Source organism: Quercus suber, unplaced genomic scaffold (genome assembly GCF_002906115.3).
Source record: "Quercus suber isolate HL8 unplaced genomic scaffold, Cork oak 2.0 scaffold_79, whole genome shotgun sequence".
NCBI lineage: Eukaryota > Viridiplantae > Streptophyta > Magnoliopsida > Fagales > Fagaceae > Quercus > Quercus suber.
This window is the reverse complement of record NW_027069544.1, coordinates 1,365,713-1,437,801: the sequence shown is the minus strand read 5'-3', so window position 1 is coordinate 1,437,801 and position 72,089 is coordinate 1,365,713. Positions and strand designations below refer to the sequence as shown.

At 35.4% G+C, this 72,089-nt stretch overlaps 5 protein-coding genes and 2 pseudogenes across 8 annotated transcripts; 5 read left to right on the top strand and 2 right to left on the bottom strand.

The window, feature by feature from the left end:
• Window positions 1-3,012: 3,012 nt before the first annotated feature.
• Window positions 3,013-3,663, top strand: LOC112031264 (vacuolar iron transporter homolog 1). The gene has a single exon (XM_024063952.1). It carries the CDS (start codon window positions 3,013-3,015, stop codon window positions 3,661-3,663), a length of 651 nt encoding a protein of 216 aa, XP_023919720.1.
• Window positions 3,664-15,329: 11,666 nt separating this feature from the next.
• LOC112020078 (disease resistance protein RPV1-like) lies at window positions 15,330-21,159 on the top strand (annotated as a pseudogene).
• A 9,205-nt stretch (window positions 21,160-30,364) lies between these two features.
• On the top strand, window positions 30,365-31,516 carry LOC112031253 (vacuolar iron transporter homolog 1-like; annotated as a pseudogene).
• An 11,417-nt stretch (window positions 31,517-42,933) lies between these two features.
• On the top strand, window positions 42,934-43,461 carry LOC136067617 (TMV resistance protein N-like). Its single transcript, XM_065773753.1, has one exon. The coding sequence runs from the start codon at window positions 42,934-42,936 to the stop codon at window positions 43,459-43,461; it is 528 nt and encodes a 175-aa protein (XP_065629825.1).
• A 5,127-nt stretch (window positions 43,462-48,588) lies between these two features.
• LOC112006732 (uncharacterized) lies at window positions 48,589-53,998 on the top strand. Its single transcript, XM_065773752.1, has 11 exons — window positions 48,589-48,592; window positions 48,678-48,811; window positions 49,886-49,944; window positions 50,028-50,082; window positions 50,173-50,223; window positions 50,900-50,939; window positions 51,625-51,664; window positions 51,739-51,838; window positions 52,868-52,915; window positions 53,076-53,195; window positions 53,650-53,998. The coding sequence occupies exons 1-11, from the start codon at window positions 48,589-48,591 to the stop codon at window positions 53,740-53,742; spliced, it is 744 nt and encodes a 247-aa protein (XP_065629824.1). The 3' UTR covers window positions 53,743-53,998.
• Window positions 53,999-54,346: 348 nt separating this feature from the next.
• Window positions 54,347-57,212, bottom strand: LOC112006733 (sucrose-phosphate synthase 4-like). 4 transcript variants are annotated; one of them, XM_065773723.1, is made up of 3 exons: window positions 56,580-57,212; window positions 54,993-55,120; window positions 54,347-54,819 (listed from the first exon to the last, which is right to left on the bottom strand). In XM_065773723.1, exons 1-3 carry the CDS (start codon window positions 57,207-57,209, stop codon window positions 54,543-54,545), a joined length of 1,035 nt encoding a protein of 344 aa, XP_065629795.1. In that variant the 5' UTR covers window positions 57,210-57,212; the 3' UTR covers window positions 54,347-54,542. The 4 variants fall into 4 exon arrangements, 2 of the variants coding, with proteins under 2 accessions (XP_065629795.1, XP_065629796.1); XM_065773724.1 differs by having other exon boundaries at window positions 55,038-55,120; XR_010629044.1 differs by lacking the exon at window positions 56,580-57,212 and adding an exon at window positions 55,237-56,077 and having other exon boundaries at window positions 54,799-54,819; window positions 55,038-55,120.
• A 98-nt stretch (window positions 57,213-57,310) lies between these two features.
• LOC111994267 (SUN domain-containing protein 4-like) lies at window positions 57,311-58,448 on the bottom strand (the record flags this gene model as incomplete). The annotated part of the gene is made up of 3 exons (XM_065773751.1): window positions 57,311-57,422; window positions 57,572-57,755; window positions 57,799-58,448. Coding segments are annotated over 2 exons (780 nt in total), but the record flags the coding sequence as incomplete, so codon positions are not given.
• Between the last annotated feature and the right edge of the window lie 13,641 nt (window positions 58,449-72,089).

Below are 72,089 nucleotides of genomic sequence, written 5' to 3'. Positions count from 1 at the left end.
AATAATTAAATAAGAAAGTTAATAAAATAAAATAATAACCATGAAAACATTAAAATTTATGATTAATTTTTGAAGTAAAGTTGAATATCTTTGAAGGATTTTAATTATAATTTTTTTTTATTCCTTATAAGAGATGGATAGTTTAATTAAGTAGAATAAAATTGTGTTAAGTTGTTTTTATAATAAAAAAAAAAAAAATTTTGCTAAGGGGTTGGACCGCACGGTTCTCACCGATTCGTGCGGTTCAACCCCGGTTTTAGGAGTTCATGGAATTAACAAAAAATTGGGTTCTTTAGGCTTAAAAAACCAATTTTTATTCCGGTTCTCAGTTTTCACGGTCTGACCTCTCAGTCCGGTCCGGTTCTGAGAACCATGGTAATATGTAAGATGAAAACAAGAACAACTTCATATCCAACATGTAGATCAAATATCTCATTGGAAACCTTTGATCTTTATTATTTTTTTAAAAAAACTCTTTTAATCCTATAGTTATACAGATTTATCGTTGTGAGCTTTGACCATTCTTTTTAATTAGAAGCTTCCCAAGAAAATAAGTTGCTCAATATGTGAATTTTAATATTGCATTGAGCAGATCAATAATGTTAGGTTCTAAAGATTTAGGATTTTATGTATTTAGAACTCTAATTTGTATTGTTGGCAAATCATGATCAAAACAGGTTGTTTAGTCTTGTTTAGGCTGGCTCAAAGTTGGGTCTTTCATGTAAAGTTGGAATCGAGAGGCTGCAGATGCATTGGTGCATTTCGGCCTGGCTCGATCGATCGAAAGAAAGACTCGATTGATCGAATCTCGGGCAGAATGTTTTTCTGCAGAATTTTCCAGCTCAGCCTTAACTCATTAAACGTTTTGGGTTTTTTGTTTTTACCTTAGGTATATAAAGAAAAACCCTAGCCACGTTTTTAGAGTTACTCCAGATGAGTTGTTGCTCATACTTTGCTGTTTTGTGTAAATCTCTTGTAAGATCTAGAGGAGCTTTCCTTTACACAAAACTTAGGGTTTTCAAGGTAGAGATTACTTCAACATTTTGATGATCAACTCGATTGCTACCATTGAAACTTAATGAATATTGACAGGAATTTAGACCCCTTAAACAACCAGATTGCGTAGCCTAGATTAATTAGCCAAGTTGTTACTTAGTCAAATTAAGCAATTCTAGGTTAAAACAATCCAAACAATCATATCAAGAATATAAAGCAGCGGAAAATAAATAACACAAGATATGATCACCCAGGAAACCACACGGTAAAAACCTGGGGAGGATTTGACCCACCGATCCTCAAGGCTAACCTGAATTCACTATGAAAGAATTGAAGTTCATACAAAAGGACTACAAGCTCCCCGCTCGACTTCCTAATGCTACCCACCAGTAGAACTTCCTGACACGACCACGCGTAGGCTCTGAATCCACGGACTACTTCTTTCTTGAATTCCTCAATCAGCTACAAGCTCCCCGCTTGCTTTTCTTTTAAGTTCCAATGGTTGCAACGGTAATGATCTTCAAGATGTTGAAATCATCTCTACCATGAAAACCCTAAGTTTTGTGTAAAGGAAAGCTCCTCAAAGATCTCACAAGAGATTCACACAAAACAGCAATGTATGAGCAACAATACAATATGGACGACCTCCAAAAACGTGGCTAGGGTTTAGTTTATACACCTAGGGTAAAAACATAAAACCCTAAACGTTTAATGAAGTAGGGCTGAGTTGGAAATTCTGCAGAAAATTCAACCTGTGCGATTTTCGATTGATCGAGTCTATTCTTCGATCGATCGAGCCAGGCCGAAAGTCCCAAGTACTTCTGCAGCCACTCGATTCCAACTTTACAATATTAAACCAACTTTGAGCAAGACTAAATAAGACTAAATACAATGTTTTGATCATGGTTTGCCAACATTACAAATTAGAGTTCTAAATACATAAAATCCTAAGACCTTAGAACCTAACAGAATATCAAACGTGGGTGCTTGTAACTGATTGGAGAATCCAAGAAAGAAGGAGTCCGTGGATTTGGAGTTTGCACGTGGTCGTGTCAGTAAGTTCTACTGATGGGTAGCATTAGGAAGTCAAGCGGGGAGCTTGTAAGTCCTTTTGTATGAACTTCGATTCTTTCGCATAGTGGATTCAGGTTTACCTTGAGGATAGCTAGGTCAAATCCTTCCCAGATTTTTACCATGTGGTTTTCTAGGTGATCATATTATTGTGTCTTTTATATTTCCCTGTTTTATACTTTTGATATGATTGTATGTTTGTAATAACCTAGAATTGCTTAAATTGACTAAGTTAATCACTTGGCTAATTAACTAGGTTAATTTGGTTGTTTTAAGGGGTCTAAACCGTTCAAATAAATATATTTTAAGAGAAAAAAAGAACAAGAATAAAACTAGTTATCCCTACCTCGCAATCCAAAGCAAAAACAACAACGCCATATACCTACTCTACATGTGGAGAAATTATACCGTCCTTTGATGGACCACATCACTTGTCCATCATTCCACTAAAAGACTCATATTTATTTAAAATTGTTGAGTCAGTAATTAGTTTCAGTTTAAAAAAAAATTTTAATTCAGCAATTTTAAATAAGTGGAAGTCTTTTAGTAAAATAGTTGACCACATCACTTATTCACCATGAGGACTTTATAATTTCTCCTACGTGTGGATCGAATATCTCATTTTGATCTCTTGTATTTTCTTTTCATAAGTCAACAACAAAGCAAAGTAACGTCAAGCCTTATTTAAGGAAAAAAAGAAAAAGCTTCCGAATTATAAATATGAATATATATATATATATATATAATCTCGAGTGTGAACACACATTGGATTCCGTTAAGACCACCATTTTCCACACCTCCGTTAATAAAATCTCTAATCTTGATTTTCCCTTATAAATAACCTCCTGATAGTGTGTCCTCCACACTCCTCTCCATATACTCATTATCATAATCTTCCTCATTATAGTAGCTTTACTTGCCTGTTTTTTTTACTACCTTTCTTCCATGGCAGCCAACCAAGTTCACGACCAACCATCACCCTTAAATGAAGTCAAATCATTCGATGTTGAGCAACAAACTAAAAACGATGAATTAGACTACACCAAAAGGGGACAATGGCTTAGAGCTGCCATCTTGGGTGCAAATGATGGGTTGCTTTCCACTGCATCCCTTATGATTGGAGTTGGAGCTGTCCGAACAGATATTAAAACCATGATCCTTTCTGGGGTTGCTGGGTTGGTTGCCGGAGCATGTAGTATGGCCATCGGAGAGCTCGTCTCTGTTTACTCACAATATGACATTGAAATGGCACAAATGAAGAGAGATGGTAGCACTGATAACATGGGAGTGGAGGAACTAAATGCTGAGAGAGAGAAATTGCCAAACCCTTGGCATGCAGCTGGAGCATCAGCACTTTCATTTGCCGTGGGAGCATTAGTACCGCTATTGGGGGCAGCGTTTATAAAGGACTATGCAGTGAGGGTGGGAGTGGTAATTGGGGTTGTGAGTTTTGCCTTGTTAGGGTTTGGAGGGCTAGGTGCTTTTCTAGGGAAGGCACCTATTGTGAAGTCCTCCTTAAGGGTTTTGATCGGAGGTTGGTTTGCTATGGGAGTTACTTATGGCTTAACCAAACTTGTTGGTAAGTCTGGACTGTAATCATATGCTAGTTTTTGAAGCCTTTTTCTTTTCAAGATCTCTTGGATCTTGTAGTACTTATCTTGTGGTGTTACAAGCACAAATAAACTTGCCTTTTTCTTTTCATTGTAGTACCTATCTTGTAGTGTTACAAGCACAAATAAACTGATAAGTCTCATATTTCTATTTGTCTGTCTATTTCTACAATATTTGTATGTTTGGCAAAGGAATTTAGATGAAAATATTGGTTGAAACAAACTGTACATGTTACTTTCTTTTCTTGATATTTTGTACATTTCATTTTTTTTTTCCTAGTACCTTACATAATTTTTGGGTAACAAGCTAATTATATAATAAACAAAAAATGATCAAACACTGTCAAAGTGTATTATGTTGCTCACTCCCCTTAGTAAGATTATCTCATCATCATTACTATTAAATATTTGGCGAAACTACAATATTGGTTTCTTAAGTTTATTCTCTGTGCGTAATTGGTTCTTCAAATTTGAAGCGAATACAATTGGTCTCTCAAGTTTTAAAACTGAGTTGTATTAGTATTTTTACTAACTGTTATTAGTAGTATTACTTATGTTGCTAACGGAACAATGACTTAACATTTTTTTAATGACGTGACATGTTTTTCATTAAAAAATTACAAAATCAATTTACACAAACAATATTTATAACCCAGTATCAAATTTAAAAAAGCATTTTCTACCGATTGTACAAAGCCCTAGTCGCCACTGTCGGTGGAGACCCAAACCCTAGTTGCCGCCGACGATAGCGCAAGCCCTAGCCACCGCCGGTTCCTTATTTCTTCAAGTTTGATATGCTTGGTGTTTGTGTGCCAACAATTATCATCTCCCCTTTCGGGATCAAGAAAGTGACTAGTAAGTTTTAGCATTAGTCTGTGAATTAGTATGGTTTTTCTATATAGATTTGTTGTTCTTCGTGCTGCATGATCTTTGTTTAAAAAAGAAAAAATCCTTTTTATTAGTATATTTGTGATTAAAATATAACTTAAGAGGTGGTGGAGTCCTCCTTTCTCATTAGTCCCAATTCGGTTACAAAAAGTTAACCTTTTCTTTGCTGGTGGGCGGTGTAGATTGACAGCTTTGAGAATTGAATTTTGGTTTTGCTTCTTGCTTAATTCTGTTTTTTCAAGATTTGGAGCTGGCGGCAACTAGGGCTTGGAATTTTGTTTTTCAAAAGCTTTGAGAATTGAATTTTGTTTTTTTATTTTGTAATTTTTTAATAAAAAAATGCCACGTCATTAAAAAAAAAAAAAACAAGTCATTGTTCCGTTAGTCACGTAAGTATACCATTAACGGCAGTTAATAAAAGAACTAATATAACTTAGTTTTAAAACTTGAGGGACCAATTGTGTTAGCTTCAAATTTGAGGGATCAATTGCGCACACATGGTAAATTTGAGGAACCAACATTGTAGTTTCACCTAAATATTTTCATGCAAAAATATGGGTTATAACCTAGTATATTATATTAAAATTGAAGAATAATCATAATCTAAATTAGTTTATGATTATTATCTAATTTTGCATCATATCTAAATTAGTTTAACCTGGCATTCTGTAAAGGTCAAAATCAGCTTGACAATCTATCAAAAAAAAAAAAAAAAGAGTTTACTTGTTCAAAATATAAATAAATAAATAATTAATATTAATGGTGGTTCCAATAAAAACTAATAAAAAATTGTCAGCTCAACTATTGTAAAAAATATATATTGTGAAAATATTGTGTCTCTAGCATTATTCATTCTTTTACAACGTGAAGATGAATTAAGAAATAAGAGACAAAATTATTGAATTGGAATTTAAAGTTTAAGCATAAGATTGATTATACATATGTCAAAAATGTTAAGTTATGCCTAATGTGGGGGTCAAAAACACAAAGCACGCCAAACTTGCTATGAATTTCAGATCAACACAACTAACTTTTTAAGAAAAAATGGCAAAATCCCACAATGGGAAGATCGGATAGGTGATTGGAGATGAAAATGACTAAATTAGACTCTTATATTGATGAAAATTTGTTTCCCAAGGTATACATTGAATTTCTAGGGAAAAAGACAAGCTCAGACTCTTCTCTCTTTCTCTCTCTTGTTCTTCCTTAGATTTTTCCAGATCCCCTTACTGGTCTACCTCCTCCCCTTTTTATATTCACTCTTTCTCCTCCTCCAACTGAATCCTTTTTAGCTAGATTTAGGGGAAACTTGTCCCATCAACCCCTCTGCCTGCCATTTCTTAATCATGAAGATTGACTTTAGGGGTGTTGTTACTGTTCAGGCTAGTCATTCAACATTTAATGTGGCTGACATTAGATAGAGAGAGAGAGAGCTTATTAATGTGGAAGTGACTATTACATTGGGTTTTGCATCTTCTTCTACGTGTTCCTTAGAGAAGATAAGCGAAAAGGTGTCCTCAGTAAAGCATATGATTGCTTCTAGGTCGAGATATGTTTCTTCGGGAAGGTTGATTCCTCGGAGTACCTTGATAATGGTTCCAGATGGTCTCTTTTTTACATGGCTCTAGTTATCCTATATTTACATATGGGTTGGGTCCATTTCGTGAATGAGATTTTTAGGATTTTTCTCTTTGGATTGGGAACTTCGGGGTAGACACAGCCCAATCCCCCACACCTAATATAACTTATTTTTAATGTTGTAACCGTTAATAAAATTTTACTTGATTAATATTTTAAAATTTATATTGTTGGGTTACACATTCTTTTTATTTTGAACCCTCACAACAAATAAATATCAATTAACAAATGGATTTGATAAATCAAAACCAAATCCAACTCGATATAGTTTGAGGACTATGTCAATAACTTTAAGTGGAGTTTTTTTTTTTTTTTTTTTTTTTATATTTAAATATTAATTAAATAATATTTACTTAACTTTCTATATGTCTAATTTTTTATTTGAAAACCATTCTTATTTTTTGAGTTGCAAAATTACTAACTAAGTTTTTGTAAGTAAGTTTCTTATACGTATTTCAATTGATAATAGCTAGTTTGCTTAATCTTTTTGTAACATAATTGAACTTAAGTATAATTTTATTTTTATTTTGAAATTTATTTCAAAAAAGATAAATATAACAATGTGCGTTCCCAAAATATGGTTATTAGGCTCGACCTCTACTTGGGCTAATAATCTATTTGTATTGTGGGTTTTGGATTTCCTACTATGGGTGGCTCTGTTCTCGACAACTCAAATACACCTCTATTTCCTCAAGTCTTTCCCTCTTCCTCACAGAATTGTTCCTTTTCTCTCTGAGTATTTCCTCTCTTTTCTTAGTATTCTTCCCAGAATTGCCAACCTCCTTTCCTTATTCTCATTTCTTATTTATAGCTCAAGATTAGAGGAAGAGTTATGATTACTTTTGTGGTCAATGGAAAGGAGGTCCAATGTGTTAGGACATATGTGATTCACTTGTTAGGAACATATGTCACTATTTTATGTAATTAGCTAATCTTTTGACAAAACGCACTTTACTTGTATTTGGGTAGATCTAGGATGTGTTTGATACTTCAAGAACTTTGTTTCAAGATCAAGTGTTGAAACCATGCAAGTCTGTCCAAGTATCAAGGTCATTAAAGCTCGACAGCTAGCATCTATTGAGCTTGAAGAGCTGTTCCAGCCCCGTGGCTTGACAACTGCTCGACAGTTGCTTGACAGATGGCTATCTGTCGAGGTTTATGAAAAACATATTTTCAGTTCTGCTTTGACTCTAATCCGTGATTAAGTGTTTGGGCTTTCTTTTCTCACAAACCTAGACATATAAAAATATTATTTTAAGGGCCGTCAAAGTGGACACAAGTTGCATAAGTGTTGAGCAAAGTTTGTTCAAGCAAATTGTGATTGGAGACAGAGTTTTGCCCTAGTTCATCGTTCTTGTGTAGAAGTTGCTGTGTTTGTACACCATAGGGTTTTGTGACTAAGCATTTTTTGGATCTTCATCATGCGATGAACTGAAGAACTTTGCAGCCAACAACCTTCTCTAGTTGGTGATTGAAGTCACGTACTGAGATCCGCGCATTTGGTTAATCACATACTGGGAGTCGTGCATTACAAGGAGAGATTGTCATTACAGAACAAGTCTAATTGGGTATTGAGGTAAGTCTTCAACTGTAAGTTGGTATAAGGTACTGAGATTCTTTTACTTGTAACCGCTTGTTATGATAGTAATGGATTCTCAGGAGCGGTGACCTTAAAATCATCCAGTGAGGTTTTTACTGTGTAAGTTTCCCCATTCGTAAACAAATCACCGTGTCAATTTATTTTCTGCTGCATACATAGTTTAATTGGTGATTTGTTTGTGCTACCACGCGTTTGCATGTTAATTTGATTAATTAATTAAACTTGACTAATTAATCAATTAATTCATCACAAGAGGTCAATACATTTTGACCTATCACAATGTTATTATCCTTAAGTGGGTGTTTAGTTGGGAGTGGGAGGTGGTAAAAGTGGCATTAGAACTGATTCCAACATTAGAAGATCTGTCCAGCAGTGATACTCCCAAAGGCAATCCTGAGCATCTAGGGACTCACCTTTCAGGGAAATTGCATTCCCCGACCAGGCAAGGTCTCATCTTCGCTATTTATGTCATAATGGCTTCATTATGATTTTTGGGCTTTGGATGGGCGTTAAGGCTTGCCTGGGCCAAGTTCGTAGGCCCAATAGTACATACAACCACGCACGATGCCCTAAGGCTCGAGGCTCAATAAGTCCAAGGTCTTGTACACATGGCATCATTGTGATGGGTTTTATGAACAATGGGCTTGAAGGGAAGTAGCACCTCGTACAATAGCCCCCCCTTGATTCGTGCTTGGCTCCCGGGGATAAATCAAGGACTCTAAGAGCCAAACGCTATCCAAGAAGTCTAACGGGCAGATACTAGATGGTTTAAAAGACTCATTAATGCGCCCTTAAAAGGCACATTGCATCTGACTATTGGCTCAGCCGCTATCATTGTCTAACAGTTCGTGAACCGAGGTAGCACGTGTGTGGCAGTTGAGATGGGGATTTGTAGGGTTTCCCGCTTCCCATTTACTAAATGTCATTTATTCCTTTATTTGGCTCTTATAAATAGTTATTTCTGAATCCCTACTTCACTTTTACATTCTTCATTCTCCAAACTACCTCTTTGCCAAGCATACTGTTTTCATTCGCTTATCTTCTAACCTAGAACACCATTCCTTCCTAGAGCCCCAAAGTAAGTCCTCTTCGCCTTTCCTTTCATTTCCACTTCTTCTTTCAGTTTTCTTTTAATCTTAGTTTAGGAATGGGTTATTCTCACCTCCTATCTTTAGAGGCGTCCTTGGCTAGCTTTAGGGTAGCCTATAATGTCCCTAGAGACATTGATATCGCCTACTGTCACGAGGGCGATATCGACCTCCATAGGCATATTGGCATAAACACCGTCTTTTTTCCCTTGATGGCTATTCTTAAGGGTGGGTTTAGGTTCCCAGTTGACCCTCTCAATATAGGCACCCTTAGGTTTTACGGTTTGTGTCTCGACCAACTCCCCCCAAATTTTTACCGAGTGGTGAGTTGTGTGAGTAGGTTAAACCACATATTCGGTCTGCAGTTAAACCACCACGATATTAACTCTATGTATAGTCTGTGCGGAAACATTAGGTCCGATTATTACTTAAAAACCAGAGATATACGGGTACGGCTGATATCATGCCTTCCCGATTCTAACAAAAACTTAGCGGGGGAATTTGTTTGGGTGAACGGCAATTGGTTTGTTGACATGCTCCCTTGTCTGTTCTCGCCGCGTGATGTTGGTCGGTACCGAGAACCCTTATTTGCTTTAAGTTTGCATCTTTTACTTAGTTATTTACATATTAAACTAATCGGTCTTTTTTGTTGATTTGTTGCAAAATCAAAAAGGTTCCAACCTGATCTCCGAGTTGTAAACGTTCGAGATCTCAATTTTGTACTTAGATTAGAAATTTTTGTTCATACGGACGGACAGCTCTAAGCATCCCATTTGATACTTGGCGTCGACCTCGTATACTCGACCTGGCAAGCATTTAGCCAAGCATTGCTTATAGATAGCCCACTCCTCTCATACATAGACGTCCGGCGCGCAAACTTCCTCCCACCTTCATTGACTACTGGTGAAGCTTAGGATCTTGGCCCTAGGTATACCATTGCAGAAGACCGTGCCCTAGTGAGAGATGAGTCGGCTGAGCACGTGTCTCATAGCAGCAAGGTTCACGTGTACCCGTTGAAGAGCCGGAAGGTCCAGCCCCGCCAGCTGAGCAAGAAATAGCCGTGGTCAGACCAGACGCCGAGATGGTAACAAGGTGAAAAATGATGGTTAACTGATTCCTTTCCAGCACTCATCCTGCTGCCCAGCTTCAGCAACCTTAGGGCAAGGGCCGTACTCATCCTCCCTCATCTTCTAGTCGCTCCAAAAAGAAGCAGGGCCTTGACGATTAACCGCCCCAGGTTCCTAGCGATGCCCTTTCCAAAACCCCTCTCCGACTGTCTGGAGGGATAGTGATCTAGAAGCCGGTGGGTGATTCTCAGCCTACTGCCCAAGTTGGTGCTAATGTAGTGTCTTCCTCCCAGCTAGAGATCCATTGGCAGCCTACCTTTAAGTTCGGCGATGGGCCTCTACCAGTTACTGCCAGCGTGAGGACTTGGGACAAAGGCCAAGGGGGAAGGGTGGCCCAAAGCTTGGTGCACGACCTCCTACTGCTTGAGGACGTTCGGTTTTTCACTGAAGGGGACAAGGATTCGTTAGCACGGCGACTACAGTGGCACACCATGGCAGTAATTTTCATTTTCTTTCTTTTTCGTTCATTTTAATGCATGAATAATTCCTCTACCCTTATATTCGTTGTTTTTGTGTTACTAGTCCGCATAGCTGACATATGTCCTTACAGCTGACATATGTCCTTGGCGAGAGACGAAAGGAGCTCGCCGAGGATGCTGTTGGGAGAAAATGCTAAAGGATATCGCCAATGCCACAGTTAAGGAAAAGGGCAAGGCTGCCGAGAAGAAGGCTCAGTCCTTGGAGAAAACTCGACTATTGGCAAAGGAGAAATTGGCTGAGGCGGAAGACCGGCTGGGAGGTATCGAGCTCAAATTGGGAGAGGCAGCCAACCTGAATTTGGCCCAGAACAATCAAATAACTGATCTGAAAGCAGCCTTTGAAGCCTGTGAAAACAAATGGTATGATGAGGGCTTCGTGGATGTCGAGAAATTCGCGGAGCCTGTTGTCTATTAGGTGCAGCTCCATGGGTTTGGGGAGGGGTGGCTGGCGACCCTTCAGGCGAGGGGAGTGGCCGAGGACTCCCCTTTGAAAAACCCAGATCAAATCCCTTATCCGACTCCTCCACCCCTCGCCTAAATTCAGGTCGATGTTGTGGACGAGAAAGATACCACCAGCATAAGGGAGTTGGTCTGAGTGATTGACACCTACATGGATACCATCGATCTCGAGGTTACCAACAACCTCAATGTTACTGATGATGCACAAGCCCAACAGCCACCGATTGAGAACATCCCCGGCCAGCAAGCTGACGAAGCAGCCCAACTCCCGCCTACCGATCCAGCCATTTAATACTTATGTTTTTAACTAGCTTTTTATCCGTGTTTGCTTTTCTTTTATTATTATTATTATTTGGTTTGCCCAAGGTCACCAGGTTGTGGTGACGAAACAATGGTTTAATTCTTAATCTACTAAGTTTTATTTGCCTATAGTCATCGGGTTGTGGTGATAAAAATTGGTTTAACCTTCATTTGCTTGTTTTAATTGTGTTTATAAATGTTTGCTTCTACGTTGTTCCCTCGGTCATATTCGTTGGTTGTCTTCTCTCTCTTTTCTTTATGTGCATATATACATTCCAGATGACCGGGTGATTTACTCCCAAGGATTGACCTGGTAGAGATCACCTGTATCTAGAAAGAATTGTCTCCTCGACGATAATTACTAAATTTGACACGTTGACTCTTTAGGGAAATGTAGGGTGATTACCTTCCCCACGAATTGGGTTGTATCCGAGATATTGGCTTCAGCCCTTTAAATAATTTGACGTGACCTTTGCGTGCTCGGCAATTGGAATAGAGCCGGGAAGATTGCTTACAAGAATGACACAACATAAAAATTTCCTTCCCGTTCAGTGACCAAGATCTAACCGAGAATCGGTTTCTGTCCCTAGATAAATTTTGAGGCTAGGTTTCCAATTGTTTGGTGATAAAAATCGAACCGGGAAGCAAGTTTCTGTCCTTAGAGTAATTTGACATAAGGTTTCCACCTGCCCGGTGATTAAGATCAAACCGAGAAGCAAGTTTCTGTCTTTTAGTAATTTGTCATAAGGTTTTCACCTGCCTGATGATTAAGATTGAACCGAGAAGCAGGTTTCTGTTCTTAGAGTAATTTGACTTAAGGTTTCCACCTGCCCGGTGATTAAGATTGAATCGAGAAGCAAGTTTCTATCATTTGAGTGATTTTTCATAAGGTTTCCACTTGGTCAGTGATTAAGATCGAATCGAGAAGTTTGCCTTAGTACTCTTCATGTAAGTTAACTGGGGCTAATAAGCAATTTGCAATGGAGTTATAAACACAAATGCACCTGCATGGATAAACATTTCTTTTGCATTAATTAACAATATGCACATATAACATTACATTCAATATGTACCCCTGTGTACATATACTTAGTGGTAGAATTTCTTCAGATTATGGGCATTCCATGGCCGAGGAAGAGGTTTCTCGTCCAAATCCTCTAGATAATACGCCCCTACGCCTGTAGTGGCAGTAATCCTATATGGTCCCTCCCAAGTTGGTGCTAANACTCACGGATGGCATTTTCATTGATTATGAACTTATACTTCAATGCTTGTAATCTTACAAGTATACTTTAAATATGTTGGAATGGAACAAGATAAATGTATTGTAATGCAATTTGTAATTTTCTTCTGTTTGCTGTGAAATGCATGCTAATAATGTAATCACATGAAAGAGTCGTATAACTGATCTTGAACAGATAGTTCCAACCCTTTTACAATATTGATTGCTTTATGGAGAAAGTTGTAAGAAAGTGGTTAAGAAAGGAGTGATGAGTTGAAGGAGAAGGGCTATCCTTATATGTGTACTCTTAAGAACTCATAAATGCATTTTATACACTTGCAGAATGTAGCCAAACTGTTTTGGGATTTATGGTAGTCAACAGTGGCGGAGCCAGAAATTTAAGTCAGGGGGGGCAAGATTAAAAGATAAGATTGAAAGTAAAAAACTAATCTAAAAAAACTTAAACATGAATATTAAGAGTATGCAATTTACTTGTGAATATTTAAATGTGACTCAATGACTTGAATGCTTTAAAAACTCGACTTGAATGCTTTTAAAAACTCAACAGAAACTCTAATAACTTGTTTGGATAGAGGGGGAGTACAAGGAAGTAGAGTACAAAGAGGGAAAGTAAGTTAAATTACTTTATTTGGATTTTTTTTAAGGAATGAGGGGCAGAGATTTGGAGGGGTTTGGAGAAGTTCTAACTACTTCTAACTTCTAATTTTTAATTTCCCAAAATTAGAGAAATTTTGAGGGAGAGCAGAGCTTATAAGTGTTGAACCAAATGAATTATCAAATTTACCTTTACTACATTAACAAAATTACAAACTGTGAAAAAACTAATTGTTCTCCCCTTACTTAATTTTAAAAAAATCCAAAGAACAATTTATTATTATTTTTTTTTATGGGAGGCGTGCTTTATACTGTATTATGTATATATACTTTTTTTTTTTTTTTTTAAGAGTTCTAATGGTATTAGGCTGCTATGATTCCTATTCCGTATAGGCATGTAGCATTAGCAGTAAGTTTGTTTTTTTTTTTTTTTTTTTTTTCCTAATCATTACTAGGTGGGACCAATGGTTTTATATTAAAGTTATAGTAGTTTTAGAGTTTTTGTTAGGCTGTTGGGTTTAGAGTTTTAGTTAGGCTGTTGGGTTTGAACCATGTAGCTGTAGGTTATTCCCAATAAATAGAAAACTTTTTTTTGTCTCTTGTGTAGGGAGCAAATAAGCAATTTCAGTTCAATACATTATCATTATCAGCAATAAAAATTTGAAGTTCAGGGGGGGGCAATTCAATACATTATCATTATCAGCAAAAAAAATTGAAAGTTCAGGGGGGGCACCTGCCCCCCCTCGCCCCCCCTTCCCTCCGCCCCTGGTAGTCAAGAGGTTCCAAGTGAGCTGAGTGGCTGTATGGGTTCTTTTGTTAGTTTTATATTTTATAATAGAATTAATCTTTTAACAAATAGCAACTTGAGGGGTAGGGCCACTTGCGAGCATTCGTAGCAGATGTTCTAAAAATTATGCCATTTTACCACACCAAAGGCCTACTTTATTATTTTACCACATTATTTTACAACATCTTATTTATCAGATGTTTTATAATTCAATTCTATACATTAAAATAATATTTACTACACATTAAAATAATATTTATTACAACTCATCAACACATTAAAATTTTTGCCACACGCATTCCGTGCCGTGGCAAATTTGCCACGGTACTGTTCAATGTTGCAAAACATATAACATATCCCACATCTGCTAAATGGGCTCAAATTGGGTTTGGTGCGAGATATGTGCCAAATATTTAGCATTTGGCACATATCCCACATCTACTGTGAGTGCTCTATCTCTAAGCACATGCGAAGACTTCCACATGCACGTTCCCATCAACAACCAATATTTAGTTTTGTTTAAGTAGTTGTTGGACCAGGAAGGTACCTGGAAGAAGAGGAGCGACACTTACACACCAACTCTATTTAAAAATGAATTGTTTGACTTGTGAAGGCCGGATCCTGTGTCTCATAGTGCCCATTCGCAATACACCAGCAACTTCCTAAATCTGCAATTACAACAATAGAAACTAGAAGTATCTTATGAGAGTATCTAGTAAAACGAGGCCATCAGTGCTAGGCAATTATTATGAGAGCCATACATGTGAGTTAAGGTTTTCAAGGAATTTTCTTATACTTTAAAAGAACGTATGTAGTCGCATCCTTACGACAAAGATTAACTACACCTGAGCCTATTTGTGAATGTGAATTGGTTTTAGCCCAAAAAAAAAAAAAATGTAAATGGTATTTTTTTTTGGGCTGAGAATCATGTAAATGGTAATTTAATGGAATGGAGCACGGGTTTGTTGACTTGACTGCAAAAGGAAAAGGAAACTTGAATTAGGTAGGTGGGTGAAAAAAAAAGATAAAGCACATTAGGATTAGGATACTTTTTAGAAATTTCGAAGTAGTGACATAAAAACATACCTTTCAGAAATTTCGTAGTAGTGACTTAAAAAAAAAGAAAAAAAAAAGAAAAAAAGGCGCACCAACTCCGACAATCTCCTTTGTTTATTTGTTTTCCTTTTCCTTCTCTCTCTTTCCAGCACTGCAATCTCATCATCCTGATGCTAACCTCATCTCTATCGTTATTCTTCTTCTTTCTTCCCTTTCTTTGCAGCTGAACGCTAACCCAATTCTCAATTTTCAATCTCACTCGCTTTCACCTTCCAAGATTTGCCCATTCAACAGCTTTTCAGTTTACGCACTGAAAACTATTTCTTCTTTCTTTTTTTCTCTGTTTATCTTTAATTTGGTGGTTCTTTATTTTACAGAGAAAGTGACTGAAAATTTTGGTCATTGATCCACTTGCTTCCATTTCCTTCTACGGCCTTTCAAACAGCCTCCTCCTCTACTTGGGAATATGATGTGTTTCTGAGCTTTTGCGGTGTTGACACCCGTAAGAATTTCACAGACCATCTTTATCCAGCTTTGAAACAAAAAGGTATTGTCACCTTCAGGGATGATGAGAAGCTTGAGCATGGAAAATATATTTCTACAGAGCTCTTAAAAGCAATAGAAGAGTCCAAGTATGCAATTATCGTTCTCTCAAGAAACTATGCTTCTTCAAGGTGGTGCTTGATTGAACTGGCAAAGATTGTTGAATGCATGAAAGACAGACAATGGGTTGATTGTTTTGCCCGTCTTTTACCATGTGGATCCCTCTCATGTACGGAACCAGACTGGGACTCTTGCTGAAGCTTTTGCTAAACATGAGAAAGATCCCAAGATTAACATAAAGGATGTACAAGCATGGAAAGATGCTTTACAGCCACATGGTACATCCTTCCATGCTTGTACATCCTTTATGTTAATCTTGGGATCTTTCTCATGGTACAATTTTTTAAAGCCACATGGTACAATTTTGTCATTTTCTACTCTCTAAAGCCATTCCAACTTTCCGGTAGCGTAGATTAACATGACAGATTTTATTTACTTTTTTTAGTCCAATCGAACTAGAGAAAATTTCAATTTGCTCACTGTATTTATAATACCAACGTAGGAAATTATAAGCTTAAATTGGACATAGGTAGAAGAACTTATGCATAGTTTGAGGCATATATGGTTCATGCGTGGTAGTCTATACTGAATTCCTCAAAATATAGACAACAACTTGGTAATCTGCATTCTATAAGTGATTTGTCGATTCAATGAAGCTTTGCTTTTTATAACAAGACTCACACCAAGCCATGATCAAGACAACTTTGTCTAGTCATCTACTTAATTCATAATATGCATCACATGTATTCTTCTTAGTAGATTAATTTATCATACCTTTATCATTTTTGCAAGTTGTTTACTATTGTTATGAAGAGCTTATAGGTGACCTTAAAAACAAAATTAGGTGTCAACTAGCCAAATATTGCCAGACGGAGAAATTTAGGAACACCTTCTCTCTAAAGAAACTTATAGTAGTTTTTCCTCGAGAGCGAACATCAATCTACATATATTAAAAAATTAAAACGATAGACGCATCACTTTCTTTCCCTTTTTTCTAGAGAGAGAGAGAGAGAGAGAGAGAGAGAGTCAAGTGTATATTCATTATAAATCAAACATTGGCATCATCATCATTCTGAAAGCCTAGATTTTGTAGAAGAAAAATTGCCTAAAAGTCTAAAACATGAAGACCTGAAGTGTTAAAATAAAATGAGTTAGATAAATGTTAAAGCTAGAAATAACATAACAAGTTTGAAACCCGCTTGTATCTAATTAAAAAAAAAAAAAAAAAAAAAAAAAAAAAAAAAAAAAAAAAAAAAAACAACAACAACAACAACAAAACAAGGTAGTTGTTAGAACTTAGAACCCATAATTTAGTAAGTTTTTATAAGAAATCAAGAATCATGTAAAAATTGAGTAGTGGTCAAATTTGAATTTCGAAATAAATAATTGGGAATCACTTTTGAAAGCTGTAAAATTGCTTTGATGAGCAGGTTTGTTTGTTAATGTCTTGGACACATGGTTAGGCTAGAAGTAGGATTATACAGTAAATAGTTTAATTTTTTTGGTTATTTTATTTTATTTTGAAGTTGAAAGAAAAAGAAAAAAAAAAAGAACGAAATAGAAATCCAAGAAATGTACAACAAAGGACTTAATAAAATTAGGTACACGTACTCCCCTACTCAAAAAAAGAAAAAAGAAAAAGGGCACACTCCCAACTCAAAGAACTGTTATAGCCATAACTCATAACAGGGACAAAATTGCAAAATGCCCCTTTTGGGCAAACTAAGCAGCTTTTTGCTCTTTTTTTCAAACTAATTAGGGAAATGCCCCTCTTTTGAAAATCGATTTTCTCAAAATCGAGTTATAAAAAAAAAAAATTTCTGGAGCCTTATAGCAGCGTTTTTAAAGACCTATAGTGACGTTTTCAGGACCTATAGTGACGTTTTGTAACTCGACTTCCAATAAATCGAGTTATAGGCAATTTTTTTAATTTTTTTTTACCTATAACTCGATTTTATATAAATCGAGTTACAAAACGCCACTATAGGTCCTGAAAACGTCACTATAAGCTCCTTAAAAACGCCGCTATAGGGCCTAAATCGATTTTGAGAAACTCGATTTTCAAAAGAGGGGCATTTCCCTAATTAGTTTGAGAAAAATAGCAAAATGCTGCTTAGTTTGCCCAAAAGGGGCATTTTGCAATTTTGTCCCTCATAACAGTGCTATTGTATACATTTTTTGAATTCCCCTTTTGCTACTGAATGAAGCTAAGATTGTGTTTTTGCTGAATATTTTGTATCCTTAAAGTGGTTAGCTCTGTCTCAAAAAAAAAAAAAAAAAAAAAAATTATGCTATCTTTTTTGCAGTCATGAATCATTAGATATCCAACAAATCCTTAAAAGGATATTTAGTGAATCGAATTTTAAATTCTCAAGTATTTTTTCCAAGGGCCTTGTTGGAATAGACTCACGTGTAAAAGAAGTGTTGGATTCATATTTGGATGAAGGATTAGGTGGTGTTCGCTTTGTAGGGATTTGTGGGATCGATGGGTGGAATGGGCAAAACAACTCTTGCACAAGAAATTTACAAAAGTATTTTTGTTAACTTTGAAGCTAGCAGCTTTATTGATAATGTAAGAGAAGAAACTAGAAATCAAGGTCTAGTTTCTTTACAAAAACAACTTATTTCCAAGATCCTTATGGAAAGCGAAATAAATATATGGAAAATTTCTGAGGGAATCAATGTTTTAGGGAATATAGTACGTAATAAGAAGGCTCTTATTGTTCTTGATGATGTGGATGGAGAAGAACAACTAGAAGCATTAGCAGGCAACCATGATTGGTTTGGTTCAGGGAGTAAAATCATTGTAACAAGCAGAGATAGTCATTTATTGAGAAGATGTGACATGAATTTTATATATACAGTCAAGCAGTTGAATAACGATGATGCTTTGAAGCTTTTTAGTTGGAGAGCTTTCAAGAAGCCTGATCCTAAAGAAAATTATATGGATTTGTCTCAGGACTTTGTAAATTATGCTAAGGGCCTTCCTTTGGCTCTTAAAGTTTTAGGCTCTTTGTTATTTGATAAAGAAATATATGAATGGAATAGTAGTCTGGATAAACTAAAGGTAGAGCCGGATAAATTTTTTTTAGATATTCTTAATATAAGTTATGATGGGTTGACAAATATGCAGAAAGAATTATTTTTGGATATTGCATGTTTTTTCAAAGGAGAGAACAAGAATTGCATAAGAGATATACTAAAAAGTTTTGGTTACTATCCAGATTACAATATGGTATTCTTATAGACAAATCTCTCATAACCATTGAGCCAAAGGAAACCACATGGATGCATGATTTGCTACAAGAAATGGGTCAAGAAATTGTTAGTCATGAATCCCCTAAAGAGCTTGGTGGACGTAGAAGCTTGTCGCTTTATGAGGACATACTTTTTGTATTGAAGAATAATATTGTAAGTTAATTAGCCTTCACATAAGCCTACTGAACTATATATATTCTTGCAATTTCTTATAAAGACTTGCCAATTACTCTAATTTCTTTACTCTTCATTATTAGGGAACAGAGGTAGTTGAAGGCATAAAGCTAAACACACCTATTGAAATAGAAGAACACTTGAGTGCCAAAACCTTCTCAAAGATGAAAAAATTGAGATTGTTTAAAATTGGCTATGAGCAACCTCCACAAGGCCTCATTAGAGGTCCTGTCCAACTTCCACAAGGCCTCAGTTATCTTTCTAATGAGTTACGTGCAATAGATTGGCATGGATATCCTTTAAAATCCAGGCCAACAAGTTTCCAACCAAACAAACTTGTTGAATTGAGAATGCATTACAGCAAAATCAAACAACTTTGGAAAGGAATTATGGTAAGATTTTCACTTATGCAAATGTGTTTTTTCCGTCATTTTCATTAAAGCTTGAGTTCGTCTAATTATTTCTTGTTTTATAATAGATTTTAAACGAGTTAAAACTCATTGACCTCAGTGACTCTCAAAACTTGATTGAGATCCCGAACCTTAGTCGAGCCCCAAATCTTAAGCAGCTGATTCTCCAACGTTGTACAAGACTATATAAGATACATGCATCTCTTGGAGATCTTAAAAGGCTTATTCGATTGGATTTGAATGGTTGTAAATGTCTCAAAAGCCTTCCTCACAAGATCAGCTTGGAAGCTCTTGAATTTTTCAATCTTAGTGGTTGTTCAAACTTGAAGAAGTTTCCAGGTATTGTGGAAAATATGTCACATTTGTCAAAACTTTGTTTGAGTGAGACTGCTATAAAAGATTGCAAAAACCTTTCAAGTCTCCCTATTGCAATTTGTAATTTGATGTCTCTAAAAAATCTTAATTTATTTGGCTGTTCAAAACTTGATGAATTGCCAGAAAATTTGGGAAAAATCGAAAGTTTGGAGGAGTTAGACTTGAGTAGGACTACTATAACGGGCCTACCTTCTTCCATTATTCACTTAAAAAATCTCAAAGTACTATCTCTCTCCAGATGCGTGGGGCTATCATCTAATAAGCTCACGAGGTTTCCTTTTATGCAACCTAGAAGAAGTCCAAATCCTATGGGCATGCTAGAGCGTTCTTTTATAGGCTTATGCTCTTTGACCGAACTTGATCTAAGTTATTGCAATGTTCAGACAATTCCTAATGTTCTTGGGTGCTTGTCATCTTTAGAATGTTTAAATCTAAGGGGAAATAATTTTGTTTCCCTTCCTGAAAGTATCTTAGTGGTTGTTCAAACTTGAAGAAGTTTCCAGATATTGTGGAAAATATGTCACGTTTGTCAAAACTTTGTTTGAGTGAGACTGCTATAAAAGATTGCAAAAACCTTTCAAGTCTCCCTATTGCAATTTGTAATTTGATGTCTCTAAAAACTCTTAATTTATCTGGCTTTTCAAAACTTGATGAATTGCCAAAAAATTTGGGAAAAATCGAAAGTTTGGAGGAGTTAGACTTGAGTGGGACTGCTATAACGCGCCTACCTTCTTCCGTTGTTCACTTAAAAAATCTCAAAGTACTATCTCTCTCCAGATGCATGGGGCTATCATCTAATAATCTCATGAGATTTCCTTTTATGCAACCCAGAAGAAGTCTAGATCCTATGGGCATGCTAGAGCGTTCTTTAATCGGCTTATGCTCTTTGACCGAACTTGATCTAAGTTATTGCAATGTTCAGACAATTCCTAATGTTCTTGAGTGCTTGTCATCTTTAGAATGTTTAAATCTAAGGGGAAATAATTTTGTTTCCTTTCCTGAAAGTATCATTCAACTATCTAATCTGAGATGGCTTTATATGGCTGGTTGCACTCATCTTCAAATGTTGCCCAAGCTTCCATTAAATATTGGGTATATTGATGCAACAGAGTGTACCTCACTGGAAACATTATCATTAAGATCATAATACAATTTTCAGCCAGCTTTTCATCTTCTCAATTGCGACAAATTGATTAAGAATCAAGGCTACGGTGACCTGTCTTCAACAATGCTAAGACGTTATATCGTTAATCACCAGGTCTGTCTCTCACTCTCTCTATCTCTCTCTCTCTCTCTTTCTCTCTCTCACATGTGAAGTTCTAAGCATCATGAATTGTATGTTTCAGGATCAGGAAGATGATTCATTTCACATCGAGATTCCTGGAAGTGAAATTCCAAAATAGTTTAGCCACCAAAATGTGGGGGGTTCAGTGAATCTGCTAGTGCCCCCAAATTCATTAGGTAACAAATTTATGGGAATCGCTGTGTGCACTGTTTTTGTATTCCACAAGCATCATCCACTTCATCAACTTCATATTGAAGATTGTGGATATATGATAGGTACGCATAAGCTTTGGTGTTACGTTGGTCACGAACGTAGATTTGGAAATTTGGGTCGTATTCTATTCGAGGAATTTGGTAAGATTGAATCGTATCAGCTTTGGCTGCATTATTTTCCCTCTACATTCTTTGGAGCGAAATGGAAAGAAATATTAAATCAAGTCGATGCTAATGGATTCAGCCAGATTGAAGTTAAATTTGAACCCGAAGGTCCAGGATTGGAGGTTACAAAATGCGGGGCCCATCTGGTATCTGAGCGAGACATTGAAGACCTAAACCAAACTAAGGCTAGGCCTAGCAACTGCATCATCACTCCTTATGATGAGGATGGTTTTGACGAATCAAAAAAAGATACAAAAATTAAGCGAAGCAGTGATGACTCTGATGGGGAAGGGGCTAGACCTAGTGGAGAAGCTACCTCTAATGAAAAAACACCTCACGTAAATCTAATTGAAAATTGGTTTGGGAATTTACACACACAAGGATAAGGTAATTTTGATGGTGAGGAAGAGGAATCTCAATGAAAGTTATAGCTTTTATGGAATTTGCACTGCCGATCAACTTTTTTTCTCTCTGATTTTATTGTAAGTCACCATCTTTTCTCCCTTTTATGTGAGATTGTTTGTAGTTGTGTATTTCTTTTTTTCTTTTTGAAAATTCATTGGCAATTCTTTTAGTTTGGTAATTTGTTTTCTAATTTCTGCTAGCTACCTTATACTGGATACAAAGAAGTATTTATTTGGACTTTGTTGAAAAGGAGAAACTGTCACGTTGCTAGCTGACGAAAAAGCATGTGGAACTGATTGCATGGTAGTCATTTTTGTTCAGTTGTGTTGGATGGTATATTCAGAACTCTCTGTTATTGCTCTCTTTTTATAGTATTTACTACAACTTTCCATAGGAGAATGCAATAGATGCATGACACTTCAGTGTCGTAAAATCAAATGGAATGGTTTCCAAGTGAACTATTTTATCTTTTAGATGTAGGACAACTATTTTGACTTCACACCACACCACCCATTGTTTGGTTGATTGGAAAGTTGTGGAAATTTTCTTTTTTGGTATTTGTATTTTGTGCTCTGCGAGCATTATCCACTCCAACATCCTTCGGAAAGTTCAGAAAATCATCCAGTTACTCATTTTATTAATTTTCTCTGCAATGTCAATGGATATAAAGTTCTAGATTACTTAAGCTTTGGTTTTTCCGAGCAATCTGGTAAGATTGATTCAAATCACCTTTGGATAAAATATTTTTCTATGGAAGGGCTATGGGACAAGATATTGAGTCAAGTCGATGCTAATGATCAATTGAGTCAGGTTGATGTTGGAATTGAAATTGAAGGTATAGGCTTGGTGGTGACGAGATGCGGGGCTCGTTTGGTATATGAGCAAGACATTGAAGATCTCAAACAAAATATGGCTGGTTCCTGCAGCTGCAGCATCACTCTTGATGAGGATGATTTAGACGATTTAGCAAAACATACCATACTTAAGCAAAGTCATGATGACCATGATGGGGATGGGGATGGACCTATGGAGAATTTACCTATTGATGATGCTGAAAAAATCACCAGTGAGCCACACAGCCCTTCCACACTCGCAACAACACCTGCACAACAAAACCTGCACCACAAAAGGAAACAACCTTACAGAAAACACCGGTGTGGTACCAGCCCAGTACCCTCTGAAGGTCAAGTTAGAATCTTTTCACAACTCTAAAGTGCTAGAGCTGGAATCAATTATGCATACCTGTTCTCTGAGGGTCTTTGAGTTTTTATAGTAGTGTAGAGCCAAAAAACCTTTGCTTGCATAACAAGTCTTTTCCTTATAGAGAAGATCTCTATTAATGCGCGTATATTCCAGAATCCTCCTTGTGTTAGAATTCTATTCATATTGGGACTCTATGAACTAGGGTTAATCTTGGAACGCAAGTCGTTTCCATTCAGGGTTCCTTGGAGACCACATAATGATCAATTGAGTGCCACGTGGCCTTTCGATCCGTCCACCCTGTGTCCGTTCACCTAGGATCCGTCCACTATTGGCCCATTTGCCTAGCACTCAGTCCATCTAAATGGATCCGTCACCTCCAATTTTCTCCCTCTTCACCTATAATGAAGTACATGTACCACACCCAAAGAGGATACGGCTCCCTGATTTAATTGAAAGATTCATTCCACATTTGGGAAATTGGATTGGGAATTCAAGCACACAAGAACAAGGTGACTCTGATTGCGAGGAAGAGAAATCTCAATGAAATTGGTAGCTTTGATGAATTTGCAAGGCTGATACACTATTTTTCTGTGACTTTTTTTAGTAAGTCGCGTGGTCTTTCTTGCTATTCTCTAAACATAATTTGTTTTTGGCTGTATATTTCTTTTTTTTTTTCTTTTTTCTTTTTAATTCCTTTGCATTTCTTTTCTTAAATAGGGCCTGAGTGATTTTGTTGTTAATCCAGCAACAAAACTAACCCCATATCTTGAAGGACTTGCATCAGGGTTTTGCTCTCAGGTATGTGTGTGGAATGTTTAAGCCTCTATATATTTGGTGTGGTAGTATTTATCATTTGAAGTTGCTCTGTTGCTGTAACAGATTTTCCTTTATTTTAGGGAGTTAGTTATTTGATAGTTTTGCTAACTGCCTTAGCCTCTGTATATAAGTATAGAATCAGAACTTGTATGTATTAAGTGGTATTCACATTTCATTCTTTCAATCAATAAGAGCTTCAGTTTCTATTTAGATTGAGAGCACAAAACTTGAAATGATATCAGAGCTTCAAGGTCCTGCAATGGCGTCCAATGGAGCAAACAACCAATCCACTCATACATCCCCTGAGCCTAACAATAATCAATCCATGCACACAAATTCGAATTCACCAAACATTTCAGCTTCTGTTACTCCTAATCCCTATTTCTTGAATACCAGTGAGAATCCAGGGAACATTCTCGTTACACAGCCTCTGTTGGGAATGAGAAATTACCAATCCTGGTCAAGAGCTATGGTGCTCGCCCTTACTGCGAAGAAGAAGATAGGCTTTGTGAATGGAAAGATTGTGAAGCCAGATCTTGAATCTCCTCTATATGAAGATTGGGAAAGCTGCAACACCATGGTGCTTTCTTGGATGATTAATTATATGCATGTGGATGTGTCAAGCAATATCATGTACTGTGAAACAGCAAGGGAGATGTGGATTGAACTCCAAAATGTGTTCTCACAAGGAAATGGACCAAAGATCTACAATTTGTAAACTGAGATCTCTCAAATCCGTCAAAATCAAATGTCTGTGACTGAGTTCTACACCAAATTCAAGCGGTTATGGGATCAACTGCTGAATTATGAACCAATGCCAGAATGTTCATGTGGTGCTATGAAGACTCTGAGTAATTCTCATAGCAAGGCTTATGTGATGAGATTTCTGATGGGACTAAATGAGGTTTTTGACACTGTTCGAAGCCAAATTCTCATGATGGATCCTTTTCCTTCAATGAGCAAAGTCTATTCATTGATTTTACAAGAGGAATCTCACAAGAGTGCTGGTCATGGAAGTTCTGGTTCCTCTCAGTCTGAGACAATGGCAATGTACGCCAATTCCAAGGGAAGCTTCAAAGGAAATGGGAGAAAGGAAAGGCCTTTCTGTACTCACTGTAACATGGCAGGGCACACCATTGAAAAATGCTATAAATTGCATGGCTATCCACCTGGTTACAAGCCAAAAGGCAAGCCAACAGCCAATGCAAATCAAGCATCTTTCAATTCTGGAGATCGTGCTTTGACTGCTGGGAATCAGTGTCCCATTTCCAAAGCGCAATGCGAGAAATTGCTAGCTTTTCTCAACTCAGAACCACTAGGACAGGGACTGCTCTTGGTGATACACATCATGCTGCAAATGCAAGTATTTCTTGTATGGCTACTGGTGCAGGAGGAGTTTCTGGTGAAGGTTCTGGACTGATAGGATCTTCTTCACAGTCACAGGTCAATACCTACCCTGTTTTCAATCCTACACTCATGTCAGGTAATCATTCAAATTTTTCTTTTCATCCTTCTTTTCAGCATTCCATATTTTCTGCTAGAAAAGTTGATAGGACTGCCTTCCATGAATCTGATTGGGTAATTGATACAGGAGCCACAGATCACATGGTGCATTCTGTGTCTTGTTTTTCTTCTATTACTGCTGTCTTGAACACCTTTGTTAATCTTCCAAATGGAGAGTCAGCCTTAGTTACACACATAGGAACTGTTGAAATTTCCCCAAAACTTGTTCTGTCAGTAAATTGGTTAAGTCCATATCTTGCTGCCTTATGTTCTTTGGAACTCTTTGTTTCATCCAGGACCTGGCTCATTGGAGCACAATTGGTCTGGGTAAGGAATGCAACGGATTATATCTGCTGGAAAAGAGCATCTCAGCCTCATCAAATTGTTCTAATGTTTTCAATTCTGTCAATAATGTTCATGCTGTCAATAATGTTCATGTCCAGCCCCATGTTTGGCATTTTAGATTAGGACATTTGTCAAATGCAAAATTGGCACTGCTGAAACATAATGATGTACCTTCTTTCAATGTTAATAAAATGGTTACTTGTGAAGTTTGCCTTTAGCTAAACAAAAGAGATTACCTTTCACTTCAAGTTCAAATATCTCTAGTCATTGCTTTGATTTGATTCATTGTGACTTATGGGGACCCTTTTCAACTCCAACCATTGATGGCTGCAAATATTTTTTAACCATTGTTGATGACTGTTCAAGATGCACTTGGGTTTATCTCCTTAACACAAATCCCAAACCCAAGCCATCTTAGAACAATTTTGCATCATGATAGAAACACAATTCTCTAGTAAGGTTAAATGCATTAGGTCTGATAATGGGATTGAATTCATCATGTCTACCTTCTTTCAAAGAGGGGCATCTTGCATCAATTGAGTTGTGTTGAACCCCTCAACAAATGCAATAGTTGAGAGGAAACATCAACATCTCTTAAATGTTGCAAGAGCACTTAGATTTCAATCAACTTACCTTTGCATTTGTGGGGGCATTGCATTCTTACTGCCACTTACTTAATCAATAGAACTCCATCTTCAGTCTTAAGTCATAAAACTCCTTTTGAAATTTTTTTGGTCAAGTCCCAACTTATTCTCATTTGAGGGTTTTTGGGTGCCTATGTTATGCTTCCACCCTCTCTCACAATAGGACCAAATTTGATCCAAGAGCATCCAAATGTGTTTTCTTGGGATATCCTATTGGAGTCAAAGGTTACAAAGTAATGAATCTGTCTACCAAAGCTGTTTTTGTTTCCAGAGATGTTTACTTTCATGAAAATAGTTTTCCTTTTGCTACTGCTGTACAAGATTTTTCTGATCCTTTTATTGCTGAGACTGATGCTCATGTTTCTGCTATTGATCCGTTGTTACTCCTGTTAGCATACCAGATATCCCATTGAGTCTTCTCCTCCTTGTTCCCCTTTAACTTCCACTTCCCATCCTTCTTCCACTATTCCACCCAGTCCTACACCTCCTTGTGCCCCTTTGGTTAACTCAAATTCCCTTGATTCTGCTATTTCTGTTCTTAACATTCCTAATGCAGATCCTCCACCAACCAGAAAGTCCACCAGAACTCACAAAACTCCAGTGTACTTACAAGACTATGCTTGCAATTCAGCTACCACTTCACCTTCAGCTGGCCCTTCTCATGTCTCAGGAACTCCTTATGACATTGGAGATTGTCTTACTTATTGCCATTTGGATCCAACTTATCAGTCCTATCTCATGACTGTCAGTCATGGTCATCAGGAACCTCAGTACTTCCACCAAGCTGTTGCAGACCCTCTTTGGAGGGAGGCTATGGATAAGGAAATTCAAGCATTAGAACAAACACACACTTGGGTGCTTACCCATTTGCCACCAGGTAAAAGACTATAGGGTGAAGTTGCATCCTGATGGGACTGTGGAGAGATACAAAGCACGGTTGGTTGCTAAAGGGTACACTCAAAGGGAAGGGTTGGACTTCTTGGAGACCTTCAGTCCTGTTGCAAGACTGTGTCTGTGAGAGTTTTGATTGCTCTTGCTTCAGCCAAAGGATGGCCTTTGCACCAGCTAGACATAAATAATGCCTTCTCCATGGTGATCTTGATGAGGAGGTATACATGGATTTGCCTCCTGGTTATCACAGTAAGGGGGAGTCTCCAAATTCCACTTCCAATTCCACTTCCAATTCTAATCCTTTGGTATGCAAATTAGTGAAGTCTTTATATGGTCTCAAACAAGCTTCAAGCAATGGAATGCCAAACTTTCTGCTACCATTATGCAGCTTGGTTTCAAACAATCTCAGGCAGATCACTCCTTGTTTGATCCATGCTGGGATGGTTTTCTTATTATGCATTATTGGTGTAGTAGATGATATCATAATCACAGGAAATGATTCAGCTTGTGTTACCAAGCTAAAATCCTTGTTAGACCAGAATTTTGGAATCAAAGACCTTGGATCACTCAAATACTTTTTGGGTTTGGAGATTGCAAGTGCTAAAGGTATCAGCATTAACCAACGAAATATGCTCTTGAGGTTCTCAAAGAGGCAGGAATGTTGGTTGCAAACCTGTCAATCACCAATGGAGCAACAACTGAAATTATCCAAGGCAGATGGGGAGTTACTTAAAGATGCAGGGCAGTACAGGAGATTGATAGGAAATTAATGTACTTAACTTTGAGCAAACCTGATATAGCCTATGCAGTTAATAGATTAAGTCAGTTTTTAGCTCAACCTCGAAGTCCACACATGAAGGCAGCTATTAGAATCCTTCAATACATTAAGGGTACACCAGGACAAGGAGTATTCTTTCCTGTTGAATCAGACCTGCAGCTAAAAGCATTTTGTGATGCTGATTGGGCAGGCTGCCCTGACACAAGGAAATCTCTAACTGGTTACTGTGTTTTCTTGGGTGAATCTTTAATTTCTTGGAGATCCAAAAAGCAAGACATAGTGTCAAGATCCTCTGTTGAAGCAGAGTACAGATCCATGGCCACCACCACATGTGAAGTTACTTGGTTACTTTACTTGTTAAGGGACTTGCACATACCACATGAGAGACCAGTGCTGCTGTACTGTGACAACCAGGTAGCTATACATATCTCTGCAAATCCAGTATTCCATGAGAGATCAAAACATATCGAAGCAGATTGTCATGTAGTCAGAAACAAAGTGTTGGATGGCACCATTAAAATGTTTTATGTCTCCTCAAGGAATCAATTAACAGACATATTCACAAAAGCACTTGGGGTTGATCAATTTTCTGAATTGTTATCAAGACTAGGAGTAATCAACATTTTTGCTCACAAAATACAATATCCAGAGTATCAGAAGCATAATCAAGAAACAAGAGCTTTGCTCTTGAGGGGGAGTGTTAAAACAGCTCAGCAAAATGCTTCCTTGCATCAAGGAGAAGTTCATTCTGCTAATCAAATCAGTTCACAACTCCAAGATAACCAAGGCATTGATCAAACAACTGCTATGATCATGATTGAAGCAATGCCTCACTATGATCAGGTACTGTACTCAATGCAGTAGATGATGCCACGTATGCAAGGATATTGGGAGGTGATTGAACACGTGAGCATGAGCTGGAATGTTTTAACAACCATCCTAATAATTGATCTACAGATATTGGTGTGGTGATTACTGATTAGTTGGTAGATACTGGAGTATTCCATAGGATTAGAATCCTATGCAAAACCGTGTGGGTCTCGCTTGTGCTACAGAGTGTGAAAGTGTAAACCCCCTCCCCTGTCTCTCTCTGCCAAAGCATCAACATGTATATGAATATCGGTCACTTTACTGAGTCATATATTGACGATCCAGGTCAATGTGTCATTTGCATCCAGGAGTATCTGCGTCCAAATTGTTTCCTCAACCCTCATCGATCTCTTCCAAATTTTCATCTCATCTATATTTCTTTCCTTCTTTCTTTCAGCTCTTCCCAACTATCTACTCAAAAATCCTAATGGCTCTTATGACCGGCGAAATAGTCACCCAACGACACAAGAACTTTGAAGTCTTCTTAAGTTTTAGAGGTGAAGATACCCGCCTTAGTTTTATGGGTTATTTGTATCAGGCTTTGGATCGTAATGGCATTAAACCTTCATTGATGATAAACTCCGAAGGGGAGAAAACATTTTTGAGGAACTTCTCAAAATTATTGAAAATTCAATGATTTCAATAGTTGTATTCTCTAAAAATTATGCATTTTCCACCTGGTGTTTGGATGAACTTGTCAAGATTATCGAGTGTAAGAAGAATGACCAGATGGAGGTGCGACCAGTTTTTTACAATATGGATCCATCAAATGTACATAACCAAAAGGGAAAATTTGGGGAAGCCCTAGATAAACATCACGAAAAATTTAAGGATAATAAGAAAATTCAGAGATGGAGAGAAGCTCTACATGAAGCAGCTAATATATCTGGATGGCACTACAATCAATGGTACGTGTTTAACAAAAAGATTATATCCCCTCCAATTTTAGCCACACATGAGATTAATGGCATTTATTAATTTTGTGTGGTTTAATTATGACTTTTTTAAATAAATAAAAAAATCATTAATGGATTTTTTAAATTTAAATGTCACGTGTCCTAAATTTTGATTAACATGGGAGGGGTGTGTTATGAACACCAATTTTATGTGATTTATATGGTTTTTTATTTTTTATTTTTTTTTTAAGATAATTGGATTTAAAGGCAACACTTGTGCTTTGATGAGTTTTACTTTTAGTGGCTTGTTATGCTCATTAATTTATTGTTAAAGAACAGCTTCCACTAATTTTTTAAGCTTCCGAATTATATATATATATATATATATATATATAACCTCGAGTGTGAACACACATTAGATTCCACTAAGACCACCACTGCACCTCCCTTAATAAAATATCTAATCTCAAAATTTCTCATTATAAATAACCTCCCTGAGAGTGTGCCCTCCACACTCTTCTGCACATAACCATTATTATAATCTTCTTCACTATCGTAGCCTTACTTGCTTTGTTTTTTTTACTACCTTTCTTCCATGGTAGCCAATCAAGTTCACGACCAACCATCACCCTTAAACAAAGTCAAATCATTCCAAGTTGAGCTACAAACTAAAAACGATGAATTAGATTACACCAAAAGGGGAAAATGGCTTAGAACTGCCATCTTGGGTGCAAATGATTTGTTGCTTTCCACTGCGTCCTTTATGATTGAAGTTGGAGCTGTCCGAACGGATTTTTAATCCATGATCTTTTCTGAGGTTGCTGGGTTGGATGCCGGAGCATGTAGTATGGCAATCGGAAAGCTCGTCTTTGTTTACTCACTAGGGGCGGAACTAGGATTTTTTGTTTAGGAGCCAAATTTTGTTACTAATATATTAGTCTCGAGTCAAGATAAATCTTTACACACATACGTAAACGCACATACACAAATATAAACATTAATATTTTGGTATTAGAGTATGTCATAATTTATAAATATATTGTATATAAAATTAACAACTTTCACAATGTATATTCGCAAGATAATTTTTTAAGGGAACTTATCATCTTTTAAAATCCAATATTAATATTATACAAAAGCAGTCTAGTTTAATATTAAACATGTACAAAAAAACAAATTAGAGAAAACAAAAACTACATTGTCTCTATGACAAATTATATTAGTTTTTGAGAGTATCATTGGATTAACTCAAACATTTGGGGGGCCAACTTCTATTTTTGTAACTAAATATTTAAAATATTTAATATTTATACATAATATAAAATAATTTTTTTTTAAATTTTGGGAGGCCAAGCCTTGCTATAACTCCGCCCCTGTTACTCACAATATATACGACATTGAAATGGCACAAATGAAGAGAGATGGTAGCAATGATAACATGGAGTGGAGGAACGAAATGCTGAGAAAGAGAAATTGCCAAACCCTTGGCATGCAGCTGGAGCATCAGCACTTTCATTTGCAATGTGAGCATTAGTATCGCTACTAGGGGCAGTGTTTATAAAGGACTATGCAGTGAGGGTGGGAGTGGTAATTGGGGTTGTGAATTTTGCCTAGTTAGGGTTTGGAGGGCTAGATGCTTTTCTAGGGAAGACACCTATTGAAATCCTCCATAAGTTTTTTGATCGAAGGTTGGATTGCTATGGGAGTTACTTATGGCTTGACCAAACTTGGTAAGTCTGGACTGTAATCGTATGTTAGTTTTTCAAGTCTTTTTCTTGTAGTACCTATCTTGTAGTATTACAAGCACAAATGAATATATTGAGAATTCCCATCACTACAAACAAAAACAAAAACTTTTTTTTTTTTTTTTTTTAAAAAAAAAAAAAAAAAAAAAAAAAAAAAAAAAACTATTTTTTTTAGCAACAGTTGTAACCACTACTAAAACTACTAAAAACTGTTGCTAAAGTCAGATAGGTTTATACCAGCGGTTTTCTAAGCCGCTACTACAACTTGAATAACCGATGTTAAGTTTCCATCAATATAGGTTATAGCAATGGTATTAGGAATCGCTGGTATAGAAAATATCTATAGCACCAGTTTTGAGAATTAAAAACCGCTTTTAAAATTAATTATTTATACTAGCGATTATGTAACTGCAACTATAGATCCTTTAGCAGCAGTTCATAAAACTACTGAGGGAAACTTATGATTAGTTTTATCCAATATTTCAATAATTTTGGCCAAGAATCTTGAAGGTTAATTGGTTGACACTTTTCCAATAGAGACATCAATGTTCAAATCTCCCACCCCAACAGTAAGAATATTGTAGCAATTTGATCATACTATATATATATATATATGTGTGTGTGTGTGTGTGTGTTTACAAATTGAAAATTGCATGATATAGTGGCCAATATAGACAGACATGTTTCATGCCTACTAAAAAAAATGTAAATGTCCTTCAATTATTATTATTATTATTTACCTTCTTGATTGTGTGTAACTAAAATTATTTTTTTGCCCTTTTGTTGGACACTGTTTCAATTGTTGCAAAAACAACTTAATCTGAGCAAGAATATGAGAAAAATTCAATTGTTTCTTGTATAAATCTTAGAAAAATGATATTAAATTTCATTTAAAATAATTAATATAACAAAATAAACATATTTATTATATTAGTAATCTTTCTAATCACATAGAATAAATGCTAGATTGCTGAGGATAAACATCTTCACAGTTTAAAGTTTAAACCAATAGATAATAGTAGTAATACTATGGTTTGGGAGGTATTTTTATCATTTAGTGATTTTAGGGATTTATTTTTTGTTCATTTAAATATTTCCTAAGGTATTTTGTATTTTTGGAGGTCTAGGGATATATTGTTCTTTTTGAAAATTTTACAAAAATTTCTCTAATTACCGGACATTAATTCTTGGGATATTTTGGTCATTTTCAGTTCTAGGGGTATTTGTGTCATTATGAATATTTTAGGGGTATATATTTTGGTCATTAGAGTGTTAGTTATCTACGTTGGAGTATAAAAAACAAAAAGGACTAAACTTTGTGGTTTTGTATTTAGAAAGCACCTATAGAAGTAACAAAAAAGAAAAAGGAAAAAAAAATATATAGTATATTGTAGCAATTGAGAAACCGCTACCAAAAAAAAAAAAAAAAACCCGCTACTGCAAAGAGATTTATAGTAGGATTTGAAAATCCACTACAATAAACCCTCTCTAGTAGCATTTTTTGTAAGCACTACAAAAAAGACCACTATTATAATTCATGTTTTTTGTAGTGCCTATTTCTATTTGTCTGTCTATTTTTACAATATTTATATCTTAGGCAAAGGAATTTCAATGAAAATTTTTGCCGAAACAAACTAGTATATATATACATATCAATTTATTTTTCTTCTTATTTTGTACATTTCATTTTGTTTCTAGTATCTTACATAATTTTTGGGTAACAAGCTAATTAAATAATAAATGAAAAATGATCAAACATTGTCAAAGTTTAATACGTCACTCACTCACCTTAGTAAGATTATCTCATCATTACTACTATTAAATATTTTCATGCATAAACATGGATTACAACCTAGTATATTAATATATTAAAGTCGAAGAGTAGTCATAATCCAACTTAGTTTCTGATTATTATCTAATGTTGCATCATATGTCCAATTTAATTTTCTAATTATAATACTTAGTGCGAAAATTGAGATAACCACCTCATAACTCACCTATGTAAGACCACATTATTATAACTATTATTAGATGTTTCTTTGTGTAAGCACAATTACAACAGAGTTTAAATTATAAGTAAATAAATCCAAAAAAATTAGAACCCTAAGTGATTGACAATGTTGAAATAAATAAATTAAAAATTAATCACAATAAATAAAATTATATTATCCAAGATTGGTCATGAAATGGAAAATCAAAGAAAAATATGTCCTATTGAAAAACCACTATATGGATACAAATAATCCATATAAAATCCAAGGTTTTGAAACCCGGACCATTCATTGAACCGTAAAAGAGAGAGGTTCAAGGTTTTTAAGGTCAAACTGAGGTTGAACCGGGGTTGGACCGTGATGACGTTATAATTAATTTAATAATTATTTAAATATAAATAAATATATTAAATTTGTAAATATAAGCAAAATTTACTAAAAATATCTTAAAAATTGAAACAAAATACATAAAATAGTACATTATAAGGTTAATAAAAAATAGTAAAAAAAAAAAAAAAAAGATTTATGTGTACGTGATTCTTCAACATTTTATTTATTTATTTTTTGGGTCTTATGGAATGTGGCATTTCTCGATTCTCTGACACAAGATCATTTGGATTTGAATTTTCTTTTCATCACTTGACTTCATGTAACTTTTATATTTAATTATTATTTTTGAATAGTGAGAATTAACACTTCGCTCCCCAATTTATCTATATTTTCTTTTTCTTTTTCTTTTTTATACATTTTACTCATTAACTTTAAGAGCATTTAAAGCATATGTTTCCAAAAATATAAGTTTATCTACTTAGTAAAATTTCTTTATTTTTTCCCCTAAAACAAACTCCTTTTCATTTTGTAATTTGAGAGTAAGGGATACACGTATGCATGGATTTTTTTTTCCATTACAGGAAAAGATGCTATAAATTTTATGGTTACAAATTTGAGACATGTTCTACATTGCAACCTATAAACAAAAAAGAAAAGTTTTCATTTAATGTTATGATTATATTTCTATGATATTTCTTTGTATATTAAGGCATATAAAAGTGACATTTATTATTTAATTTACTTAAAATTAATTGATTTATATACATTTTATGTTACCTAAAACTTTTGTTTATAAAGTTTTAGCCTATGGCATATTTACCAATTGACCTAATTAGAACCCACAAAAAATTAATATACTCAAATGTGTAATCTTTAATTCATTTAACAAAAAATTATTGATTTGTATAAATTTCTACCTCCCTCCCTAAGCAGGAAACTAATATTTCACATGCATTGGTCTGATGCGCAATCATTGAGCTCAATTTTAGAGTTAAATATTAATCTTATCATGTCTTAGTTGCTATACATTTATTTTGTTTCAAGATTAGATAGTGCATTTCTGACTAGGAGCATAACGCGCATGCTATAAAGTTAGTATATTTTAATAGTTAATGCACAGTGTAAATGCTCTAACAAAATCCAATAGTCTATTTAAGAATAAAAGTTACAATTTTTAAAGATACCTTGTCTTTTCCTTCTCCATTGCTATAATATAATGGTTCCTCACCACTTCAACTTCACACATACGCTGCTTTAAACTCAAGCCGTTTCTTTCTTTTTCTTTATATGTGTGAATGGTTAATTAGTCAGACATGTGAATGCTGCCTCATTTTTACTTTGTTCTTTTTTTGGAGACTTTATTCTACAGGGTAAGGAATAAAGGGCGCACTCAAAGAAAGGTCTACTTTTCTTTTTGTTAGTCAAAAGTGAGATAAAAATATAAAGATAAAGATAAAGATCGCTTTATTAATGCCTGTCTCTCTGTTCCTCACATGGTGATGCTGTGAAGAAAAGAAAAGAAACGGTGTCGTGTAGTGTAGCTGAACAAAAAATATAAGAAGGAACAAAACGGCAGTGTTGGACTTAAATGAAGTCACAAGATCAGCACGTGCACAACTTAACACCAGAAACAGTTACTGAAGCTGTCCAGGTGTCATGACATGATTGGCTCTGTGTAATTAGCGCTAAGTAGTTAGTTTGTTGGAATTTTGGCGCCATTTCTTTTCCCTCATTTCCTTTGCTCTGCTCTGATGCATATATAGCAGAATAGCAGATATTTATTTGCACTCTCTCCTTTTACTTGATTCAATAAAGAAGAAACACATTCTATTTAGAGAGCCTTCGCTTTTTAATATCTCATCATCAAGTAGGCCTTTTTGGTCACATTTTATTTGAAAGAAAGAACTTCTAGTCATTTGGCATCAACATTAAATTCTAAATTCATTTGAGGTCATCTTATCTATATTTTTTTTATTTCAATTGTAAATAATCATTATTGTACTTAACGCACTCTTCGTATTTTCAAAAATGTCAATATCATTTTAAAAATTTGTATATATTTTGGGACTACTTGCTTACTCCGAGCCCTCTTAAGATAATTTTAAATTTTAAGACTTTGTTGTTGTTGTATATGTTTTAGTCTTCCTTACTCCAAGTTTTGGTTTACAAATGTTGTCCCAATAAATCATAAAGCAGCTTTGTAACGGTAGAATCTGTCACCACCAAAATTGAAACATATAATAGAATTAATCTTTTAACAAATAGCAACTTGAGGGGTAGGCCACTTGCTTACTAATAATCTATGCACATGCGAAGACTTCCACATGCATGTTCCCATCAACAACCAATATCTAGTTTTGTTTAAATAGTTGTTGGATCAGGTAGGTACCAGGAAGAAGAGGAGAGCTACTTGCACACCAACTCTATTAAAAAATGAATTGTTGACTTGTGAAGGCCGGACCCTCTGTCTCATAGTGCCCATTCGCAATATGGAAACTAGAAGGATCTTATGAGAGAATCTAGTAAATTGAGGCCATCAGTGCTAGGCAATTATTTTCTAGGAAGCATAGGTGCGGATTCGGGTGCGGATGCGGATGCAGATGCGGATGCGGGTGCAATACGGCGATTAGGAAATTAAAAAAAAAGGTAGGGTGTAAGTACGGCGGGATACGTTTATTAATAAATTGTTAAATATATATATTTTTTTTCGATATATTGTTAAGTATATTTTTTTATATAATGGTAAACATATACCAATTTAAGAGCAATAGGAGAGAAATTTAAAAGCATATATATATATATATATATATATATATTATAATGTTTACACAACTCCAATTTTAGCTCAATAACATATTTATAATATTAAATTATTTTCCTTCAAAAAAAAAAAAAAAAAAAAAAGAGAGAAAGAGAAGTAATGAGGTAGTGACGTGGGGCCTTGGGGAAGAAGTGGTTAGTAAAACAAAGTATTACATCAAAGTATTAAAGAATAATAAAAAGTGATGTGTAAAGGTTTTCAAGGAATTTTATGAGAGCCATATATGTGAGTTAAGGTTTTCAAGGAATTTTCTTAAACTTTAAGAGAACATATGTAGTCAGCATCCTATACGACAAAGATTAACTACACCTAAGCCTGTTTTGCATGTCCGCATGTGAGTGCGAGTTGATGTTGCATCTTGAGTCCCTCCAATGAATAAAGAAAGGTCATTTGCCTCAATATTCATATACTCGTCTTGCAATTCCTCAATAATAATAATGTAGATTTTTTTTTTCATGGGTTCAAAACGACTAGTATGTTATAATTACATCATTTTGAGTTTAATTGATACTTTACAGATATATCAACATTGAACATGGGAAGAAACTTCAAATAAAATGCTACATAATGTTACTAGTCCAAATATTTAAAAATTAGGGGATAAATAATAAATGACTAAACTTTAAGTATGTAAATGGTTTTAGCCCAAAAAAAAAAAAAAAGTAAATGTTTTTTTTTTTTTTTTTGTTTAGAGAATCATTTAAGTGGTAATTTAATGGAACGAAGCACTTGTTTGTTGACTTCTCAAAAGCCACGGTAACTTTTAAGAGAGCGTAGGGTAGGTTATACTACATACAACACTCTCTTAAGCAATGTGAGACAATTATTCATTCTTTTTTTTTTAGAAACAAATGCGCACACAAGAAAGATGGAAAGAAATTTTAACATAAATGTAAACCACAAACTTCACTCAAAAGTTATGATAATTGATGAGGGCATTTTCGTCTAGTAGGAAATTTTGTTACTCATTTGTCCTAAATGATCCTCTCTCCGTCCGTCTAGCTAAACAACCTCAGGGACCAACGATCCTAATCATACACTTGTTGTCACATGGTCCCTCTGGTCCGTCATAGCGGCATGGAAAAACACGCGACAAATGGAAATCGACAGTTGGGTCAATCCTTATCTCCTCATCTACACATTGACGGACGTTTAATCAAGCCGACGGACAAAGGTAGTGGGTCCCACAATTCTTTGCGTAATCTCCATGCATAAGTCCCCATAAGGAAATATCTTGCACATCACATTCAAAAACCCTACTACACGTCCATATCTTCCCTATATGGAAAAGAAGCCCTAAAATCTGGGAAACCCTAGCCCCAGATCTTCTCTACATGGAAAGGTCCCTACATCCAAGGAATCTTGATTCACTGCTCACTACTATATAAGCATCGACTCTCCTCTTCTCCCAGGTACGCAAAAAATCCCTAGCTCTCTCACTATAGAGTTCTTAGAGATTTCTCATTCACTGACTTGACCTTCGGAGAGTCTTTGGCCGGTACTACACCGGTGCTCTCTGTTAGGTTCTTGTTCTTCAGGTACCCATTGGAGCATTCAAGGGCCATCAACTCACTGAAGATTTTTGTACATCATCAATAACTTTTATTGGTTCGTTGACTTTTTTTTTTTTTTTTTTTTTGAGAATACTAAGTATTTTTAACACACACACATGGGGAAAGGGGAGAAGGTTTTTTTTAAAAAAACTTACAATGATGTATATTCAAAATGTTTTTTTCGTTGACTTGACTGCAAAAGGAAAACGAAACTTATTCATTGTGGATTAAAAAAAAAAAGGCATTAGCATTAAAATACTTTTTAGAAATTTTGAAGTAGTGACATTAAACATAACTTTCAGAAATTTCGTAGTAGTGACTTGAAATTAAAAAAAAAAAAAAAAGGTTTGTTTGTTTGTTTTCCTTTTTCTTCTCTCTTTCCAGCAATACAATGTCATCATCCTGATGCTAACCTCACCTTTATCTTTATTATTCTTCTTCTTCTTCCCTTTCTTTGCAGCACAACGCTAACCCAATTCTCAATTTTTAACCTCACTCGCTTTCACCTTCCAAGATTTGCTCGTCAACAGCTTTTCATTTTACGCACTGAAAATTTTGGTCATTGATCCAATTGCTTCCATTTCCTTCTATGGCCACTCAAACAGCCTCCTCTTCTTGGAAATATTGATAGGCCAAAAATGTATTGACCCCTAGTGATTAATTAACCAATTAATTTAGCCAAGTTTATTAATTAAGTTAATTAACATGCAAACGCGTGGTAGCACAAACAAATAACCAATAAATTAATTATGCAGCAGAAAATAAATAACACGGTGATTTGTTAACGAATGGGGAAAACCTAACGGCAAAAACCCCACCGGGTGATTTTCAAGTCACCACTCCCGAAACTCCACTATTATCACAACAAGCAGTTACAAGTAAAGAAATCCTAGTACCCTCTACCAACCCATAGTTGAACCCTTACCCCAATACCCAATTGTACTTGTTCTGTAGTGATAGTTCCCCTTTTGATACACGGCTCCCAAGTACGTGACTAATCAATTACACAGATCCCAGTACGCGACTTCAATCACAAACTAGAGAAGATGGTTGGCTGCAAAGTTCTTCAGTTCATCCACACGATGAAGATCAAGAAAATGCATGGTCATAAAACCCAAAGGTGCACATACACAGCAACTTCTTCAGAAGAGATGAACTCGGGCGAAACTTTGTCTCCAGTCACAATTTGCTTAAACAGAGTTTGCTCAATGCTTGTGCAACTTGTGAACTCTTTGATGGTCCTTAAAATAATCCTTTTATATGTCTAGGGTTAGGGGAAAAGAAAGCCCAAACACATAAACACGGATCCCAAGAAAATCATATCAGAATTATGAAATTCTTAAACCTCGACATATAGGAGGTGTCGAGCACACGGGCTTGAGCAGCTTTCTAAACCTCGACACATGCTAGCTGTCGAGCTTTAATGAACTTGCACTTGTTTAACTTGGTTCTTGGACAGACTTGATGACTTCAACACTTGATCTTAAAACCTTGTTTCTTGAAGTATTAAAAATACCTAGAACTACCCAATTACAAGTAGTGCGTTTTGTCAAAGGATTAGCCAATTACATCAAAGAACGACATATGTTCCTAACAAGTAAAACACATATGTCCTAACAAGTAAAACACATATGTCCTAACAAATATGATGTGTTTACGATAGTAAAATCACTACACAATAAACGAATACAAACAAATCAATATTAAAATAAATAACAAATATTAGTAAAAATTTGAATTTAAAAGCCAAAATTCATTTAACTTGTATACCATATGCAACAAAGTTTTCCTAGAACCAGTAGCCCATAGTTCAATAAGAGCCCCAGTTACCTTCTAAACTATTCAACCAAGTGATTTGCTGAGGGATAAAATAAACAACCTATGTCCTTGGTTTTTGTACTAAATTATCTTTGCATTAATTTAAATCCAAATAGTTACTTGGAATCTTTTTTTTTTTTTTTGGATAGGAGTTACTTGGAATCTTATTTGTTAATGGGTCCTATTAATATGTGACCTTAGGGCAATTGATAATGAATCATTTTAGGAGAGTTTTAATACTACTTTTATGAAAAGTAGAAAAGGCTGTTAAAACATTAATTATTTTTATTTTTTTCCTCATAAAAACTTTCTTAAAGTGATTCACTAACAAATGTCTTTAGAGCATCCGTTAACATTTTCCTTTGTTAATTTGTTATATATATTGCTCTACATTGAACTGCATTATCATTTTGTTACATCAAAATGTTGAAGTTTGAATATTTTTTGCCTTTTAGGATCTAGTGACAAAACAACACATTGGAATTAGAGTTGTAATGTGTGAAAATGCAGGAAGTGCAAATTGAGTCTTAAAGCTTTTTTATTCTGGTATTTTTTGAGTGAATTTGTAAAACACATATTGTGTGAAATTAATTAAGAGATTTTAATATAGTGTTAAGAGGTGTCGTTTGGAAGATTGACAATTGTGGAACATTGGAACTTCATCCTTTGTTGTATTCTGTATTGTGTTTCCACAAATTGCCTGGTCTGTTTTAAGGATCAGTAGGCTGGCTTATGTTTGTAATGCATTAACTTGAAGGTTCTACAGTTGCTGTGAATTTAATGACTCCAAAGGCTTATGATTTAGTCTGCTTCTTGTATTGAAAATCGAATCAAGTCTCTATTAAGGTGATGGTAGCCCTGCTTGTTCTACCCTACTTGCCGTACTTTGTTTATGCATATATTGGCAGTAGCTGTTATATGGGAGTAACACTTGGTTAGCATTTCCAAACTAATTTGTTCCCCTGCTGAAAAGGCAAAACAAAGAGATACAATGTCCTAGATCATTTTAAGAAGTTATTTATAAGCAGAAAAGCTAAGGTTTAAATTTCAGGAGAAGCACAATGTAATTGCTTTTGGCAGGCCAACTTTTCGTATTTGTTCTACCGTGAGTGGCAACGCACCATGATTTTAAAAAGTTTTCTTTTGGCAGGCAAACTTCTTGTGGTCTTGATGAATTTGCTTTTCAATTGCTGATATAACAAACAAATTGTCGGCTGAGTAGTGGGTCTTTGTAGAAAGCATTCTCACTCGGCTACCAATAAGAGCGGCAGTAAAGACAAGCAATTTGTCTAAGTAAATGGAGGTATAGATGGGCTACACTCACTCATCTTGTATTCGATAAAAAATGTGTTACTTTAACCAATGACCAAGCTCTTGTCGAGAACAAGCTCACTGATACAGTAGTAAATATACTTAACAATATTGTTGTTATAAAAACCTCCTTCAAATAAGTTAAATTAAGGCTAGATTCAATACAGCTAGCTTTCCAACAGTAGAATCAATCTTTCTTACAAATTGCAGCTGGAAGGCGTAGGGCCACTTGGGTATCAATAAGTATAACCCATGCAGAGTTAAATTAATCCCCTTTCACAAACACCTATTCACACAAATACCTATGTTGAACAAGAGCCAGAAGATGCACTCTTTAAAATAAGAGTCGTTCACTTAGTCCCCCAACCAAAAAAAAAAAGAGTTGTACACGAACCCTGAATCCATTTCTGTCCATATGCCTGATCCCCCATCGGCATGAGAAAGTATACCATGTTTCGGTAATATCAACTTAGCATCTGTTTTGGTATTTCCTACCCAATAAATAAGTGACAACTGTTTCAAAAAACCACATCAAACTACTCTAATAAATTAATCACAATCTTCTATACTATCGGGAAGATAAATTAGTCATTTATTAGAGTAATCTGATGTGATTTTTTGAAACAGATATCACTCATTTATTAGGTAAGAAATATCAAAACAGATACTGAGTTGGTATTATTGAAACATGATATACTTTCTCCTTGGACACCGACTCTAATACATAATGAATTGTTTGACCCATGCCAAACGTTATTTCTACGAGTAATATATGCTGCGCTTAATTAAGACCACAATCACCGCTACCCAAGAAATCACTTCAACCAATGATGACTCTTCTTTTTTATGCCTCTTAATATAGAATATATATGCTTGGAGTAGTTTATTTGATTTGATTTAATTGATTTATTAAATTTATATTTTACTTTTTTCTAATCTATGCTTTGTTCAGTTATATATATATATATATATATATATATATTAATTGAGAAGTGATATGTCTACAATATTTTTACAATATTTTTAAAACAAATCCTAAGTGGCCAATTGTTACCGGTTGTTATTGTTGGGACAAAAAAGTAATCTTAGTATTAGTTTCAAATTTGAACCAATAACAACTAACCACTTGTGATTTGTTGTAAAATTGTTGTAGACCTAGCATCTCTCATATTAATTAGTTGAGGAAAATAAATTAGAAAAACGCACATTAATTATTGATGTCACGACTATGACTACGCGGAGATCGCTTTATTAATTATTGATGTATAAATGCCTGTCCCTCTCAAGCATGAAGCATTCAGCCACTTCCAAACACAAACACTCCACTCATTTTTATTGTAACTCATTCATGGATCCAGCGTTATTTCAAAAGAAATTTTTTGAGCTTTTCAGTCTTCTCTGCAATTTCATAAAAAATCGGTGAACTCTCTTTTCAAGCCCGTATATCCATCTCCTTTTTTCTTTTCCACTTCTTGAAATTAAAATCCAACTCAAATTTGCTTTCTTCTTCCTTAATTTATATTTTCTTTTGTGTGTTAAATTCTTCAAAAAACTATTTTAATATATTTTTAATACATATCTCTAGCATATTTCCGATGGCTTTTCTGGCCATAGAAAACGCCTCCTCCTCCTCCTCCTCATCTATTCCTCCTTCTTCTACCCCTGGATGCAAATACGAATACGACGTGTTTCTCAGTTTCAGAGGGACCGACACTCGCAACAATTTCACAGACCATCTATATGATAGGTTGAAGCAAGAAGGCATATTCACATTTAGGGACAATGAGAGGCTCGAGCAAGGAACAGAGATTAACTTAGGGCTCCTGAGAGCAATAGATGAATCGAAAATCGCTGTTGTTGTTCTATCCAAACAATATGCTTCGTCGAGTTGGTGTTTGATCGAACTAGCAAAGATCGTCGAGTGCATGGTCAAGAAGAAGCTGACAGTCCTTCCTGTGTTCCACTATGTGGATCCTAGTGATGTCAGGAGTCAAAGAGGTTCTTTCGCGGAAGCTTTTGCACATGAAAATCGTTTCAAAGATAAGATTGATGATGTGAAGACTTGGAAAGCAGCCTTGACAAAAGTTGCCAATCTCTCTGGATGGCATCTAAAGGATAAGTAAGAATTTCTTTTCTTTTCTTTTCTTTTCTTTTTGAATGATGGTTTTTTTTTTTTTTTTTTTTTTTTTTGATTATGCAATGTACTAAACATTTTCGTTCATTATGTGGTAGGGTAAAACCGGCACTGTTGTTGCCTTCTGTTTATAGTATTTTTAGTACAATTTTCCATTGCAGAATGTAACAGATGCATGCAATTCCAGTGTCAGAAAATCAAATGGAAAGAAGAAAATTTGGGCTCTTTTTTCCCAGAGAGGTCGCCTTCTCTTTAGAGCAGTCATGTGGTCCTTTTTTTTTTCCCTCAATACATAAACCCTTTCAAAATCTGAAAATTTTGAGTCTTTTATTTAGTTGTATTGTTGATGAACTCTGAGTTTGTAACGAATTTTGTTGATTTTTTTTTTTTCTGTTTGGTTGATTAGAAAGCTGTGGAAATTTTGCCTTTTAATTTTTGGATTTTGTGCTGAGTTTACCTAGAATTGCGCCTGTAATACTTGAATTAGGCTCCTTTTAGTAGAGAGGGCTTTTTTGTTCTTCTGGGTCCCAATATAAGAAATTTAGGTCATTATTATTTTGTTTTCATTTAAACAATTTGATTTTAAAAATTAAGTTTTGTCTAGAGGTCCTCCTGATTGTGTGTTTGTAGTTGATGGATTATCTTCTATCAATTGAATATCTTTAATTGTGTTATTACTGATCAGAATCATCTTTATTGATGTACTCAGCTCAAACTTTAATTTTATTCTATTTAGTTTTACTTGTTATCTATGCACTTTTTCAGTCTAATACATCATCTAGATACAATTCTTGACAATTTGGAAATAAAACTTCTCATCATCTTATTTGTCATTCAGAAACCAAGAACAGATAAATGGGCCATGCAATGCCGGACAGCGAGATGATTGTCCTACTGCCAGCAGTATGGGGTTTGGTGCTACTACCACCACTACGCGGTCTTTGGGTGTCTCTGGGGTTGAGGCTGATGATGATGATGATGAAGTGGAACTGGTTTCAGAAACTCAAAAGACCAAAAAAGATCCCTCAAGATCACCAGAAAGTGTGTGTATATATATATTTCATCCAAACATTGTTTTTGTGCATTTGATATTTTCTCTGTTGGCTGCAAGAAACTTGAGGAAAATTAATGTAGAAAGGTTACCACCATTCAAACCTTGGAAATCGATCTCAATTCTGGTATGTATCTGTATGTAATCATGTATATGCATGTGTTTATGGTGTTTCTCAACAGTAGTGCATATTATAAATCAGAATGTATGTATGTATGAATTTAGTGTATGTAGTTGTAAGTTTATCATGTTGATTTTTCTGAATAATGTGGTGCATACCATATATATAGTTTGTAGTTGTATTTCAAGTGATTTTTCTGAATGCTGTTAGGCTGAGCATTTCATATTATGTGCTATGGTTAAATGAAATAATTAACTATGAATGAAACTTTGTAAGGAACTGTATTATAAATTTTGAAAATTCAAATGAATTTTCGTTGCCTATATGGCTTGGTTTGGTTTGTTTATCTTAAGGTATTTTACAGTGCACACTATTTCTCGGTTGAAGTTTTCAAGCCAGATTATTCTTAGAATGATTTTGATTTAATATATTTTTCTTTTTATAATTTTGCATACTTTTGTGTTAAGCTTTTCTGTAATCTTGTTCAGCATTATGAGTTAAATAAATTTATTGAGCTGTGTAATGGAAAGCATATGAAGCACTCTTATTTTTCATCCTTGTTTGTTTGCTAACATTTTTAAGCTGTTTTTCATTATTTTGCAGCAAAATCTGAAACAAAGCAACTCAAAGAGATACTGAGCAGATGATGAAGGCAAAGGGTCAGATTTGCTCACAGATTTTGGAAAGACAGAGAAAGATTGTATCCTTGGAGTCTGATTCTCCACTCTTGCACAGGTACGTTCACCCCTTCTGCTGGGCTACATGTGTGTTCAAGCCCTCAGTTGTGAAACCTTATGTTCGCACAAATAGCTAGAAAGATATAAAAAGAAGTAGTTGATACTTGAAAGAACAAAATTAATAGAGCTATAGAAAAAGAGGACCCTTATTATCTTGTGAAGATTTATCTCTCTATTTGTGGCAAAAGTGGGTTTAGAATTCTTGGGAGTCGTACCTGTAGTGTGCCGCTAACTTGTTTATAAAGAAAACATGGTGTGCCTGCTTTTTCACAGAGCTCATACATGTAGCAATGTGGCACTGCTCAACTAGCTGTCCTTTCACTGTAGACAGTACAATAGCATGCTCATAGATTAGTAGTCAGAAAATGACCGAGTAGTATTATAATAATACTTCCTCTGTATGTGATTCTAATATTCATCTTCATCTGTCACTATTTCAGTATTTGCTTCTTCTGCGGTAATAATTATATTCCTTATAATTAAACTTGTAGATGTTGGGGATTTTTTGTATCATTTCACAACAAAAGTCATGAATGGTTAATTTGAAGTGGAAGATATTACAGTCATAGGAGTTTTGCATGTTATTGATTAGCTGTTAATAGTACAATCAGATTAACAACAAAAAATGGTTCTCTGAGTTCCTAGAACTTAACAATGTACAAAGAAGATATGAAGCTTCTGATTATGAGATCCTGTAATTTTTTTTATGAGGACAACCCCTCAAGGCATTCTAAAGCCTGAAATAACTGAAAACAACATGTTTCATAGAAAGTCACTTCGATACTTTTAGTAGACTACCTAGAGAAGGGTAAACCTGGGCTGTTAAACAGCAGAAGCTGATTTAGAATCATGATCCTAAAGAACAGCCTATAACTTATACTGGGCCTTGAAAAGTAGACATGGGTTGCATATAAGGGGATTTACAAACAGTCTAATTTTTCTTTTGAGATAGAAATGCCACATGCTTGATTATTCAATGATAAACAGTTTTGCACCTTGTGCTATTTTCTCTGTTTAAACCCTGATTCTTCAACAAACAGACATTGGAGCTTATTCAACAAGAAAGCCAGTTTATCTTCCAAACTTTTAGAGATGAGGTAGTTCAAAGCACCCTACAACAATTGTGGAAAAAAATATTGTTTAATGATTAAAACTGCAATTTGTTTTTCAATAACAGGATTACTTTACAAAGGTTGGAGAGGAAATCAATGCCAAATTACAGGAACAGCAGGTTTGATTCAAAAAATTTCTTCTTTAAATTTAAGTTCTATGTTTAACATTCAACATTTAGTTGATAGTCTCCTTCATTTTTGGCAGGATTGGTAATTCTCACAAAATTAGCAGAAAACTAGGAGAGCATGTTTTGGTACTTCGATCAGATTTTACATTTTAGTTCCTTTTCTTTTCCATTGTACTTGTGATACTTTTCAGCTGGCCTTTATGAGCTCAAGTGGACTCAACTGGAGGAATTAAAGAACTGAAATTGTTTGTTGGATTTCCTTCTAGATTTCTTTTGGTAGTGTTTTGACAAACTGCCTCACTTTTTGATTTTTGGGAATGCTTGAAAATTAGGAACAGCTTTGAGTAATTATTTTCCACCATTGAATATTTTTACCAAACAGACATCCTCTAGGTGATACTCAGCTGTATCCAATTGTGTCTCTGTATGTGCTTTTCTATCCACAAGCCCACAAAGTCATTCAAGTCTGTATTTGCTGAATGTGCTGCCTTGATTCCCCAGAATATTGTCTTAAATTGTTCTTTTTACTATGTCCTCTCCTGGATACACCTTTTTAGAGTATGGATGTTGATTTTCCAATATATTTAGATCTTGCATCTCTCTTTCTTTGCTATACCATATTTGGTTTATAGTTTAGATTCAAATCATGTAATCGCAGCTACATATATTTGAACTAAATTACTTTTAGTGCTTTTTAGTAAAAGATAACTTTTTAGGATTTTTGCTCACTTCATATATTATTGTCACTACTTATTAAATTTTATACAGGTCAAGGATAGAATCGGTGAGCAAACAGGGAAACAGAGGGTATGTCTTAGAACTTATTATTTAGTTGAGGTAGTCATTAACTTCTTTCTCTTGATAAGTAGGTAGTCGTTAACTTCTTATCTGATCCAGCCTCCTTCAGGCCTGCAGCCTAATTTGATTTGTTGTGGCCTTTGAAGTTATTGTTAATGTATAATGGCCATCAGGCAACATGATTGTAATCTATAAGTAATGTCTGTCATTGAAATTCTTCTAAAATATTAGTTATTTTGTATAGCACTTAGATTCAAGAAATGCAAGCTGTTGATTTCTTTTTCCATGAAACAAGGGAAGAGTAAAAGAGGCGTTGTTCCCTTTTGCAATATAGCTGGAGCACCGAACATAACCACCAAAATTAGCAAACCATATATAGCTGCAGCCTCTGCAGCCTAGCTGCCAAATGCAAACATGCCTCAAAATATCTTTTGATTACTGGATTAGGGGTAAAGGATGCTAAATAATCTATAAATAGATCATGGAAAGCATATAATTGCAAAGGTATGTGAAATGGGCTCTGAACCACCGAAGCATTCCTTGATATATAACTAGGGCTGCTTGCCATTTTTGAGTTATTGTACTTAAACAATAGTGGCTAGAAAATCTGTCCATAAGTTGCAAGCAGAGAATTATATATTCTGAAGTATATTTTTTTACTTAAAATATCGCACCGCATCTTCTCTTAATTTTTTATTTTCTTGCAGGGAAGTCTAGCATTGATGGGGACCTCATTATGGACAATCTGGTAAAGCTATCCCTCCGATTGATAAAAAATTTTGGGATGCAATGTTTTAACTTATCTTTGGACTAATAGGGAAGTGAAGCAAAGAACAACCTGATGGCAAAATTAGACGCTGCTAAAGCCAAGCTCGATGAAATTTCACGAATGAAATCCAAACTTGTTATGGAAAACAGCAAGGTTACCTATTCAGATACCTATCAGTTTTCCAAATTTAGATCTATATTGATTTTTCAATTTGTTAAATACATATACTGAATGTATAACTTCAATAAGCCTAATTAATTACAACAACACATGCAAATATTTTATTAATCCCATGGGGGTACCTAGGTGGTGGGCTCATTGGTCTTTGGGGTGATGTAAACACAGAGGTCCCAGGTTCAATCCACCACACTATTGGACCATGAGGTTTCTGCATTGTCTCATGGGTAGGGAGTGGAATAGTCTAGCCAAAGGCTGGGATACCACTTTCTCATATCCTCCCCCACACAACACACCCCCCCCNTTTTGCAGCAAAATCTGAAACAAAGCAACTCAAAGAAGATACTGAGCAGATGATGAAGGCGAAGGGTCAGATTTGCTCACAGATTTTGGAAAGACAGAGAAAGATTGTATCCTTGGAGTCTGATTCATCCACTCTTGCACAGGTACGGTTCACCCCTTCTGCTGGTGCATACATGTGTGTTCAAGCCCTCAGTTGTGAAACCTTATGTTGCACAAAATTGCTAGAAAGATATAAAAAGAAGTAGTTGATACTTGAAAGAACAAAATTAATAGAGCTATAGAAAAAGAGGACCCTTATTATCTTGTGAAGATTTATCTCTCTATTTGTGGCAAAAGTGGTGTTTAGAATTCTTGGGATGTCGTACCTGTAGTGTGCCCGCTAACTTGTTTATAAAGAAAACATGGTGTGCCTCGCTTTTTCTCAGAGCTCATACATGTAGCAATGTAGGCACCTGCTCAACTAGCTGTCCTTTCACTGTATGACCAGTACAATAGCATGCTCATAGATTAGTAGTCAGAAAATGACCGAGTAGTATTATAATAATACTTCCTTCTGTATGTGATTCTAATACTCATCTTCATCATGTCACTATTTCAGTATTTGCTTCTTCTGCTCAGTAAATAATTATATTCCTTATAATATAAACTTGTAGATGTTGGGGATCTTTTTGTATCATTTCACAACAAAAGCTCATGAATGGTTAATGTGAAGTGGAAGATATTACAGTCATAGGAGTTTTGCATGGTCATTGATTAGCTGTTAATAGTACAATCAGATTAACAACAAAAAATGGTTCGTCTGAGTTCCATAGAACTTAACAATTGTACAAAAGAAGATATGAAGCTTCTGATTATGAGATCCTGTAATTTATTTTTTCATGAGGACAACCCCTCAAAGCATTCTAAAGCCTGAAATAACTGTAAAACAAGCATGTTTCATAGAAAGTCACTTCGATACTTTTTAGTAGACTACCTAGAGAAGGGTAAACCTGGGCTGTTAAACAGCAGAAGCTGATTTTAGAATCATGATCCTAAAGGACAGCCTATAACTTATACTGGGCCTTGAAAAGTAGACATGGGTTGCATATAAGGGGATTTACAAACAGTCTAATTTTTCTTTTGAGATAGAAATGTCACATGCTTGATTATTCAATGATAAACAGTTTTGCACCTATGTGCTATTTTCTCTGTTTAAACCCTGATTCTTCAACAAACAGACATTGGAGCTTATTCAACAAGAAAAGACCAGTTTATCTTCCAAACTTTTAGAGATGAGGTAGTTCAAAGCACACCCTACAACAATTGTGGAAAAAAAATATTGTTTAATGATTAAAACTGCAATTTGTTTTTCAATAACAGGATTTACTTTACAAAGGTTGGAGAGGAAATCAATGCCAAATTACAGGAACAGCAGGTTTGATTCAAAAAAATTTCTTCTTGTAAATTTAAAAGTTCTATGTTTAACATTCAACATTTAGTTGATAGTCTCCTTCATTTTTGGCAGGATTGGGTAAATTCTCACAAAATTAGCAGAAAACTAGGAGAGCATGTTTTGGTACTTGATCAGATTTTACATTTTAGTTCCTTTTCTTTTTCCATTGTACTTGTGATAACTTTTCAGCTGGCCTTTATGAGCTCAAGTGGACTCAACTGGAGGAATTTAAGAACTGAAATATGTTTGTTGGATTTCCTTCTAGATTTCTTTTGGTAGTGTTTTGCACAAACTGCCTCACTTTTTGATTTTTGGGAATGCTTGAAAATTAGGAACAGCTTTGAGTAATTATTTTCCACCATTGAATATTTTTACCAAACAGACATCCTCTAGGTGATACTCAGCTGTATCCAATGTGTGTCTCTGTATGTGCTTTTCTATCCACAAGCCCACAAAGTCATTCAAGTCTGTATTTGCTGAATGTGCTGCCTTGATTCCCCAGAATATTGTCTTAAATTGTTCATTTTACTATGTCCTCTCCTGGATACACCTTTTTAGAGTATGGATGTTGATTTTCTAATATATTTAGATCTTGCATCTCTCTTTCTTTGCTATACCATATTTGGTTTATAGTTTAGATTCAAATCATGTAATCGCAGCTACATATATTTGAACTAAATTACTTTTAGTGCTTTTTAGTAAAAGATAACTTTTTAGGATTTTTGCTCACTTCATGTATATGTGTGTGTGTGTGTGTGTGTGTGTGTGTATTGTACACTACTTATTAAATTTTATACAGGTCAAGGATAGAATCGGTGAGCAAACAGGTGAAACAGAGGGTATGTCTCTTAGAACTCTTAATTATTTAGTTGAGGTAGTCATTAACTTCTTTATCTTTGATAAGTAGGTAGTCGTTAACTTCTTATCTGATCCCAGCCTCCTTCAGGGCCTGCAGCCTAATTTGATTTGTTGTGGCCTTTGAAGTTATTGTTAATGTATAATGGCCATCAGGCAACATGATTGTAATCTATTAGCAACATGATTTTTTTGTATGTTGCACTTAGATTCAAGAAATGCATGCTGTTGATTTCTTTTTCCATGAAACAAGGGAAGAGTAAAAGAGGCGTTGTTCCCCTTTTGCAATATAGCTGGAGCACCAAACATACCACCAAAATTAGCAAACCATATATAGCTGCAGCCTCTGCAGCCGAGCTGCCAAATGCAATCATGCTTCAAAATATCTTTTGATTACTGGATTAGGGGTAAAGGATGCTAAATAATCTATAAATAGATCATGGAAAGCATATAATTGCAAACGTATGTGAAATGGGCTCTGAACCAGCCGAAGCATTCCTTGATATATAACTAGGGCTGCTTGCCATTTTTGAGTTATTGTACTTAAACAATAGTGGCTAGAAAATCTGTCCATAAGTTGCAAGCAGAGAATTATATACTCTGAAGTATATTTTTTTACTTCAAATATCGCACCCGCATCTTCATCTTAATTTTTTATTTTACACTCAGGGAGTCTAGCATTGATGAGGACCTCTTTATGGACAATCTGGTAAAGCTGTCCCTCCGATGATAAAAAAATTTTGGGATGCAATGTTTTAACTTATCTTTGGACTAATAGGGAAGTGAAGCAAAGAACAACCTGATGGCAAAATTAGACGCTGCTAAAGCCAAGCTCGATGAAATTTCATCAATGAAATCCAAACTTGTTATGGAAAACGGCAAGGTTACCTATTCAGATACCTATCAGTTTTCCAAATTTAGATCTATATTGATTTTTCAGTTTGTTAAATACATATACTGAATGTATAACTTCAATAAGCCTAGTTAATTACAACGACACATGCAAATATTTTATTAATCTCCATGGGGGTACCTAGGTGGCGGGCTCATTGGTCTTTGGGGTGATGTAAACACAGAGGTCCCAGGTTCAATCCACCACACTATTGGACCATGAGGTTTCCACATTGTCTCATGGGTAGGGAGTGGAATAGTCTAGCCAAAGGCTGGGATACCACTTCCTTATATAACCACCACACCCCCCCCTCCCCCCCCAAAAAAAAAAAAAAATCATTAATTCTGCTTCAAGGGAATGAGGTGTCTGTTAGTTTAAATTAGTTGACTCAAGTTGATTGGAGTGTGCTCTAATTTATCTTTGTTTCTCACATCTGGTAAATTGCTTAGCGTAAAGTAAAATCTACTCTTAATCATTTTTTTTAAAAGGGAAACTGATTCCATATTTTGCAGATTTAAGAGACAATTAATTAGTTTGGGTGTAACCGTGTAGGATGTGGGAGGTTTGAAGCCCATCAAGTGAATTTGATTTGAATTTTGTAATGAGTATGTTGTGTTGTATATTCATTCAATTCGAATTGAAATAAATGGGTATCAAATTTTGTTAGTTGAACTGTCCCCTACTTCTAACATTCAAAGAGCACTTAGATCAGTAGATGAGTGTGCTTCTTTATCATTTAAGTTGTGACTATTTTTAATTTCCTAATTTTACTTTTAATAATTTTCTTGAATGATAAAGATAATTCTTCAGTGTAAGACTGTAAGTAACTTCTGCCTTCTAGTGGAATAAAATACATATAATTTCCATAAATAGATAGAGTTTCCAGTAAAATTTTAGCATTGTGCAGTTTCTCTCCCTCGCCGTCCAACTCCCCCTGTGCCCCCTAAAAAAAAATAAAAAGAATAGCAGGTAGAACATATCAGAGGCAACCTAAACACATGCATTTTTTTTGTGTTTCAGATGAAGCAGCTTCTTGAGCAAGTGAAGTTCAAGGTAAATGATTTTGAGGTTAGTTACTTGGGACAAATGGGGGTGCGTGCACACTTTTGATCACGGTCTCAGAAATGTTTGTGGAATTTGCCTATTCAATGCCAAAATATTGGCTCTCTGAGCAGTGGTACTTCACCCATCGTATGCTCATATTTTCAAAATGTATGGATGGATACAGCCAGAGCTAAGAACAATGGATATAAAGACTTCGGAAGAGGAACACAACGCCCTTTTATTGGACAAAGCTGGAGTAATTGAGTACTTGCAGACTGTACCAAGTCAAATTGAAACACTGAAGGTGCTTTTTTACTCTACTGAAAATAGTCAAATATATGTTACAACTTGATCATTTGGTAAAATGGCCTATAAATATTGCCAAAGCTAGGTCCAAAGATGAAAGGATTCTATTTTGATTTGATGGATAAAGATAGGACTCATTTAGCAGATAGTGTGTGCTTATACTTCCTGTGTATGGGAGCGCACCTTTTTTTGTTTTCTGAACAAATTTAGAGTTAGTGTTTGCTTGGTAATGTCAAGGCTCTGAAAATCAATGAATAATATCAAAAGAAAGGAATGTTGAGATTGACAGTCAGTTTAGTCACCACCACTAGGAAGGTTTAAAAAAAAAAAAAAAAAAAAAAATTTACGTTTTCCGGATGATGATTCCTTTTCTACTCTATTAATAGACTCAAGTTTGCATTTTCAATATGAAATTGTCCCCTTTCTTTCATGGAAGCCTTTGCCTTTTGCAGGGAATTTCTCATATCATTACATGTGCATGTGGAAAGGAATACAAGGTGGGTGTGGACTGTTGTGTTGTGTATGACAAAACAAGAACTGCTTGAACATTGGAGAACTGTAAAGGCTAAGAAAAGAAATCAATTGACCACTATAATATGTGACTTGCTGTATGGTAATTCTAACAGAAGAATTTGATTCTCCACTAATATTGCAAGTTGACTGTGATAAACCTGTTATTGTTGTTGAAGAGTGAGTTTAAGTAGTTTGAGTAGTTTCTTTGTGAAAATAAACAATGGAATTCCTTCTTTGAAATTGTAAATATTGCTGGTTAAAACATATCAATAATTCAATTCATTAAAATGCTTTCATATCATAAGGTTGCTTGTTTTTTTAACTTCTGGGAAGTGAAATATGGGTTCTACTAAATACACTGATACATGACCAGGAAAAGTTTTGATCTCTCTTTTGTGGAATACAGAACATTGTCAACACTACACATTAGTTATCCTATTATTATGATTCTGGATTATGAAAGATTATGCATAATACATCTTACATTCAAGCCCAAAATGGGCACAAAACTTTACATGCAAATGTGCAGCCAGAATTCATTTAAATGTCTAAAGGATAATATTTGATTTACAGGTGCCTTTTTTGTTGCATCTATGAATCAAACAATGATCATGTCAAATGAACAAGATGATGAAATTTCTGAAAAGCTTAGATGCTTATTCTTATACAAATTTGGAATTTTCACAAGAAGTTGATATTTATATTCTTCTTGCATACCGTATCTACATTCTTGCCTTTGGGTTATCTATATAATTGTATGCTTCAAAAGGCCCTAAAGCCGATAGTAGTAACAATAATCCTTTGAGAAGGGAGAAACAAAGGGAAAATTTATTCACTTGATCCCCACAGCTTCTAAGGCTGCTGAGATATCATGGGCTTCATAACTCTCCTCTATGAAGGTGATATTAGGGCTATCTTGTGGAACTACATCTTCTCTTTTAAAACTGTCTTCACTGCGAAGTAGCTTCTCACTGCCATGCTCCACTGAGCCTCTTAGAATAATGGTCTTGTGGAGGCCAGCAAGCAGGTCTTCATAATCTGTATCCCCCTTTTCTCCCACAAACACCGCCACTTTGGAAAGGTCAATTCCCCATATAATTGAAAGGTACCTGTATATCACATAATCACACAAACATGACAGGAAATTTTTCTTTTAATTTTTCTTTGGTACTGCAATTTTTTTGTTATGTGGATTTTTGTATATAATACATAAAAAGCTATCACATTGCATGCATGCATAAATTTATTGTCTACGTTATATAGTAAGCAAAGAGGACATGACCTTATTGCTTGAATTCTTGATGCAAACAAGGGCACAACATTTAACCTTGATGCGGTACGTGTGTAGACAAGGTTGCATCGGAAGCCTCTCATCCGTAGCCTCTGGCAGAGGTCATCTATCTTTCGGGTCTGCCATTTATAATTAGAATCATAGTTAGAAATGTTATGGGTTAACAAAATGCGTCATTTAAGGGACCACCTTCTATACATTAGTTTTCTGTTTTCTATTATCTCAAGTTTCTCACCTTGACTCCTGGTTTCACACTAGTAGCACCTGGAGCTTCCTGCACTCACATACTCCATGATGTCATCCTCAGCCTCACCTTCTATCCTGGCAAACCTTGTCACCATAGACCTAACATTATCACCAGGCCATCTATACTCCACGTGGGCTTCATAGTCCGCATCAGCAACCATATCTCTCCATGGGTAATACATTTCACTTCCACTTTTACACACCAATGCATCAAAGTCTTCTATATTTACTTGGCAGCATTTCAAGGCTTCTATGGTCTCTTGTAAATTCAAACTGGTTGATAATACAAAGCCTATCTGACCCAATCCTATATCTGAGCTTGCAGCTTTCATAACATTCTTGATAGTTGCCAACAAGGTTTCAGTGCAATCTCCATTGCTATTATAACGATTTGTGGCTATTACAAATAGCCACTGCCTTCTACCAGGGTAGTAATTGGTACTGGGATTACCCCTAGAGGAAGCCATTCTGGTTATGGCTTCAATGAGTTCCTTTTGTCTGGTTGCTGCATCAAGCTCTCCGTTGATCTTTGTGTCTCCTTCTATGGAGAATCTCAAAGAAAGGTCCTCCACTTCCTTCAAAGAGTCACTCATCGGTTCTTCAGGAATTGGCATTATCTCAAGACGAGCAGTGGGGTGGCGATTAAGACAGTGATCAACATGTGAGAGGTAGTTTCAGCAATGTTCTGGCCATGAAAAATGGTGGATATTCTTTAGGCCATTCTTCCGGCATTCAAGGCAAAGGTTTTTGTCTGCAACAAGCTTTAGTAGCGCATCTGATAGGGCTTTCTGATCATGTGGGTCAACTAGGAGGCCATTATTTAATACCTGGCAGAAATTGTTAGGAATCCGGTGGTTCCTAATGGGGATTGATGAGAATTATAGGGGAATGGATGGGGATTGTAGGGAAATTGACTTAATTCGAGGTAGTCACCCTCCATAGAGAAATAGAGTGATTAAGAGAGAGAGAGAGAGAGATATGCACTAATGCACTAACAAATTGGTTTATTCTTCCTTCCCTTCATATTGGATTACAATCATGTATTTATAGGAGATTAGCTCTAATCTCATTGGCCCACATGGCCTCATCCTATTGGTTCTATTATTCCCCATGTGCATTAATAATTCCAACATGTGCTAAATGTGATTAACATGCCTCATCCTATTGGTTCTATTATTCTCCATGTGCATTAATAATTCTAACATGTGCTAAATGTGATTAACATGTTTAGAATTGTAACTAACTAACTAAATCTCAATACACCAATTATTATCCTTATGCTTATAGCATTCCTAACAAGTTTTCTGTTTTATATTATCTCAAGTTTCTCACCTTGGCTCCTGGTTTCACACTATAAGAGTAGCACCTAGAGCTTCCTGCACTCACATACTCCATGATGTCATCCTCAGCCTCACCTTCTATCCTGGCAAGCCTTGTCACCATAGACCTAACATTGTCACCAGGCCATCTGTACTCCACGTGGGCTTCATAGTCTGCATCAGCAACCATATCACTCCATGGGTAATACATTTCACTTCCACTTTTACACACCAATGCATCAAAGTCTTCTATATTTACTTGGCAGCATTTCAAGGCTTCTATGGTCTCTTGTAAATTCAAACTGGTTGATAATACAAAGCCTATCCGACCCAATCCTATATCTGAGCTTGCAGCTTTCATAACATTCTTGATAGTTGCCAACAAGGTTTCAGTGCAATCTCCAGTGCTATTATAACAATTTGTGGCTATTACAAATAGCCACTGCCTTCTACCAGGGTAGTAATTGGTACTGGGATTACCCCTAGAGGAAGCCATTCTGGTTATGGCTTCAATGAGTTCCTTTTGTCTGGTTGCTGCATCAAGCTCTCCGTTGATCTTTGTGTCTCCTTCTATGGAGAATCTCAAAGAAAGGTCCTCCACTTCCTTCAAAGAGTCACTCATCGGTTCTTCAGGAATTGGCATTATCTCAAGACGAGCAGTGGGGTGGCGATTAAGACAGTGATCAACATGTGAGAGGTAGTTTCAGCAATGTTCTGGCCATGAAAAATGGTGGATATTCTTTAGGCCATTCTTCCGGCATTCAAGGCAAAGGTTTTTGTCTGCAACAAGCTTTAGTAGCGCATCTGATAGGGCTTTCTGATCATGTGGGTCAACTAGGAGGCCATTATTTAATACCTGGCAGAACAAAGCCTTCTATTAGTTTGGTGAAATGATCATAATTCATAAGCCAAGGACCTAAGCAAATACATTCCATAGTGTCATGGAATTCTAATTATAAATAGGAACTTCAGAGAATTAACAGATTAGGTTTGACCGCATGCTACCTGATTGAGACAGATGAAGATGCTTGTAATCTGCATCCCACATTTTGTTTATGATTACCATTCATAAATGGGCCCTCGTGGAACATAGTCAGGGTCATCATATGTTGATGTTTTATTCTGGACTTGACCAGCTTCTTTAATGGCTAACGGGGCTCTAGCCAAAGTTGCTTCAATTTTCTCTAACCTACTGTGTCTCTTTACTTCATTTGTGGCTAATTTTCTCTAACCTACTGTGTCTCTTTACATTCAAAGCAGTGAAATTCCCAAGCTTGACCCATTCATCTGTTGGATAAACCAAACTTCCAAGCAACTCAAAATCTTTTAAATTAGAAGAGTGGTGCTCAAAATTAGCTATTTCAATTGTATCTACTAATGTTTCTTCTGAAAACCCTATAGCAACAAACTTCTCTTCCACAGAACATGGATTTCGTAAGTACTTGTCCTTATCTCTACCTAAGATATTAAGGGCACCCTTGGCTTCCTTGTTAAAAGCCAAGACCTTTGCTCCCGTTGATGCTGAAGCATAATTGTACTCAGCACCCCCGGGCTCCACTCTGCGTACGATGCTTCCAGCCTGACCAGTTCCAGATTTACTTATGGAACTAAAAGCTCTGCTCTTGAATTCATCAAGACCAAGTGGAACACTATGAGACAGGCGACCAGTCTTTGGAGCATCACCTTCAGATTTCAGAGTGGAACTGGAATTCTCAACCTCAAGTTGCTCTCCAATAGTTGGAACATCATTTGTGCTTCCTTCATTAGCAACTAATTCACTACCCAAACCTCTCGTTTCAGCCCCATTTGTGGTCAAAGACTCAGAAGAATACAGAGAATCGGTTTCTTCCTTTGGATAATTATCTACCCATCTGAGGGTTCGTTATGTTCTACCTTAGCTTCATCCCAAGTTGATATGCACACCGAAAGTACTGCAGATTCATCAAAGTCAAAAGAAAGGAAGAGAGCAGCCAATAAGAACAAGTTATGCATTAAGTACATTCCAAAAATAAAGCATTGTGAAGAACAAGACTAAAGATGAGTTCACCAAATGTTCACCAAATATTCACGCAAGTAAATGGAAAGACAAGAAGGTAAATTAACAAGGAAAGACATTCACATTAAAATTCCACACATACACATATATACTCACATGTATGTATCTTTATTCAGAACACTACATTATACATATTATAAAATTCATATAAAAACAAAAACAAAAAAATTTAGAACACAATATACAAAAATCGTTAAAAATAGTGTACCTGACCAGGATGTAGTGTAGCTAAGAGATACTTTCAGCACATAACTAAATTAACAAATAAATATTAGGTTCTACAGAAGATCTACAGGGAATACCAATAATAGAATAGTTCCATCAGACATACAAGCACGGAGGTTAGATTTAGGAAGAAACTAATAAAATTATGGTTTGAAAGTTAAGGAATTAATAGAGGACGAACGGAGATAAGGTTGGCTCAGTTCTTCTAATATGATTGAAAGTAGCACTGCATCTGCACCATCTGAGTTATTAGTAGCCACCAAAGAATTTTTTGCCTTTTGCTCCTTTACATTAATTTGATTTGCCAATGAGCTGTAGCACAAGTGGCACATCTTCCCATTAGATGAACAAGGTAAAGGGTGATGTAGATTTAAGACCTCCTAAGCCCATGTATATAACTCAGCAATAAAATAATAATAATAATAATAATTTCCAAATTTTGGGTTTTTTTTTTTAGGTTGTGAGTCATGGATCAGAATAGTACTCCACTAGACTATTACCATAGCCAATGTCAAATTAGCCCTTAAATATTAATTTTTGATTGTGTTCTTAAGGTTATATTTAGTTGTTAATTTGCATTTTCTGAATAATAGAATAAAAGAAAATGTTCTGCTTATAGCATCGGACTTTCTTTTGACATTGTCATACTATAAATTGGAGCATATAGTTAAGAAATAATTGACTTTTATTCAGGTCCCCCCAATCCGCGCTCATGCAACCAGGGAATTCAGCCTGTTTTAGTCCACCACAACCCAGCTTATTAGTAAAAGGGGGGGGGTTATGTGGGCCCGGGTAGGGCTGTAAATGAACCAAGCCGTTCATAAATGTTCGGGTTTGGCTCGATAAAAAGCTCGTTCATGTTTGTTTGTTTATAAACAAGCCAAGCTTAAGCTTTAGTTTTAGGCTTGTTTAATAAACGAGCCGAGCTCGAGTAAAAAATATTGTTCATGAACAAACTCATGAACAAGCTCATGAACACCAAGACTCGATACAAAAGTAACAAAACAAGTTGAGCCTAGGCTTATTTATGAGTTTGGTAATAACATTGATATGAGCTTGACAAGTAAACTCATATCCTTCTAAGACTTCAATTAATTATAAGTTAAGACCACTCATCCAAACCAAATAGGCTAGATAATAAACTTGATATAGACTTGATAATATACTTGTTTTGGATCTCAAGCTCAAAAACATGATATTGAGCTTGAGTTTGGGCTTGATATTGAGCTCGAGCTTGGCTGACTAATGAATCAAGCCAAGCCAAGCCGAGCTCAAGTTTTTTATACTTTATAACGAGCTCAAGCTTGAACATTCTACTTTTGTTGTCGAGCTGAGCTTGGACATTCATTACTCGACAAAGTTCAGCTCGTTTACAGCCCTAAATGTGGGGTATGTAATATGAAATCACAGAAGTGGGGGAAAGGCCTGCTTAAGCACTGCAATATGGCAATCAGGCCAATATTTCATGTTATATTAATCAAAGGGAGGCTATTCAGTTCAAAATGATGGATTACAGATATGCAGGAGCAAGAAAGGAAACGCGTAGATTGCCAACTATGATAATATGCACTTACGCTAAGCAAAGGCATGGAATCCCATCATAACCAGAAAGCAGTACAGCAACCCCACTGAAGCACCACCCATATTACATCTAACATGACATTCCAAATAGCCATTATTTATTAAAAAAATGCACAACAGCTCAGCACTCGGCATATTCTTTAGAGCTCTCAACAACAATTTATAAGGGGATTCAACAATAGTGTACAAAGAAAATTTAGTCTAAAAAGCTTACCTCTATGGTCATGGCCGTGACTGATCCATAAGCTAAGAAGGAAGACAAGCCCCCACAAAACAAATACCAAAGAAAGAGAAACCTTATACAAGTGACTTCTTCCACTTATAGTATCCTCCAAAGCTCTTCTTTGCAGAAGAGCTCTACGTGATCTCTGCATTGCTCATCAATCTGATCCAATCCTGACCATTGAACAATAAAAGAGAAAAGGAGATATCCTGCATTACAAAATTCAGAGAACTTCTTTAGTATGCACTCACAGGAAAAAAAAAAAAAAAACATAAATAATCTATTTTGCTTATAAATGAAGCTCCGATCCAAGAAACAATCCAGCGACATATATACATAAACACTTAGTAAGACCATATTATTATTCAAGCAAAACCACGTTTAGTTCCTAAGAAACACTGTGCCACTGAGCCCATTACAGGAGCATCAAATTCAAGATTTTTTCGAATCTAACATAATCCACCCAATCACTTGGCTTACTAATCAAGCTGATCATTTAGTTATTCTCAGAAACCAAAACACCAAACAACATCATGACACTATAACAAGAACATTCCATATTACACTAGATTACAGTAATCAACTAAAAATCTATTTGACCAATTAAAGCATTTCACAAAAATAGATACAAAATTCATTACTGTAATCTAGTGTAATATGGAATGTTCTTAAGTAGCATCAAAAAATCATTACAAAATTAAAAAGCATTATAATATTGACATAAAAAATAAATAAAGAGTAGGCTAGTTTTCATTAAAATTATTTTATTTAATTAATTGTTTATACTTAATACTCGCACTCTGTGTATATATATAGCTCCTGCTTTTCCAGCCTACATATAAAAAACACATCTTACCTATTTCTCTTTATTTCACAACATAATCACTTTTGCACTTGCATCAAACATCAATTTCCATGCTACTTATTTCCTCTACTTTTTTTTTTCCTTGATTTTAAATCCACACACCAAAATTTTGTATTATACGCATTAGGAATAGGAAAAAGGATTGAAATCTGTAAGATCTCACATCCCAATTCATGAAAATTCTCAAGAGTCATGTACATCATTCATAAGCCCCACATAGCTGCTACATTAAAAAGATACACAAAATCCTTTTAGTATTTGAGTACTCCACTTACCAAAACTTTTGATTACTATAACATGAAAATAATAATAATAATTAGTAGATAGTTTTATATTCAATTTTTTTTTTATTTAATAAATGAGCATATAGTTAATTTTTATTGTAATGATTCACTTATTGATGTTTGGCAAATACAAATTGATGAGAAAGACAGATATAAAACTGCTTTTACAATTCCTTTTGGTCATTATGAATGGGATGTTATGTCCTTTGGATTAAAAAATGCACCAAGTGAGTTTCAAAATATAATGAATAACATATTTACACCTTTTACAGAATTTTCAATTGTCTATATAGATGATGTTTTAATTTTCTCTAAATCAATTGATGACCATTTGAAACATTTAGATATATTTGTCAAAGTAATTAAACACAATGGATTAGTTGTCTTAGCCTCTAAGATAAATTTATTCCAAGATAAAATATGATTTTTAGGACATAATATCTATAAGGGAACCTTAAGTCCCATTGACAGAGACATTCAATTTGCAGATAAATTTTCAGATGAAATAAAATATAAAAATCAGTTACAAAGATTTCTTGGCAACCTAAATTATGTTTCAGACTATTTTCAAGGACTAAGAAAAATATGCAGACCATTATACAAAAGGTTGTAAATAATATTCTCAAAAAAATATATCGTAAATAATATTACTTTATTTTCTTTTTCCTTCATTTAATTCTCCTCACTTTCTTGGCAATCAAACACATCACACTCACCCTATTGCAATGACCAGGTTAAAGATTTCCTCAATTACAATTAAAATTTTCCACAAAGATATGATCGCTCTTGCATCTTTAAACTCTGTCCAAGAATCTATTTCATCATTTTCTTGAATATTCTGTTTTCTGTGTCCTCACCTTCTTTGAGTTGAACACTTTTTTCATCTAATTGACATTAGGTATAATACCAACTTATCAACCATTTAAACAAAAATTAGGGACATCAAATCAAGTTTGACCCTATGTGACTGTTGAAAAAACTTGCTTCCTGTTTGGTTTATTTGATTGTTTAGAGCTTAGATTGCTTTTAAGAGAATCAACTTGATCTTAGTAAATTATTTTTCTAAAAATATATATATATATATACACTTTGATCCATAAAATTTAGGTCATGTTATATTTTAGTCTATAAGACTTGAAATTTTTTTAAAAAACTCTAAAATAATTGTTAATATGTCAAGTTAATCCTTCCGTAACCTTGTCGTTATAATCAGGGGCGGCCCAACAAATTTGGAGGCCTAAGGCGATATATTTAAATGTGGCCTTTTTGTTATCACTTGAATAATATTTAACTAGTATTTAATATCATAAGTTTTTTATAACAAAAATCTATTCCTTTTATTTTGTAATATGCTTTTTTTTGGGAAAAATGATAAAGTTATAACAAATTTTACTAAAAAAAACTTTCAAACGATGTAGAAATGAATGTGATTAGTAACACTTCAAGAAGATAATAAACAAGTATTTGAATGAATGATGTTAGAGATATTATAAATTTTACAACATAAGGCTTACAAAGATGTATCACTAATCACAAAAAATAATTCAAAAATGCTTTTAATAGTTTATTGACGTCCACATATCATATTAATTGTCACATCAATTTGTAAAGTTTTCAAATAAAATTAATAATATTTCTAGCATTTTCCTATCTGAATTAATTTTTGCGATTAGTGACACATATATTTGTAAGGAAAAATGCTAGAGATACAAATTCTTTTAATTTTTTTTTTTTTACAAACTAATGATGTGGTGAATGATTATAGATAAATAAAAAAGTGATGTTATCGGTGAGTCTAGATGAGAACTAGTAAGAAGTTGGCCACAACAACAGTTTGTAAAAATGTTGTAAAATAATTTGTAACTATAGCATTGCTCTATTTGTAAGACCCATGTATTTAAAGTTGTATTATCTCTGGCATTACTCAATTCTTTGGGACTTCTTAAAAGTAGAGGAAAATTATAAAACTAATTTTTTTTCCTATATCTCCAATTTTTTTAAAAAAAATATCATAACTAACCAACTCCTCAGATTTTAGATTAAGTTCGTTGTACAGGTCGGGATACATAATCCCTGCCCTACTGCCTTGGTCTACCAGGACTCTTTTTACATCATACCCTCCAATTCGAAGAGTTACCACTAAGGCAACGTCATGCGGTTGATAAGTTCCAATCATGTCTTCGTCAGAAAAACTCAAAGTTGGTTGAACTTCCAATCTCCCTCGTTTAGACTCAGGAACCGAGTCCTCGGTGTTTAGTCTTGCTATGGACATAATCCCGAATGGGCATCTCCCAATCCGATTTGGTGCTGCAAGAATAACAATAATTGTTCCCAAGGATGGTCTTGAAACAGACTCCCTTTGATACACCAACCAAGCCTGACCTCCCAGCTCAGAGGGCTGATGCACAAACTGTCTTAGTTTCCCAGCTTTGACCAGTTATTCCAAGTAATCACGGAGAGTTCTACAATCTTCGGTGGTGTGCCCACAATCTTGGTGATACTGACAATAAAGACCCTAATTGTGCTTCATGGGTCACCTCCCATTTTGTTTGGCTACTTAAAGTATGGCTCAGTCTTTATTTTTTCAAGGACTTGATGAACAGGCTCTTGAACACCATACTAACCGCCTAAGCACTAGAATGCCCAGCAAAATCTCTCCTGGGTCGGTTGTTGTTATATCTCTCCGCCCTAAAATCTCTTCGATTAGGAGGAGCAATTTTCGCCTTCCCCTTCCCTTGCTGCTAATCCTCCTCGACCTATTTGTGCTCGTCAATTTGATTCATAAGTTGGCACATGCTTCATGCAGGTTTCATCGTTAAAGACTTTCTCAGATCATGCTTAGTGGGGACGCCAACTTTAAATGTCCTTATTGCCACATCTTCAAAATCTCCATCTATCTCATTAAACATTTCCTAGTACCTATTTGAGTAAGTTTTTAGGGTCCCACCCTCTCTCATTACCATAGATAGCAAAGAATCCAAAGGATGAGTAACCCTGCTACATGTAATGAATCGGGCCCCAAAAGCTCTAGTAAGTTCTTCAAAAGAGCTAACTGAGCCCTCATCCAACCTATCAAACCACCTCATTGCAATGGGTCCCAAGCTAGAGGGAAAACCCTACACATCAAAGCTTTATTCCTAGACTGAACAATCGTTCTCTGATTGAAATGACTGACATGCTCCACAAGGTCGGTCCTCCCATTATAAATAGTAAAAGTGGGTTACGTATACCAACGAGGGAGTTTAGCCCTATCAATTCCACGTGTAAACGGTGATTAAGAAATCTGACGCAACGCTTTACTCATCGCGTCATTCTCTATGTTCCTATGGGTCGGGCTTTTATCCTTCTTCCTACGATACTGCTCCTCCCTATCCAAATGTGAAGATAGAAAGAAGGATTCACTGAGGGGTGTTCTAGACCTTGGTCTATAACTACCATCTTCACTTGAATCAGTTTCGGAGCTAAAAGGGAATGTTTCTCATTGTTTACGACATAATTTTCTACACAAATGATCTATTTCCAACATAAGGTTCCTACTTTCCTCCCCATGCGAGACATGGCTTCCAGTCCTAGAATGACTCCCGCTAGTATGATCTATGTGTACACTAGGAGTCTGGTTAACGTCCCGATCTCTCATTCTTTCAAGGTTAACGAACCGATCTTCACGCTATGATCCAACAGATTCTTCCATGTTTGGTCCTTACCCCACTATGGCTAGTCAAAATTTGTAAGTGCTTCCATAATTCCCACAGACGGCACCAATTGTAAAGACTAGAAACGGAATTTCAGCCCACTAAGTACAGTGAATCCTAGCCCAATTAGCCCAAAATAATATATTTGTTAGAGAATGGGTTTGGCAAGAAAGTGCCTCAGCCAATTATGTATGAGCTAGAATTGATAGGACAGATATCAATAAGATGAGAAGCACAGATTGATAGAAATAACGCTCTTCGGTCAAGTCCGAGGATGGGATATTCTTATATTTAACTCAAGCTTATGTGAATACACTGTGTTCTTCTTTTTTTCTTCCTTCTTATATTACATGCCTCTTTTTCATGATGATCACTTCCTTATTTAGTCCATCACCCCTTCATCCCAGCCTTCCACCTATTGATTTAGTAGAAAATCCCTTAGATGCTTGTCCCATTAGGACCTTCTAGAAGCTTTGTGGGTAGCTATGAGCTGAGATGCTATTGTTTAGGTGTCATTTTTCCATAAATGTGGTCAGTTCATTTGGTGCAGTGCATTTAATGTGGTGGTGATAGCCTTCTTCTCAAATATTTCGTCTTTTATGGTTGACTAAGTTTCTGCTACTTTCCCTGAAGCTTATCCTTCTATAATGTTTGCCTCCCTAAAGCCCTCCTGAGGTGGCCCAGCTCCTCAGAAATCAGAGTTGACCCATTATTCCTTTTATTTGTCCTCGGCCCATTGACCCAGGCCCAGCAATCCCTTTGACCATATATCCTCAGGCTTTTGCTCGTCCTCAAGCATGGCCCATAACCCAACATTCCTGCTTGGACTTCCTATCCTCACAGTTATCATTAAAACAAGGCCCATGAGCACTAGGCAATTATAATGAGAGTTGTATAGACGAGTTAAAGTTTTCAAGGAATTTTCTAAAAATTTAAAGAACATAGTTGCATCCTATACTATAATGGTTAACTACACGTGAGCTTATTGTGCATGTGAGTGCGGATTAATGTTGCATCTTGAGTCCCTCTAAAGAATAAAGAAAGATATTTGCCTTAAGTTTTTCTAGTTATCGTGCAAATTCTTTTGCTCAACCGTTAAACAAAATTTATATACATTCTCCACCATCCCCGCATCTCACATTACAAATTTTATACGAGATGTGTTACATCTACAATATTTTCACAACACTTTACAATTGTTATATATTTTCTTTTTCTAGAACTGCATTGATAACCAAGATATGATGTTCAGGCAGATGGTAATGGTTAGGCCAAAAGCCCTACTATGTCCTGCAATTTATTTGGTCTATTTGTTATATCGGTTTTTCGTTGTAACTTAACCTCTTAGAAATTTCCAAGTATGGCATACCCTTTTTTTTCTATAAGCAAAATAGCAAATATTCATTAAAAAACTATTAATTGAGCAGACCAAAAACTAAAGAATAGGTTTAGAAACAATTCATTGGACCACAATGTCAAGACTTAAGTGAAAGCACCATGTTTACATAATCACATTCAAGTTAATTTTATTTGAAGAAGAACAAAGTTTCAATATAAAAAAAGGGAGGAATTATATTTTCATAATTTGAGGGAGGGAAACAAAAATGATTGAGATTCACATACTCAGAAAAAAAGACCACATTTCAACGTACTTCTATGAAAACTTTAAAAAAAGAAAAGACTATCAACATTTAATTTTATTAAAAATATGTTCCAAGCAATCACTCAAATAGACTAGAAAGCTATACCTGGGGCTTTCTTCTTCAGTTTTTTTTTTTTTTTTTGCTCTGATTTCTGATTTCTGATTTCTTTCTTTGCTGTGTTGGGTGACAGTATATATGGGCTTATAAATCGAGTTTTAAAAACTCGAATTTCATGTGGATGCCACATGGAAAAAGTGTCAATTCAGACCCGATCAAAACATGAAAATCAACCTTTAAAAACTCGATTTATAAGTCCTAAATCGAGTTTCGTAGACTCGAAATGTTAATAAAAAATATAGTTTGAAACTAGTGACTATTAACTACATAGTTGGATTTTTATGGTTAAATTCCAATTTCGTTCGTACATAGAGTTCTACATCATTGATAGATGGTAAACTTTAAATAAACTGATTTAAAATTCAAACATCTATTGGGAATGATAACAATCATATCAAACAGTGGCTGCAAAATAATCAACTAGCAGAAAATGACTAGTGAGTTGTTTGAGATCATATCTGGTTTGGATAATGCAAACGTCACAAGTTTAATGTTCCATTATTTTCTATTTCTTTAGCAGCTTTCTTATCTATTTCATTTTGGTGACTTTACGGATATATATTTATATATATTTAATGATGATTTACCTTTTTGCTGCCTCCAGCCTCCTGCTATTTTTTTTTGCTGAATAAATACTTTATTAATCCGAAGAAACACCAGCTATACAGCTAGAGAGGGCCTGTGTCCATCTCTATCAAAAGCCTTTACTAACATCGGCGAAACATTAGAGATGGAAACCGGCCCACTCCAGTTCAAAAGAGCACCCCAATGGGCTAAAAGATGAGCGGTCATATTACCTTCTCTACATATAAAAGAAAATGATACATTATCAAAATATTTGACTAGAAACAAAATATCCTCTAGAACTGCTTTAATTCTCCAGTGAGAGCCAACTGCTTTGTTCTTCAATGGCCCAATAATATTCAGCGCATCTCCTTCAAGGATAATTCTTTTGAATCCTTCCTCAGCTGCCTTGTTGATAGCTAACCAAGCTGCTTTAGCTTCTCCTAAGGCGAAACATTAGAGATGGAAACCGGCCCACTCCAGTTCAAAAGAGCACCCCAATGGGCTAAAAGATGAGCGGTCATATTACCTTCTCTACATATAAAAGAAAATGATACATTATCAAAATATTTGACTAGAAACAAAATATCCTCTAGAACTGCTTTAATTCTCCAGTGAGAGCCAACTGCTTTGTTCTTCAATGGCCCAATAATATTCAGCGCATCTCCTTCAAGGATAATTCTTTTGAATCCTTCCTCAGCTGCCTTGTTGATAGCTAACCAAGCTGCTTTAGCTTCTCCTAACAAAGGCTGTAATTGCTCCAACTGCTCTATCCATGCTGCAATAAACTTTCCCCTTTGGTCTCTTGCCACTGCTGCCACTGAAGCTTTATCCTCCCTAATTGCAACATCAAAATTAATTTTTATCCAATTTAAGTGTGGGGGAGACCAGATTGAGTCTTTAGGCGGTTTATTTGACTGATTTCTCCACGCATTCTTGTGCTCTTCATATGTTTTATACACCTGCCTTGCCACCTGCTTTGGGTTGTTTTTGATTCCTTCCATTCTAGCCTTATTCCTTGTCAGCCAAATTTGATCACACAAAATTGCTGCATATAGTTGGAAGTCTTTAGCTTCTTCTCCCTCTAAACCCAGTCCAAGCTTTGGGTTGATTATCATCTTCACCCAATCTATGATAGATACATTGTGCATATGGCTCATATTTAGTGGCCAAAGACCTGTAAACCACATTTGAGCAACCCAATCACAGTGCAGAAAAATATGCTCCAAGGACTCAACGACATTATTGCATAAATAACAATTTAGTGAGGATAGAGAGAACCTGGAATTTAAAACGGATGTTGTAGGCAAAATCTCCCAAGCCATCTTCCACAGCAAATTTTTGAGCCTCGGATGAACTTTCAGCTTCCACAATTCTTTCCAATCTTTACTTTCAGCCTCCTGCTATTTGAAATAACTGTTCTTATGTCATGTCATGCCTTGTACAATGTAGGGTTCTTGTGTGGTCAAGAAAGAAATTAATTTGGAATGACCTGGAATAGCAGGCACCTCAATTAGACCAGATTGCAAAATTGCTGCTACTGCTGGCTGGGACCACAGGTTGCTAACAATTTTTTTTCCTTGAAAGATTAAAGGATTTTCATGTACAATTCTTGCATAGTTTCAGTTACTCTACTGTAAAATATGAATACTAGTCAGTTCAAATATCAGCTAATATGTTAATAATAATTTGTTGCATATAGAGTTGTAATCGGTGAAAGGGTTACCTATGTGAAATTCTCTTCCTTCTCATTTTAATGGGTTATGCTAGCAAATTAGTTGTGGGGCATTTTTCATCCAATAAGGAATGGTTTTCATCAATTCAGTTGACTGTCTAGATTGTTAGGTTCTAAAAATTTAGGATTCGATGTGTTTAAAACTCTAATGTGTAATGTTGGCAAACCATGATCAAAACAAGTTGTTTAGTCTTGTTTAGGCTTGCTCAAAGTTGTGCGTTTATGTAAAGTTAGAATCGAGCGGCTGCAGAAAGTATTAGTGACTTTCGGTCAGACTTGATCGATCGAATATCGGGCAGAATGTTTTTTCTGCAGAATTTCCAACTCAGCCCAAGCCCATTAAAGATTAGGGTTTTAGATCTAATTCTCCTAGTATATAAAGGAAACCCTAGCCATGTTTCGGAATGCAATCCTAGTTTCTCTAGTTGTATTGTTGCTCATATTTTGCGGTTTGTGTGAATTTCTTATGAGATCCTTAAGGAGTTTTCCTTCACATAAACTTAGGGTTCTCAAGGTAGAGATATTATCAACACCTTGATGATTAACCCAGTTGCTGCCATTGGAGTTTAAAGAAACACAAGTAGGAGTGCTTGTACTTGATTGGAGAATCCAAGAAAGAAGAAGTCTATGGATTCAGAACTTGCACGTGGTCGTGTCAGTAAGTTCTACTGGTGGGTAGTATTAGGAAGTCGAGTGTGGGTGCTTGTCCGTCCTTTTGTATGAACTTCGATTCTTTCATATAGTGGATTCAAGTTTACCTTGAGGATAGCTAGGTTAAATCCTCCCCAGGTTTTTTACCAGTTTGGTTTTCCTGGGTGATCATATTTTTGTGTTCTTTATATTTCCACTGCTTTATATCTTGATATGATTATTTGATTGTGTTAACCTAAATTTGTATAATTTGACTAAGTTAATCACTTGACTAATAAACTAGATTAATTATATTGTTGTGTTTTAAGGGGTCTAAAAACCTAACATAGATTATTGAACAATCATATTTGTCATTACTATCTAAATATTTAATTTTTTATGCTCTTGACAATGGTTATATTTCTTCTTTGGTTAGTTTGATGAATTTTGATTTTTTTTTTAATCTCAACTGAGTCCCTACCAAGGGTTCCTCAAAATCTGCTTTTGACCGCGAATTTTGAAATCTTTAATTTATTTTATTTTTTGATAATTCAGTATTTCATTGAACAAAGAACAAAGTTTAAAACCCCTGACTAAGCTAGCTCCAAGGCTGGAAGACAAGTGAAGAGTCTAAACAAACTCAACTACAGACACAAGTTCACACACTGCACTACTGAACAACTACCGGAGCCCAGCCCATCCCTTACATCAAGTGATAAAACATACAAATTCATCTAAGTATACCCCAATTTGCACAAAATAATTTTTTTTAAGGATGGAGTTGTCCCGCTGCTTTCCTTCATTCTTCCCCTTATATCTCTTTTGATATACTTAAGGATTTTCTTTTGTCTCAACCTTGCCACCATAGATTCTGTTATTTCTTTGAATCCACAAGGGGTAAATTGTTGCCCACCAAGACAGTTTGCAAAGAATGACTCTTGGACTTGTTCCTTTCAAGTATTTTGTTCCCCAACTTACCTGGTCCTCCCAGTTTTAAGGAATTCCAGTCACTAGACATAAAGCCATAACTTGCTGCTGTAATCTTCTTGTGAGTAGATATGCAGAGTTTCACCATGAAAACTTCAACTACGTGGATGATGGGATTCTCATAAATTGTCTAAAAACTTTGTCAATGAAATAGAACAAACTTCTTTATGAGAAATATTCATCATCTGTTAAAGTGTTCTATAGCTCAAACGATGAAAATTTGCATAAGCCTTTGAAAACCCAGAAAACAATAATCCCACTTTGGAGCCTAAAACAGGAGTTGGCTCAGTCCAGGTCCATTATTGAGTAGTTAAAAGAACAAAAAATTTATATTTTTCATATTCACATTTTTTGCATTTCTTCATTTGTTTTGCTATCAAACTGGGACTTAATGTGATTTTTGTATCATGCAATTCATTTATCAAAAGATATCTTTAGTTATTTTGTCTTGACATTATATAACGTAGGCTTTTAAAGTGGTCTCTGTTCACTTGTTTGTAGAGTAAGGATATATAATTATCGCAAAGGAAGTGCTCTAGCAATTGAAATATCACCATGCTAGGGTATGTCATTTCATATTTGTACAATAACATATACAATATTATTATTTTTTTCCTTAACATTTTAAACTTCATATCTCTATTTTCTTATTAGAAAGTTTAAATCAGCTGTTGTGGCTTGTATTTTATTTCTTGATATTCAGGGCTTTGATGGAATATGCATAGTTTTATGATTCGGATGTTGTTTTAAATTTCATCCTTTTATATCAGGGCCAACAAGCTCTAGTTAAATGGAACTTCTCCTTTTTATAAATATGGGTGGATGGTGAGGTTTTGGGTTCATGACCCACTAGGTGTGCGTGTGTGCGCGCACCTCTTTCTTATATAGGTTTTCAATTTTAATGGAAACTTGGTTGAATTA

Coding starts and splice junctions, on each gene's coding strand:
- LOC136067617 (XM_065773753.1), top strand. CDS start 42,934: ATGGCTTTTCTGGCCATAGAAAACGCCTCCTCCTCCTCCTCCTCATCT.
- LOC112031264 (XM_024063952.1), top strand. CDS start 3,013: ATGGCAGCCAACCAAGTTCACGACCAACCATCACCCTTAAATGAAGTC.
- LOC112006732 (XM_065773752.1), top strand. Junction 50,083..50,172: donor CCAAATTACAGGAACAGCAG/GTTTGATTCAAA, acceptor CATTTTTGGCAG/GATTGGGTAAATTCTCACAA. Junction 51,665..51,738: donor ACCTCTTTATGGACAATCTG/GTAAAGCTGTCC, acceptor CTAATAGGGAAG/TGAAGCAAAGAACAACCTGA.
- LOC112006733 (XM_065773723.1), bottom strand. CDS start 57,209: ATGCCAATTCCTGAAGAACCGATGAGTGACTCTTTGAAGGAAGTGGAG. Junction 55,121..56,579: donor GTGTGAAACCAGGAGCCAAG/GTGAGAAACTTG, acceptor TATAAATGGCAG/ACCCGAAAGATAGATGACCT. Junction 54,820..54,992: donor TCAAGAATTCAAGCAATAAG/GTCATGTCCTCT, acceptor TGTGATATACAG/GTACCTTTCAATTATATGGG.